At 39.4% G+C, this 72,089-nt stretch overlaps 1 protein-coding gene across 3 annotated transcripts; it reads right to left on the reverse strand.

The window, feature by feature from the left end:
- Positions 1-29,483: 29,483 nt before the first annotated feature.
- MED6 (mediator complex subunit 6) lies at positions 29,484-52,226 on the reverse strand. Of its 3 annotated transcripts, none has more exons than XM_007095128.3 (8): positions 52,065-52,226; positions 47,454-47,613; positions 46,091-46,182; positions 44,045-44,127; positions 43,580-43,688; positions 41,351-41,466; positions 30,459-30,486; positions 29,484-29,873 (listed from the first exon to the last, which is right to left on the reverse strand). In XM_007095128.3, exons 1-8 carry the CDS (start codon positions 52,084-52,086, stop codon positions 29,743-29,745), a joined length of 741 nt encoding a protein of 246 aa, XP_007095190.1. In that variant the 5' UTR covers positions 52,087-52,226; the 3' UTR covers positions 29,484-29,742. The 3 variants fall into 3 exon arrangements, with proteins under 3 accessions (XP_007095190.1, XP_042845949.1, XP_007095191.1); XM_042990015.1 differs by lacking the exon at positions 52,065-52,226 and adding an exon at positions 48,870-48,888; XM_007095129.3 differs by lacking the exon at positions 52,065-52,226 and adding an exon at positions 48,693-48,783.
- Between the last annotated feature and the right edge of the window lie 19,863 nt (positions 52,227-72,089).

Raw genomic sequence — 72,089 nt, forward strand, 5'->3', positions numbered from 1 at the left:
AAGGAGAAAGATTGGGGGCGCCTGGGTGGCTCAGTTGGTTGAGCGCCGACTTCGGCTCAGGTCACGATCTCGCAGTCTGTGAGTTCGAGCCCCGCATCGGCCCCTGTGCTGACAGCTCAGAGCCCGGAGCCTGTTTCAGATTCTGTGTCTCCCTCTCTCTGACCCTCCCCCGTTCATGCTCTGTCTCTCTCTGTCTCAAAAATAAATAAACGCTAAAAAAAAAAAAAACAAATTTAAAAAGGAGAAAGATTGAAAATATTTTATGTAAGATATAATGTCACAAAGCTAGAAAGATGAGAGCTAATTAAACTTTAATAGATAAAATTTTAAAATAAACATGGGAGGGGGGCCTAGGCAGCTCAATCAGTTGAGTATCCGACTCTTGGTTTCTGCTGGAGTCATGATCCCAGCATTATGGGATCGAGCCCCACGTGTGCTCCATGCTGAGTGTGGAGCCTGGTTGAGATGCTCTCTCTCTCTTCCCTTGCCCCTCTCCCCTGCTCATGCTCTATCTCTCTCTAAAATAATAAAATAAAATAAAATAAAATAAAATAAAATAAAATAAAATAAAATAAAATAAAATAAAATAAAATAAAATAAAATATAAATAAAAATAAAGATGGGAGTACAAAACAATAAAACAAAAATATACTAAAAAGAAAATAAAGTCAAACACTGGTTCCTTATAAGGAACTGACAAACACTTAGCAGTACTGATCAAGAACTAAATTGAGAAAATACAAATTGCCAGTAAGTGTTCCTATAGTAGTTTCTATTATGTATAAAATAATAATAATAATAATAATAATAATAATAATAATGATGCAGTGGTCTGGAACTGGACCAGCAATATCTCAAGAAATGCCTGTATTTAATCTTCCCTCCTCTGTATAATTACCGTACAGCCTGCAGTCACCCTTTGAAATCAAAGTTGTTAAGTTAGCTTTGGTACTTGGCCAATCAGTAGGCTGAATATTAGGACAATGGAGACAGAGGTTGTGGGTGATAGGTGTTGGTTGAAATTATCAAGGGGGATTTTGTGTGTGTGACCAAAAGTATTATACAGAGGGTTTCATTTTGGTTTTAAGAATTTTTTTAAAATTGCAAATCAAAAAGCCTAGTTCTGTAGGCATTTCAGTTCAGTTTCTAGCTCTGATTTCTTCTTTTTTACGTATAAATCAGACTACATTTAGCAATAATTTTAAGGGGCCTTTGACTGGTCCCATTTACAAAACTGATTAATTAAACATTTAAGCTGCTTATAAAAATAATGGAAATTTAAACACAGGAATAAATTTGTCAATAAGTTTGAAAATTTAAGCAAATTTTCATGGGAAAATTTGGGAAACTTCCTGGGGAAAATTCCTTGAAAAACCAAACAAAAGTAATAGAAAAATTAAACAGTTCTACATTAATTAGAGTTTGAATCTATATGAAAAATATAAATTAAAAACAATATATCCTTTCACAAAATCTCTGGTATAGTGGGTTCTCAAAGTGTTTTTTGAGGTAATACAAATGACTGAATGGTGATAAAACAGAGACATATCCTAATCAAACTTTACTAATTACGTTTCAGCAATTGCTTCAACAGTAGTAACCTAAGAGCAATGACTGAATGTTTAGGAATTACAGACATTTGTGCCACGATCAAAGGCTTTGAAGATACAGGGATAATGATAACCAATCACACCCATATTTCACTCACCTGTTTTGCATGTGCAAGTGGGTTGAAGAGTTACTACTAATTTTCTTAAACAAGGCAGGGGTGATTGTAATTACACCTGCTCTTTCAGTTCCGATTTGTTTACTCACAACCCAACACAACTAAATCTATTATGTAGGTAATAATTATGTAGCTAATAATAGTTAAGAAGGGTTGAAAGCAAAAGATAAATCATATGAACACCAAGATATAAAAAAGAGAGCAAACATTAACAAAAATAAATCTGATGACAACATATTAGAAGATGACAAGGTGAATAGAATTGTTGGATCACTATATTGTACACCTCAAATTAATACAACACTATTCATTAATTATACTGGAATTAAAAAGATTGTTTTAATTTAAAAAAACTGACAAGGGGCACCATGGTCAGTCAGTTAAGCCTCTGATTCTTGATTTTGGCTTAGGTCATGATCTCATGGTTCATGAGTTCAAGCCCTGTGTCGGGCTCTATACTGATAGTGTAGAGCCTGCTTGGGATTCTCTTTCCCTCTTTCTCTGCCCCTCCCCGACTCATGCTCGCTCGCTCTCTCTCAAAATAAATAAATAAACTTTAAAAAAAAGATGATAAGGGAAATATTGACAAAGATAAAGAGGTATCAATCAAGGTAAAGAGGAACAATATTTAATATAGGAAGAAACATTCCATGGTATTTTGTATGCACCTAATAGCAGAGCTTCAAAATATGTGAAGCAAGAGTTGAGAGGTCAAAAAGAAGAAATAAAAAACCCAGTATCATATTTGGAGACCTTTACTTAGAACAAGCAAGAAAATAAGAATTAAATGACATTAAAGTGTCCCAATCAATACATACAGAACACTATACTCAAAAACTGCAGGATACACATCATTTTCAAATGTATGTAGGGCATAAAGCAATTCTAAAAGAATACAAATTGTACAACAGATGCACTTTTGGTTTCTGCTCTGGCATGTAAAAAGCTTGCAAATCATCACTCCCACCCTCACAAAAAGAAAAAACATGAAAAAACTGAAAAATCAATGACCTTTCTTAGGTCCATCAGACCAATGAGACCACAGGACAAACAAACTGGATAAAGCAGAGAATAGGGATGAGCTTCTCTAAAGCAGAAGTGGTTGGAGCCAATGACACATAAATGGTGACTTCAGTGAATTCCTGGAGTGTTGACTAACATCATTATTAAAAACTCTTGAGGTCTCACTCTAAGGGGAGCCTCTATACTGCCATAAGTCTGATCTCCAAAAAACCTACCAGATACTCATAATAAAAATCAGGGGGGAAAAATAACCAAATGTTTGACCAAGAAGAGGAGAAAAGCAATCCGGGGACATATGGTGAAGGTAACAGTAACCACTTTGAAATACACCCAGAGTGTCCTCAAAACAAAGGCCTACCCAGCAAGGGGAACAACTTCACCAGAGCCTTATTCAACTTGAGGGAAGTGAAATTACCCAACTTCATCCCCCTTTAGCCTTCTTATGTCACCTAAGTTTGGGGATGGGGAGATAGGAGAGCTTAAATGCCCAAGTTCATAGTCCAGGGGCACAGGACCACTACAAGACTGAGACCTAATCTAAGAACACAGAATGCTTCCCATTCTCCCACTCCTTTTACCACACCAAAAGGGCTTCTGTACAAGTGGATTACACCTGAAAGAACTATAAAACATAGACTCTGTTTTAAGGAGTTTCTCAGGAAATCCTAAGACAATATGGTAGACAAAAACAAGGACACTAGAAGAAATCGAAACTTCTCACACCTGCAGCTACAGGAAAGAATAAACACAGCCTAACTTCTGGTCAAATAAACACTAAAGGCCTATCTATCTCATTGTCTATTGCCCAATATATCATGTCTGGCTTTCAACAAAAAATTACAAAGCATGTTAAAAGGCAGGGAAAAAAAAAAAAAAACCAGTCTGAAAAAACAAAGCAAGCATTAGAGTCAGACTCAGATATGGCAAGTTTTTGGAATTACCTGAATGGGAACTTAAATAACCATGATTAATATGCTAAGGGGTATAACAGAAAAAGTTGATAATATACAAGAATGAGTAATATAAGCAGAAAATGGAAACTCTAGGAAACAATCGAAAGGAAATGACAAGATATCAAAAACATGATCACAGATATGAAGAAGGCTTTTGATGGGCTCATGAGTAGACTGGAACATGGCCAAAGAAAGAATCAGTGAGAGCTTGAAGATATGTCAACAGAAACTTCCTAAACTGAAATGGAAAGAAAAAAAACTGGGGGTGTGTGGGGGGAGACTATCCAAGAACTGTGGTACAATTAGAACAGGTGTAATATATACATAAAGGGAATAAAAATCAGAGAAGAGAAAAAGAAGCAGAAAAAAATATTTGCAGTAATAATGGCTGAGAATTTTTCCATAGTTAATGATAGAAACCACACCACACCAGGAATCTCAGAGAACTCCAAGCAGCAGAAAGAGCAAGGAAAGTATACCTAGGGAAACGCTGAGTTTCTGGTGCAGCATGTACAGAGACTGGAAGTCATGACTCCATCATAGCAAACAAGTAAAAAGCTGAACACACTAAAAATTACTAACTTCTTTGAGGTCCATAAGAGAACTGAAGTCATGGAAAAACCGCTGTCTCCAAAACTGAAGAGACCAACAGTGAATATGGAAACCCATAACTTTCCAGAGCAGAAAGCCACAAGCAGAAATATCTGTGGGAAACTGGAATGGATAGGAAAACTTAAACCGTAATTGATGAATTACTGAAGGCTAGGTGTGGACAAGTCTGAGACTTAAAAATTATAGGGAAGGCCAGTTTAGAGGGCCCCTCACACTTCTGGGAGTTTTACCTCCATGAACCTACCAGGTTCTCATGCTGACGTCAAAGAAAAATCCCCTCCTTGTTCTGGCAGGAAGAGATGAAAGTAGCCATAACTGAAATACATCCAGAGCATTCTATTCTTTTTAATAAGGCTTAAAGAACAACTATTTCCCAGTTTAATCTACTGAGGTTATCAGCATCTAACTGGACCAGGGGGAAGGAAAATATAAGACTCTAACCTCCTCTAGTCATCCTATTCCACCTAGGAGGGGTGGAGGAACTGAGAATAGTTGTGAGGGTCACCGTATAGGTGTACAGGGCTACTTAAAGATTCAGACCTAATCTGAAGATTTAGAATTGCCCCTCCCCCTATACCTTGCCACCACATCACTAAAGGCCTACATACCAATACATACATATCCTTTTACCAAGTACATCATACCTTGATTATAACAAAAAATATCACAAGGTTTATTAAAGATAAAAAAATTTTGAAGAGACACAGCAAGCATCAGACCCAGATCAGATATGGCAGAGATGTTGGAAATATCAGACCAGAAATTTAAAGCAACTATGATCAACATGCTGAGAACTCTAATGTAAAAAGTACACAATATGGAAAAACAGTCATGTAAAGAGATAGATGAAAATTCTAATAAAAGAATCTAAAAGAAATGCTAGAAATTGAAAACTCTATAATAGAAAGAATGCCTTGATGAGGTCATCAGTACATTGAACATGGCTGAGGAAAGAATCAGTCAATTCAAGAATATATCAATAAAAGTGTTTAAACTGAAAGGAAAAAGAAAAGAAAATAGAACAGAATATCCAAGAACTGTTGAACCACTATAAATGATCTAACATGGGTATGATGGGACTACCAGAAGAATAAGAAAGGAAAAAACATTCAGAATCCATGACAGAACATTCCCAAAGATTTGCCAGTAGAAAAAAGCAGTATGTTGGGGCACCTGAGTGGCTCAGTTGGTTAAGCATCCGACTTTGGCTCAGGTCATGATCTCACTGGGTTTGTGGGTTCGAGCCCCATGTCGGACTCTGTGCTGACAGCTCAGAGCCTGGAACCTCCTTTGGATTTTGTGTCTCCATCTCTCTGCCCCTCCCCCTCTTGCACTCTTTCTCTCTCTTTCTCTCTCTCAAAAATATTAAAATTTTTTTTTAAATCACTTTAAAGGTCAGTGGCCTAAACACACCAATTAAAAGACACAGAGTTTTAAAGTGGATTAAAAACAACCCACCTATATGTTGAGTACAAGAAACCCACTTTAAGCATAAAGACATACAATTTTAAAATAAAGGGACAAAGAATATACCATGCTAACACAAATAAAAAAAAAGCTGGAGTAGATAAATTAATTTCAGACAGGGAAGACTTCACGGCAAAGAAAATTATCAAGGATAAAGAGAGACATCACGTGATTAAGGGGTCAATTCTCTAAGAAGACATAACAATCCTTAGTGTGTATGTATCTAACAACAGAGCATTAAAATATAAAAAGCAAAGCTGATTCAAATGCAAGGAGAAATAGATGAATTCACTATTACAGTTGGAGACTTCAATACCCGTCTATCAGTAACGGCCAGATCCAGCAGGTAGAAAATCAGTAAGGACATACTTGAACTTAATACCACCATCAATCTACTGGATATAATTGACATTTATAAAATACTTCAAACAACACCAACAGAATACACATTCTTCTCAAACTCACATGGAACATTCACCAAGATAAACTGCATCTCAGGCCATAAAATACATCTTAACAAATTTAAAAGAATATAAATGATACAATAAATACTCTCAGACAACAATAGAATTTAACTAGAATTAATAACAGAAACTATCTGGAAATCCCAAATTTGTAGAGATTTAACATAATACAATTTACATTAGCCCCCCTCCAAGATAAAATATTTAGGTATAAATCAAATAAATATATATAAGACCTATATGAGGAAACGTACAAAATTGATGAAATCAAAGAACCAAATAAATATAGAGATATTCCATGTTCATAGATAGGAAGACTCAATATTGTCAGGACGTGAATTCTTTTCAAATGATCTATAGATTCAATGTAATCCCAATAAAATCTTAGCAAATTTTTTGTGGATATCAACAAAGTGATTCTACAGTTTACATAGACAGAAAGGCCCAGAATAGCCAACACAATACTGAAGGAGAAGAATAAAATTGGAAAACTGACACTATGTGACTTCAAGAATTCTATAAAACCACAGTAATCAAGACAGTGTGGTATTGGTAAAATAATAGAGAAGTAGATCAAAGAGGCAGAATACAATGTCCAGAAAAAGGGCCATACAAATACAGTTGACCCTCGAACAATATGGGAGTTAGAGGCACCAACCAGTTGAAAATCCACATGTAACTTTTGACTCCCCCAAAACTTTACTAATAGACTAGTGTTGACCAGAAGCCTTACTGATAACATAAACAGTGGATTCACACACATTTTGTATGTTATATATAATATGTACTGTATTCTTAGAATAAAGTAAGCTAGAGAAAAGAAAATGTTTTCAGAAAATAAAAAGGAAAAGAAATTTATAGTACTGTATTGCATTTATTTTTTAAAAATCCATATAGAAGTGGACCTATGCAGTTCAAATCTCTGTTGTTCAAGGGTCCACTGTATAGTCAGCTGGTCTTTGACAAAGGAGCAAAGGCAATATGATATAGAAAAGACAGTCTTTTTAAGAAATGGTGCTAGAGTGGGATGCCTGGGTGGCTCAGTCAGTTAAGCATCCAACTTTGGTTCCTGATCTCACAGTTCAGGAGTTCGAGCCCCATGTCTCTCTCTGTCCCTCCCCCATTCACGCTCTGTCAAAAATAAGGAAACATTAAAAAAAAATGGTGCTGGAGCAACTGGATATTCCCATGCAAAACAGTGAATCTAGACACATACCTTACACTCTTTACAGAGTTAACTCAAAATGAATTATAGGTCTATATATAAACTGCAAAACTAGTGGCGCCTGGGTGGAGAATTTACTCTCTCTCTCTGTCTGTCTGTCTGTCTGTCTGTCTCTCTCTCTCTCTCACACACACACACACACACACACACACACACACACACACACACACACACGTATACACACCCTATTTAATATTTACCCCAGGAGTTTAGGAAAAAAGCAACAACATTCTCTTAGTCTTTCTAGAGGAAACACAACTGGCATGTGGGCCCCACCCAAATGGTGATTCCCAGGAAGGACCCCAGAGCCTGGAGCACTGGCAGAGCCTTCCACCTATCTCCCTCAGGATTGCCTACAGCCAGTGCTTGGAGGACCACACCCTTCTCCTTTGTCTACAGCCTAAGAAGCCCTGGGTTTCCAGAACTTGCCAGTGTTCACGCACACAGAGCTGCACGCCCTCCATGCAGATCAGTCCTTCGTCTAAGATGACTGCTACCATCATGGTTATGTGGAGGGGGCCCCCAGAGATCCCTGATTGTCCTCAGTACCTGTTTATGGACCATTCGAGGGATCCGACAGATAAATGACCTCAAGGCACTTTACCACACTGGAACACTAATTGTTATGAGACTCAATTCCCACCCATGAAATGCAGCTTAATAAAAGATGACGTAACATCAGAAGTTGGAGCTCAGGGCAGAAAATTCAAAACTTGCCCCAAATTCCCACCGCTGGTGGACCCACTGGCCCTTTGTGGAGTTGGTTATAGTGGTGTTCAACTGTAGTTTCAATTACTCAAACAGGAATGTCTCAAAGACAACAGAAATATATTAAATGTGACCAATTTAGTAGATTCCATCTGTCTATGTGTAGGCCTTCACATTTTTTAAATTGGGGTTGAGATTTGGAACCAGACAAATTTTATCAATGTTGAACAAGTCAACTTCTTGACAGCTTTCAGTGACTGGAAAAGCATTCGTCTTTAGCCCCGTTTGCCACATGATTCTGGGCATCTGTGTGTGGGCTGGGATTTTTCTAATGTATTTGGATTGGCTTGCATCTTGGGAATATGGTACCCTCATTTGGGGCCAGCAGTTTGTAAATTCTTCCATTTTGCAGTAGTCATTGTTCACCAACTGGGCCATCATCCTGATATGTCTCACGTAGAGGAATTCTGTTTATGCAGGAAAAAAATATTGCATCATGATTGCCCATAATACAAATACCTGTACTTTTAGCAACTGCAGTTATGGAAGTTACTTTAACCTCATGAACTACAGCTGGGGTGGGGGTGGGTGGGGCGGGGCAGGATCTGTCTGACAAATACACCTATTTTTGGAAATGTTATCCTACTGGAACAATGTGGTAACAAGGTAGTGGAAGGGGATGAAGAGTGTAACTGTGGGTCAGAACATCTACTTGTAAACTGAAACCTTGGGCAGTCTGTGCTTTTGGACCTTGCTGTGTAAAATGTAAGTCTGCTTCTCCCAGAAAGCTCTGTAGATCATATATCAGCGAGTGTGACCTTCCCAAGCGGTATACTGGAAGTTTAAGGCGGTGCCCTGATGATGCCTTGCGGTGACAGTGCCCACTGTTAACACAAAATGTGCAACAGTCGCAATAAACAATGTCAATATGTTTTGGCCAAACAGCAAGGAATGTCTCCCTGAGCTGCTATAAAACAATTAATATGCAAGGAGATCATTTTGGCCACTGTGGTATGAGGGTTTAACATATAAACATGCCCTCCTCCAAGTACTTTATGTGGAAGAGTACAGTGTGAGAATATAGAAACAATCCCCAATCCCAAACAACACAATGCCATAATTCAGATTATCAGTTAATGGTGCCAAGTGTTGAGGAACCAACTACCACTTTACGAGGGACGTAGTTGATATTGGACAAATAAAAGATAGCATCTTTTGTGGTCTAGGCAAGTTATGTATGAGCTTTGTCAATTATTTGATCCTAAACTGTAATTGCAAATTAGAAAAATGTCATGAGAGGAGTACACAACAATGAAAAACACTGCCACGGTACTTCCCTACTGTGAGTTTACAAGCCAATGGAGGAAGCTCAGATAGCAACCCAGCTCCAAGAGGCAGACCCTTTCCCCTACTATTAACAATTCTTGACACAGTAATTCTATTCAGCCTCGTTTTCCTTGCTTCTATAGCTTATGTTTTATCAGAATACTCTGTTTTTAATGGAGTCTCTACTCAAGAAAATATCCTTAGGGGTGCCTGGGTGGCTCAGTCGGTTAGGCAACTGACTTCAGCTCAGGTCATGATCTCACGGTTTGTGGGTTCGAGCTCCGCATCAGACTCCATGCTGACAGGTCAGAGCCTGGAGCCTGCTTCAGATTCTGTGTGTCTCTCTCTCTGTTCCTCCCCTGCTCGTTCTCTGTCTCTTTCTGTCTCTCAAAAATAAATAAAATGTTAAAAAATTAAAAAAAAAAAAGAAAATATCCTTAGAACTTAAAAGAGGACATAGAAGGATTACAAAATATTCACTGGTTCAAAGAAAAATGTCTTTGGAAAAGGAAGCCACTGCATGATTACTGTCTAATCGTTCCCAATGACCCGCAGTTCATTAATTTAGAAAGTCTGATCAAAGGCAAATTTTCTTGGTTCTCTATGCTTAACTGAAGGATTAGCAGGCATTAACTTCTGAAATTAAATGTCTTTTGCCTTTTGTTAGTAACTACTCAGTTCTTTTTCCATTTAAGGTAGGGTGACACTCAGTACGAAACCCTCGAAAAGTGTCCAAATGCTTTCGTCATATTAGCACTGTGGCTACCCCCTTTAACCAGATGTAAGGGAACTAGTGTGTGGCATGATCACTGAGACAAAACATTCAAAGGTAAGGCTCCCTTTGTAGTATCTGAAGGCAAAATGGTACAGGAAATCAGAAGAAAGAATGGGGCTAATCCACAAAATAGCCAGAAAAGAGCCCAAAGTACTATAAAGAGATACAAAAAGGTAAAAGTCAGGGAGTCAAAGGAAAGCACAGGAAAATCTGCTGTTTTTATGGTTTCTGTAAAAGCAGTTAATAGTCTGAAAAAATCTCCAGTGAAGTAGTTTCACAAAGGAATCTGGTAAGGAAAAATGTAGTCTAAAATAAAAATAATATATAGGCCAAACCTTATAGTTACTATCCTGGCTGCTATAAAGGAACCCTGGAGACCCTAGCTGCCTTTAGCATCCAATTAGATGTCTCTGGGTAGTGGGGCTGATGAATTACCTTTCAAACATACTGCCTGTGTGTGTGTGTGTGTGTGTGTGTGTGTGTGTGTGTGTGTTAGTGCCAAGTACACTGTACAGAGTTGTGGAGACTCTCCTGCCCTTAGCTGAGGTAAATAGACATGAAAATACAACATTACAGTGGTAGGATAAATGCTATCTAGATGGTATGCACAGGATTCTTGGGAAGCACAGTTACTGGAACAGAGGGGAGCCGATCAGAAGGCAACTGAGTTACTTCAGAAGAAGTGATAATGAAAATAGCCAGCACTTATGGAAGTGCTTACCCAAGTATCAGGTTCTAATCTAAAAATAATATGAACTCATTTAACTTTCAAAACAATCCTGACAGGTGGGTATTGCTATTATCCCCGCTTTATGGTTGGAAAAACCGGGCACAGAAGGATTGGATAACTTAGTCAAGGACGCAGCAGGCAAAAAGTGAAGAGTGTGTGAACCTAGGCTTACTGTTAGTCGTTAAGCCAAGAGTAAGAGTTAAAAATCTGCGTGGCCAAGAAGACAGTGCACAGACTTTAAAGTTCTGCCACATAGCTGGAACACACTTTAATCTCCACAAAATTTTACCTCCTTGATTGCAACACTGAGAGTAATAGCTTACAAGGTTGTAGCTGACACACTGGAGACAGCATGCTGTAAATGTAAAATGCATATAAAAGCATGTAAAATACTTGTAACATGGTAACGATGGCAAGGACAATGATGTTGCCCTCTGTACGCTCTGCTGTTCCCCGTGGGCAAAAGTCAAGGGCAAAGACCCAGCCTCTTGCTGAGAAATGGTGCTGCTCAAATTCCAAAGTTTGGACTGCACCAAGATGTTTAGGGTGGAATTTTCTGAGACATCCTGAAATATGCCAGTCATAGTACACATGGACATATTTATTCATTTGCTCAGCTCTTCATTCAACAAAAATTGTTTAAAGTAGTCCCCATGCCCATTGTCCTCAATGCCCTACCAACTGAGCCAGCCAGGTGCCCCTCATTCAACAAGTATTTCCCGATGTTGGGCACTGTGAGAAATTCTGGGGATACGCTAGTGAACAAGACTGACATTGCTCGTGGAAGTTAAAGTCCAATATAGGAGTCAAACATTAAACAGATAGTTAAGTAAAACTGTGTTGAGAACCCCCACAAGAGAGTTTAGGGCCTATGAAAATGTATAAACTAGTCTGGGAGAAAAGGCTTCCCGGGAAAAAAAGGCACTTGATTTGAGACATGAAAATGAAGTAAAAATAAGCAAGCTAGGAGGCAGAATGTACAAATTCCATGAAAAGGAAACAGTATCTGCAGGAAATTATCATCAGCATTTGACAGACTTGATCACTCCCTCCTCCTTGAATTGCTGTCTCCATTTGGCTTTCAGGGATTCACTTCACTCGCCCCTACTTCTCATCTTCATTGCTCTTCTGATCTCCCCCAACTCTAAATGTGTTTTAGTGGACACTTTTCCCCTTGTCCACACTAATCTTGACGGTGATCTCATCACACTTCATGGTGTTAAAGACCACAGATATGCTAAGTCAAAATATACATGTGTGTGCGTATGTAAGTATCTCCAGCCTGACACTCCTTTAAAATCCAGATTCATGCTTCCAACTGACTACTTGGCATCACCACTTGAATGTTTAATTGGCATCTCAAATTAAGTTCCTTATCCCCTCCCAACCTCACCCTTAAAGTTGCTTGTGTCAGTCTTCTTCATCTCAGTTAATGACGGTTCTATCCTTTGAGATGCTCAGAACAAAAATCTTACTGTCATCTTTGATTCTTCTTTTTGTCATATTTCACACCGCAAATCCTGTTGTTTCCACCTTCAAAATACACATGGAATCTGATCACTTCTCCCCACCCCCACTATCATCACACTAGTCAAAGTCGCCATCATCTCCCCTGGATTATTGCCACAGACTCCTACCTTGTCTTCTGTTTCCATCCTTATCCCCATCACTCAACTCCCACACAGGGACAGAGTGAACTGTTACATTCTAAGTCATATCAGATTATATCCTATATCCTATCATTACTTTGCTCAGAATCCTCCAGTGGTTTCCCACCTCATTCACAGTAAAAGTCTACAGAATGTTCTACAAGGTCCTACCCAATATACCTCCCTGCCACCACTACCTGTCCCTCCCTCCTTACCTCTGATTCATCTCCTATGGTATTCTGCCCTTTGTTCATTCCCTTATAGCTGTTCCCCTGCTGATCCACGAACACACCAAAGCATACTCCCTCCCTCAGAACCTTTAGCCTTGTTACTTGTTACTCCCTTGATCTGCACTGATTAGGGGTGCGGGTGTAAATAATTGGTCTCAGATTGATCAGAGAAATATGACCTAGATATATACATTTGTGAGTCTCCCAGCACATGGAAGGCAATTAAAGTCATATCAGGGTTAAGATTTCCCGTAGAGAATAGAGGGAGCAGAGAAAAGGGCCCAAGAACGGGGGACACTGACAAAGAATAGCTCACATACGTGGATGGAACTGGAGGGTATTATGCTAAGTGAAATTAGTCAGTAAGAAAAAGACAAATATCATATGACTTCACTCATATGAGGAATTTAAGATACAAAACAGGTGAGCATATCAGTGGTAGAGCATTTAACTACAAAACAGGTGAACATACGGGAAGGGAAGCAAAATTAATATAAAAACAGGGAGGGGGACAAAACATAAGAGACTCTTAAATACAGAGAACAAACAGAGGGTTGCTGGAGGGGTTGTAGGAGGGGGGATGGGCTAAATGGGTAAAGGGAATTAAGGAATCTACTCCTGAAATCATTGTTGCACACTATATGCTAACTTGGATGTAAATTAAACAATAAATTAATTAATGAAAAAAAAAAGAATAGCTCACAAAGGCAAATGAAATGAAGCAATCAGAGAGCCCGTAAAGTAAGGATTGATGGATAGATACACAGATGAGTAAATAAATACATAGAGAGGGGCGCCTGGGTGGCTCAGTCAGCTAGGCGACTGACTTCGGCTCGGATCATGATCTCACAGTTTGTGAATTCGAGTCCCATGTCGGGCTCTGTGCTGACAGCTCAGAGGCTGGAGCCTGCTTTGGATTCTGTGTTTCCCTCTCTCTCTCTGCCCCCTCCCCCATGCACACTCTCTCAAAAATAAATAAACATAAAAAAAATAAATAGAGAGGTAGGTAGGCAGATAGGTAGATAGATAAAAGAAATTATGATACTGCAGAAAGCAAAGGCAGAAAATATTTCTAGGGAGTGACTAGAAGGCAAGGCAATCAGTCCTCAAGTAACTTAGGATTACCAGGAGAGATGGGGAAACTATCACACCCAGAAGATTTGGTACCTACACATCCTGTCCCACCCTCAAATCACCAGAGGAAAGCCTCCATTCACTGACAAACACATATTAAACACAAGTTTAATTTGAGTAAATATATTGTTTGCTCTAGATCTATAATTACCAATATGAACAACCAAGATTCACTGAGTTAAGAAAAAACACAACAGAGAGATCAACAAAACCAATGGCAAAGTCGCTTTGGCCTCTCCGACCAACCTAGCAGTCTTTAAAGTTTAGCAAACACTCCTAGCCCGTGTGACTGATTAACTAAACTTTATTGGTATATCTGTGGATCATGCATTCTTTCCCAGAAAAAACAGAGCACTTCCGCTCTCATGAAACAGAAACCAGACCCCCTTGCACGATCCCCGGACACTAAGGAACCAGACCCCCTTGCACAATCTCCAAGCACTGAGATAACGTCTGTAGCTGGCACCATTGAATCTGCACGTAATCAAGAAATGTTAGGGACCCCTGCACTCCCTTATTGATTAACTGCTCTAAACCCCTTTAATAATCTCTGGGCCAGGCAGAAACCCTGGAGCTGGCCTTTGGACAAGAGTCCACCTTCTCCTGGGGTGGCTGGCCTCCTAACAAAGCTCTAATTCCTTTTCAATCAAAGCTCAGCTACAGGCAGCCAAATTTGGGTTTTGGTTAACAATGGTTCTTTCAAAAGATTAATAAAATGACTGGAACATTAGCAACACTGGTTAAGAAAAAGAGACAAAAGATAAATGGTTAACTATCAAGAACGGAAAAATTGGGACAAAATTACAGATCCTGCAGACATTAAGAGATCACAAAATATTACAAATAACTTTCAGCCTAAAATAGACAAATTACTTAGAAAGATAAAATTTACAAAAGCTGATAAAAAATGTGTTCAATCTGCATATGTAAGAAAATGAATCTGTAACTGAAAGTCTCAATAAAATACAAGTTTCATGGGTAACTCCTACCAAACGCTTCAGGAAGAAATAACAAATTTTTTTTCACAAACTACTCCACAAAACAGGAGACAGTATTTCCCAAAGCATTACATGATGTTCATTTAACCTAGTTACCAAAACGAAAAAGCACTTACAGGAAAGACAATATTACAAGCAAATCTTACACATAAAATTAAATGTAAAAACCCTAAACCAAATCTTAGCAAACTGACTCCAATAACATATATTTTAAAAAGGTATATATAAAAAAAAGACAACATCAGTGTGAGCAGAAAAAGTTAGGGGTCCCTGGAAAACAAAGATGAGACATAGCCTTCTTGACAGAAGAAAAGCCATTTTAGGCCCTCAGCCATCTTGTGAAAGAATTAAGAACAAACTGCCACTATCAGGCAGGAGATAACCCAATCATATGAGGGACAATAAATCAATGGTAAAACTCCCAGTGCTGGTTCCAAAGCAAAAAATGACCTGATGCACATGCTTGAATTATCCTTATAGGATCTGAACCCTGTAGAGTATTCAGATACTGAACCAACTAAAGCCAGAAAACATGATGCTGACCCTTATTGGCCCTCTTGACCTTGACCTGGACTTTTCAGTCACCTTCAGATGACTTGTGCCCTAATTCTTTACTAAATCCCCTTGTGCAATGAATTACCCTTTCATGAATATGTATGCACCCTTAGCTTAAAACTTTCTGGTTTGTTGTCTGAGGAGATATTGCTTTGGGAAATATCCCGTGTTCTCTACTACTTTTTGCAAGTTAAAACCCTTCCTTTTCCCATTCTTTGACTTGGTTGTGTCTTTTGGCTCAATATCCATGGATAGGGGTGCCCAGTTTTGGGTAACATTATGACAAAGTGGGGTTTATTTCTGAAATACAAGACTGGCTAACATTTGGGTGAAAACTCTGTGTAACTTATCACATTATCAGAAGAAAAAAAAAAAAGAAACCATATGAGTATTTCAATAGACTTAAAACAAAAGCATAAAATGTGTTTGATAAAATTTAAAACTACTAGACTTCCACTTTTTATGGTGCAGTAGCTGGCAACAAACATGCCCTCGCACCATAAGAATTAGATCACTAAAACACATATGTAAAACAACTACCTTTAAACGTTGCCATATGGGCAATATAAAACTATAAACCCTATAATTCACGTGAAATCTCAAGGGATCCCAAATAGCCAAAACCATCTTGAAAGGGAAGAACAGTTTTAGGTCTCACATTTCCTGATTTTGAAATCATGCCCCATAGAGTTAATAAGGTAAAAATTAGTGTAAATTAAAGCTTGTTTTTCAGAGAAATCTTTCCCCTAATCCACCACTGTTTCTTTTCAGACCCCACTAACAAACACGCTAGTTTCTTTGCAGTAGCCTGGACTCAAGATCAACTGATATGATTCCAGCTTGTGAACAAACAACTTACTACAAAGCTACAGTCATCAAGTATGTGGTGCTGGCATAAATATAAACACTGATCAATGGAATAGAAAACCCAGATCTTCACATAAGCCTTCATATGTATAGTTAAATGATTTTCGACAAGAGCGCCATGACTATTCAATGGGGAAATGACAGTCTTCTCAACAAATGGTGTTGGGAAAACTGTATATCCACATGCCAATGAATGAGGTTGTAGACCCTTACCTAACATCAAATACAAAAATTAACTCAAAATGGATCACAAGACCTAAATGTAAAAATTTAAATTATAAAATACTTAGAAGAAAATGCAGGGAAAAACAATGAAATTGGATTTGGCAAGGATTTCTTCAAAATGACACCAAAATTAAAACTGTGTTCTATAGGTTAATGAGGTTAAAACTGTCACCAGTAAACCCCTACTGACTGCCTTTCTTCTTCACGGGAATGTTAACCTTATCTTTTAGCAGCAAACAACAGGAAGAGCTCCATAGGCCTAGACCAGTTTGAGACTGACCACTGACCACAGTAGATGGACCATGAAGCGTCTGACAGCTACCTCGACTTCATTATACTGTTAACACCTCTGCCCAAGGAGGAGCACAAACTTCATTAACATAACACAGGATACAAGCATAGGCATGTGTTCAAAGTAGCCTGTACAACCTATGTCCATCTCTACATGCAGTAACGAAGTTTCCCTTTCTATTCATCCTAATCCTAAATAAAAGAAACCCACTCGCCCCCATGGGAAGTTATTCCCTGTGATTTCCTTATTTGTTGCAAATAAAAATTCTGTTGTATGACAACTCCAACTGATGTAATCTTTTTTTTTTTTTTAATTTTTTAATTGTTTAGTTATTTTTGAGAGACAGAGTGTGAACGGGGGAGGAGCAGAGAGAGAGAGGGAGATACAGAATCCAAAGCAGGCTCCAGACTGAGCTGTCAGCACAGAGCCTGATGCGTGGCCCGAACCCCTGAACTTCAAGATCATGACCTGAGCCGAAGTTGGACGCTTAACCAACTGAGCCACCCAGGCGCCCCCACCTAGTGTAATCTTTATCTGTAACTCATCAAGAAGCAAACTCATGTTAGTTTGGTCACAAAATCACAGGCAATAAAACAACAGACAAACCAGACCCCATCAAAATTAAAAACTTTCGCACATTAAAGTACACTACCAACACAATGAAAAGCAACCCACAGGAGAAAATATTTAGACATCATGTATCTGACAAAGGATTAATATCCAGATTAAAGAACTCCTACAACTCAACAACAAAAAAACCCAATTAAAAAATGTGAAAATAACTTGGGAGATATTTCCTAGAAAATATATAAATTTTCCCTATAATTTTATGAGATTTTTAATATTTCAATGAAAAAAATACACAAAAGGTACACGAAAATGTGCTTACCATCATTAACTGTTAGAAGTCATACTGCAATTGTTAATAATATATATTTGGTTTTCATCCCTTTCCTGGCACAGAGCTCCTAAAAACCTTGGGATTTCCTAAGTGGGGTGAGCCACAAAGGTACCTTTTGAGACGTTAATGAGGTGACTTCTGAAATACCCCAGGTCATCTAAGGATGGGGGCTGGTCACCAGAAGAATCAACCACACGGCTAGAGGGTTGGAACTTTCAGTCCCACCCCCACCCCACACTACCCCTAGTGGAAACGGATGGAGATTAAGTTCAATCACTAAAGGCCAATGATTTAACCAATCATCTCTACGTAATGAGGCCTCCATAAAAACCCAAAAGGACAAGGTTCAGGGAGCTTCCAGGTTGGTGAACATTTGTAAAGGGTAGCACACCCAGGGAGGTCACGGAACCTCTGTACCCCTTTCCATATACCTTGCCCTACACATCTCCTCCAACTGGCTGTTCCTTGAATTATATATAATCTTTCATAAATAAGTTGGTAACCTAGTAAGTAAATTGTTTCTCTGAGTTCTGTGAGCCACTCTAGCAAATTAGTTGAACCGGAAAAGGAGGTCATGGGCATTTCTTAGAGCCAGTCAGAAGTCCAGGCAAGAACCCAGACTTGTGATTAGCTCTGAAGTGGGGTACAGTCGTGTAGACTGAATTCTTAACCTATGGGATCTGATGCTATTTCCAGGTAGATGGTGTCAGAATGGAGTTGAATTGGAGGACACCCAGCTGGTGTCTCAGAGAACTGCTTGGTGGTGTGGAAAAAATACACACAATGAAACTGATGTCAAATTTGTATGAGGTCAATGCAAACCAAACCCACAATGCGCTACCACTTCACATCCATTAGGATGGCTAATTTCAAAAAAAACCCAATAACCAACAAGAGTTGGTTGGAACCCTTGTACATGGTTGGCTGGAATATAAAATGTAGTTGCCATGTAAAACAGTACAGCAGTTCCTCAAAATAACACAATTACCATTTTTTTTTTTTAAGTGTCAGGTTTTTTTTTAATGTTTATTTTTTAGAGAGAGAGCATGGGGAGGGGAGGGGCACAGAGAGAAGGAGAGAAAGAATCCTAAGCAGGCTTGGCACTATCAGCACAGAGCCCAAAATGGGGCTCAAACTCATGTACCGTGAGATCATGACCTGGGCTGAAATCAAGAGTTAGACGCTTAACCAACTGAAGCACCCAGGCTCCCCTACAATTACCATTTCTGGGTACATACACAAAAGAATTGAAAGCAGGGACTCGGGGTGCCTGGGTGGCTCAGTTGGTTAAGCGTCTGACTCTTGATTATGGCTCAGGTCATGATCTCACGGTTGGTGAGTTCGAGCCCGACATCAGGCTCTGTGCTGACAGGGTGGAGACTACTTGGGATTCTCTCTCTCTCTCCCGTTCTCTCTGCCCCTCCCCTGCTTGTGTGCATGCTCTCTCTCAAAATAAACATTAAAAGAAAAAAATTCTGACACTTTCTCAAACATAAATGAACCTTGAAGACCTTATGCTAAGTAAAATAAACCAGACCCAAATAACACAAATATTGTGGAATTCCATTTATATGAGATACCTAGAGTAGTGAAATTCATAGTGACATCAAGTAGAAGGGTGGTTGCCAGGGTCTGGGGGAAGGAAGAAGGGGGAAGGGGGAAGGGGGAAGGGGACTTATTGTTTAATGAATATGGAGTTTCAGTTTGGGATGATGAAAAAGTTCTGGAGATGGATGGTGATGGTTGCACAATGATGTGAATGTACTTAATGGCACTCAACTATATACTAAAAAATGGTTAAAATGGCAAATTTTATGTCATTTATATTTTAGCATAAGTTTTTAAGGTTTAAATTGAAAAGAAATAAAACTCTTTATTCCCATATGACATGATCATGGATATAAAAAATCCTAAGCAATGTACCCAAAAAAACACCAAAATAATAACTGAATTAAAAAAAATTTTTTTAAATATTTATTTTTGAGAGAGAGACAGAGTGTGAGTGGGGGAGGAGCAGAGAGAGAGGGAGACACAGAATCCGAAGCAGGCTCCAGGCTCTGAGCTGTCAGCACAGAGCCCGACGTGGGGCCTGAACTCATGAACCATGAGATCATGACCTGAGCTGAAGTTGGACGCTTACTGACTAAGCCATCCAGGTGCCCCAATAACTGAATTTAAGTAAAGTAACAGGATACAAGGTCAAATACACACAAAAAACTAAATGTCTATATACTGAAATGAACAAATGTAAATTAAAATTTTAAAACATCTTTTACAATAAAATCACCAACCATGTTAGGTCGAGGAATAAATTTCATAAAACATGTTAAGACCTGTACTCTCAAAACTCTGCTGAGAGAAATTAAAGAAAACCTAAACAAATGGAGAAATATAGCATATTTGTGGTTCTGAAGATGTGACATTGCTAAAAAGTCAGTTCTTTCCAAATTGATCTATCAGTCAATCCCAACCAAATGGACCACACTCCTGAATGTAAAATGAAGAATAGAGCTTCTAGATAGAGGAGCAAATCTCCATAAACTCAATGAAGAGAAAAACCTCAAACAAGGCATAAAAAAGTATTAACAATAAAGGAAAAGATTGATAAACTGAGCTATATTAAAATTAAGAACTTCTGTTCATTTTTAGACTACCATCAATAGAGCTAAAAGGCAAGCCAGAATGGAGAAGATACACTTAAACACGTGCAAGGACAAAAAACTCCTATCCAAAACATACCAAGAACCTACTACAACCCTTTAAGACAAAGATAAAAACAAAAACAGAAAAACGTGCAAAAGAAGCACTTCGCAAAAATAGATATCCAAATCGCCAAATAATCATGAAAGGACGCTTAACATCATCAATCGTCAGGAAATACACATTTCAGCCTCAACACGCTATCACTGTATGCGCAACAGAATGACTCAATTCTTCTTTAATTGACAGTATTAAGGGTCAACACAGGTTTGGAACCACAGGAACTCTCATAAACTGCTGATGAGAGTAGAAACTCAGACAGCTACCTTGGAAAATATGTTAGCATTATCAGTAGAAGTAGTAGAAATGCATATTTATGACCCAGCAGTCTGAGTAATGAACATGAGCACATGCACACTGTTAGGTTCCTAGGGTTGCGAAAATAAAGTACCACAAACTGGTGGCTTAAAGCAACAGAAATTTATTGTCTCAAAGTTCTGAAGGTTAGAAGTCCAAGATCAAGGTGTTAGCAGGGCCACACTCCCCCTGAAACTTATAGGGGAATTTTTCCTGGCTTCTTCCTAGCTTCTGGTAATGTGCTGGCAATCTCTGGCATCCCTAGGTGTGTAGATGCAGCACTCCAGTGCATCTTCACACGGTGTTCTCCCTTTGTCTCTTCACGTGGCCTTCTTTTTTACAAGGACACCAATCATACTGGATTAGGGACCCAGCCTAATTAAGATTAGCGTGATCTTATCTTGACTAATTACATAAGCAATGGCCCTATTTCCAAATAAGGTCACATTCTGGGGGACAGACGCACAATTCAGCCTGTAATTATAAAAGCAAGTACAAGAATATTTCATAAAAGCATTTTTTTCATAATAGCCCCAAACCATAACAATCCAAATGTCTACCACCATTAGAATACATTTTAAAAGCTGTAATATATTTATGTAAGGGAATGTTACACAGAAATGAAAATAAAAGAACTACAATGATGTGAAACAATTTGTTTGACTTTCACAAACATAACATTAAACAAAAGAAGTCATAAATGAAACACAATGCATTTTTTTTTAAATTTTTTTAACGTTTATTTATTTTTGAGACAGACAGGGGGAGGGGCAGAGAGAGAGGGAGACACAGAATCAGAAGCAGGCTCCAGGCTCTGAGCCATCAGCCCAGAGCCCGACACGGGGCTTGAACTCACGGACCGCAAGATCGTGACCCAGGCTGAAGTCGGACGCTTAACCGACTGAGCCACCCAGGCGGCCCCACAATGCATTTTTATTAAAAGTAAAAAACAGGGGCGCCTGGGTGGCTCAGTCAGTTAAGCAATAAACTCTTAATTTAGGCTCAGGTCATTTCTCATGGTTCACAAGTTCAAGCCCCATATTGGGCTCTGCCCTGTCAGAATCCCTACTTGGGAGTCTCTGTCTCCCTCTTTCTCTCTGCCCCTCCCTCACTCACACACACTCTCTCAAAAATAAACTTTAAAATAAACAAACAGGCAATCAAAACTATACACTTATTCAGGGATGCATGGTTACATGGTATAAATGTAATGACAAGTGATTAACCATAAAACTAAGATAAGCGTGATCTCTGATCAGAAGGACAAGCGTTGTGATTAGGAGAGGACAAAACAGAGCTTCTGGGACATTGGCAATGTTCAATTTCTTTACCTGCATATGGTGAATTATACGGATACAATGAGCTGTACTCTATTATTTTATGCACCTTTCTGTAAGTGATATTTTATAATAATGTAGTTAAAAGGAGCTTTGCTGAAAAAAATTGGAAAAATACTTGAAGCAAATATGACAAAGAGTCAATAACTTTATGTCAAAAGTTCACGCTTAAATAAATGCAAAAATAAACAAAGTGCAAAATTTTATAAACTAAGTTGCCTTTTGTATAAGAAGGGAAATAAGGAGTAACCTAACAAACACTACCTTTCCCATGTGATCAAAGTTAACATCACCAGAAATGAGGCAAATTGACGGCATGTACCTTCATAAGCACCTTTTTGTGGTATTCCTGACAAAACCGTGTGAGGGGAATTTAATCATGAAAACAGACCAAACAAAACCAAACTGAAAGACATTCAATAGATAACTAGACTAAACCCTTTATTTATTTATTTAAAAAAAAATTTTTTTTTTAACGTTTATTTATTTTTGAGACAGAGAGAGACAGAGCATGAACGGGGGAGGGTCAGAGAGAGGGAGACACAGAATCCGAAACAGGCTCCAGGCTCTGAGCTGTCAGCACAGAGCCCGACGCGGGGCTCGAACTCACAGACCACGAGATCATGACCTGAGCTGAAGTCGGCTGCTCAACCGACTGAGCCACCCAGGCTCCCCTAGACTAAACCCTTTAAATACCAGGTCATGGATTTTTTTTTTTTTTTTTTTTTTAAATCATGGATTTTTTTTTTTTTTTTAAATCATGGATTTTTTTTTTTAAATCATGGATTTTTTTTTTTTTTAAATCATGGATTTTAAAAAAAAAAAATCCATGATTTAAAAAAAAAAAAAATCCATGATTTAAAAAAAAAAAAAATCCATGATTTAAAAAAAATAAATAAATAAAAAATAAATACCAGGTCATGAAAAACAAGGAAGATTAAAGAACTATTCCAGATTAAAGTGGACCAAACAGACAGGACAACTAAATCCAATGGATAATTCAAGATAGTCTTTTGCTATGAATTTATTATTTTGCTGTAAATTCTCAGCACCGCTGACAAGATGGAATAAATCTACAGATTAGGCAGTAGTATTGTGACAGTTTAATTTTGATAAGAGAAAGCCCTTGATTTTAGGATATGTGCACTAAAGTACTTAGGGGTTGTGGGCCTTATGACTGCAACTGACTCTCAATCCAAAAGTAAAAGGTGTAATTATGTGTATTTTATACACACACACACACACACACACACACACACACGGAGACAGAGCACATGCAAGCAACTGACAGTAAGAGAAGAAAGAGATTAAAGAATAAAGCAAGTATGGAAAAATGTTAACACATGGGGATTTGGGGCAAAAGGTACATAATGTAGGAATTGTTTCTACTATTCCCACAACTTTTAAGTTTGAAATTACGTCAAAATAAAAAGCTAAAAGGGGGTGCCTGGGTGGCTCAGTTGGCTAAGAATCTGACTCTTGATTCAGCTTAGGTCATGATCTCATGGTTTGTGGGTTTGAGCCCTGCATCAGATACCAGGATGGTGCAGAGCCTGCTTGGGATTCTCTCCCTCGCTCTCTGCCCCTCCCCCACGCCCACATGCAAGTCCCTCTTTCTAAAAAATAAACAAACGTTTAAAAAAAAAAGCTGCAAGAAAAATCTTACCATACAGAAAATCAGACATTTCACAAACACAAAAATCAAAGAAGAGAAATTATTCAACCACTCAAAACATTTTTTTGCTACTTAATTAGCACTAAACCAAAAATTACAATAGACCATGGTAGCCAGATTCTGGAGAAGTTGGTATTTTCATACTTTGCTGTTTGAGTGATAACTGGTTCCAAACCTTTTGAGAAAAACAACTTGACGATATGAACCTCAGAGTTAAAAAAAAAAAAAATTTAACAAAGTACAGATTCCAGTGATTCTACTGGTGGGACAGTATCCTAAGGGGGGGAAAAAAAAAGCCTAAATAATGAAAAGTCATCATACACAAAGGTAATCATTACAACCTTAAGTGAAACATAGGGAAAATGTAAAGAAAACCGATATAACCACTCATGGGAATTATTCAGTCACTAAATTAGTCTACAGAAACTAAGCAAACATGGAACAGTATTTACAGAAGATACAGTGATATGATCAAGTCAAACTGCATGAACAGAATAATTACAAACTACAGTATTAAAAATAACTACACACAGGTGAACAGTGGGGAGTGGCCAGGATGGCGGAACAGCATGGAAGTTTTTTTTTCTCTTGCATCCTTCATGCCTGAAATACAGCCAGATCAACACTAAAACATTCTGCACACCTAGAAAACTGATTTGAGGATTAACACAACAATCTGCACAATCTGAACAAGAGAACTTAGCAGGTACCTGGCATGGAGAGGTGAACTGGGGGAGAAAGCCGCGGAGGGCAGGGAGCTGTTTTTGTTTGTGGAGAGAGGACAAAGACAGGGGGTGGGGGGGTACGGAAAGCATCCTGCATCCCCACTGCCCAAAAGCAGCTGGAGAGAAAAGAAAAAGTACACAAGGGACTGAACAAAAAAGGGGGAAAGGAGAAAGGAGAGGGTTTAAATTCCATTAAGACTCTATAAACAGGGGGAGCACAGTCTGAAACTCCGCGGCTCAATACCTGGGGGTGCTCTCGTGGGAAGGGCGAATCCCCAGGAGCAGAGAACGAGGTCCTCAAGGTCTTGGGTCACATGGGGAGAGGTGGTTCCCCTACTGGGAGGACATTTGGTAGAGGCTGTGAGGCCTCCCCACAGGCAAAGGTCCCAGTGGATCTGGGAAAACAACCCCATTCACTGGTGCTGGAACAAGGACGCTAAGGGGGAAGCCTGGTGCCAGATGTGTGGGGTGATTTTCCATAATCCCTGAAACCCTGCTGCCACCTGATCACACCAACTTTTTCTGGGGCCGGTTGGCACCCAGCCAGTCTCTGGCCATTGGCAGCAGCACAGTGTCCTGAACGTTCCAGAGGGCAGCTGACACCTGGCCATTGCTCAGTGAGAACCTTCCCCATATGTCTGAGTGGGTCAAAACCGCAGTCCCTCAGAAGTGAGGGGTTGGGAAACAACAGCCACATCTGAGATAAAACTCAGGAGGGAGGTACCGCCTGGCAACCTGACGGCTTGGTGACAGACAGTATAAAAGCGGAGAGTGGATGGAATCCAGAGACAAAGGAGGGGTGAGCGATTGCTGATTGGGAAGAGCTAAGAGTTCTGATACTAGAGACTGGGTAGCTAGGTCATGCCATTTTCACCCCTCCCGTGCATGCACACACACACCTACAGGCGCCACAATAATCCACCCCAGCAAGCTAAGCAGCGCCATCTAGTGGAGAAAGGAGCTGTTACACTAAGCCCCACCCAACTGGGCCAACCTCACTCTTCAGGAACACCCCAAGTCTCTCCATCTGCTTAGTTTACAGACTATAAAGCGCTTCATGGTTTGACTTCTAGGGGAAACCGATGTAATTTCAATGATACTTCAGTCTGTTTGCTGGTCCATCTATTCAATAATTTTTTCTTTTCTTTTCTTATTCTTGAATAAGAGATAAAATTGAATAAAAGAAAAAATTTATGTTTTCCATTTCTACACTTTACTTTTGGGTAAATTTTTCAAATTCTATTTTTTTACTTCCATCATTTCATTTTATTCTATTTCATTGTATTCATTTGTTCAAATTTTCAAACATTTTCCTTTTTTTTCCCTTGCTTTCCCTTTTTTCTCTATCAAACTCCTTTAAACAACCAAACCAGAACACACCTAGGATCTAGCATCCGTTATTTGATTTTTTTGTGTTGTCTTTAATTTTAATTTTTTTTACCTTATGGATTCCTTTTCTTCCTTCTAAATGACAAAACAAAGGAATTCACCCCAAAAGAAAGAACAGGAAGAAATCACAGCGAGGCACTTAATCAGCACAGATACAAACAAGTTATCTGAACCAGACTTTAGAATCACGATAATAAGAATACTAGCTGGGGTTGAAAACAGATTAGAATCCCTTTCTGTGGAGATAAAAGCTAGATGAAATTAAATAAAAAATGCTATAAATGAGCTGCAATCTTGAATGGATGCCATGGTGGCAAGGATGGGTAAGGCAGAGCAGTGAATCAGCGATACAGAGAACAAACTTATAGAGAACAATGAAGCAGAAAAAAAGAGGAAGACTAAGGCAAAAGAGCACGACTTAAGAATTAGAGAAATTAGTGACTCATTAAAAAGGAACAACATCAGAATCATAGGGGTCCCAGAAGGTGAAGAGAGAGAAAAAGGGGTAAAAGGGTTATGTGAGCAAATCATAACAGAAAACTTTCCTAACCTGGGGAAAGACACAGACACCAAAATCCAGGAAGCACAGAGGACTCCCCATTAGATTCAGAAAAACCCAAACATCAACAAGGCATATCACAGTCAAATTCACAAAATACTCAGGCAAGGAATGAATCATGAAAGCAGTAAGGGGAAAAAAAAAATCCTTAACCTACAAGGGAAGACAGATCAGGTTTCCAGCAGACATAGCCACAGAAACTTGGCGGGCCAGAAAGGAGTGGCAGGATGTATTCAATGTGCTGAATCAGAAAAATATGCAGCCAAGAATTCTTTATCCAGCAAGGCTGCCATTCAAAATAGAAGGGGAGATCAAAAGTTTCCCAGACAAAAATTAAAGGAGTTTGTGACCACTAAAGCAGCCCTGAAAGAAATTTTAAGGGGGACTCTCTGAATGGAGAAAAGACAGAAAAAAAACCCCAAAAAACAAACAAACAAACAACAACCAACAGCAACAAAAAAACAAAGACTAGAAAGGACCAGAGAACACCACCAGAAACTCCAACTCTACAGGCAACATAATGGCAATAAATTCCTATCTTTCAGTACTCACTCTAAACGTCAATGGACTAAATGCTCCAATCAAAAGACATAGGGTAACATAATGGATAAGAAAACAAGATCCATCTATATGCTCTTTACAAAAGACCGACATTAGACCTAAAGACACCTTCAGATTGAAAGGGGATGGAGAACCATCTATCACACTAATGGTCACCAAAAGAAAGCTGGAGTAGCCATACTTATATCAGACAACCTAGACTTTATTTATTTATTTTTATTTATTTATTTTTAAACGTTTATTTATTTTTGAGACAGAGAGAGACAGAGCATGAACGGTGGAGGGGCAGAGAGAGAGGGAGACACAGAATTGGAAGCAGGCTCCAGGCTCTGAGCCATCAGCCCAGAGCCCGATGCGGGGCTCGAACTCACGGACCGCGAGATCGACCTGAGCTGAAGTCGGACGCTTAACCGACCGAGTCATCCAGGCGCCCCAAGACTTTAAAATAAAGAACAAATATTGTTAAAATGTCAATACTACTCAAAGCAATCTACATATTCAATGCAATCCCTATCAAGATAACACCAGCATTCTTCACAGAGCTAGAACAAACAATCCTAAAATTTGTATAGAACCAGAAAAGACCTCGAATAGCCAAAGCAATCTTGAAAAAACAAAACCAAAGCAGGAGGCATCACAATCCCAGACTTCAAGCTGCATTACAAAGCTGTTATCATCAAGACAGTATGGTACTGGCACAAAAACAGACACTCAAATCAATGGAACAGAATAGAGAACCCAGAAATGGACCCACAAACATACGGCCAACTAATCTTTGACAAAGCAGGAAAGAATATTCAGTGGAATAAAGACAGTCTCTTCAGCAGGTGGTGCTGGGAAAACTGGACAGCCACATGCAGAAGAATGAACCTGGACCACTTTTGTATACCATACACAAAAATAAACTCAAAATGGATGAAAGACCTAAATGTAAGACAGGAAACCATCAAAATCCTTGAGGAGAAAGCAGGCAAAAACCTCTTTGATCTTGGCCACAGCAACTTCTTACTCAACACATCTCCAGAGGCAAGGGAAACAAAAGCAAAAATGAACTGTTGGGACCTCATCAAAATAAGAAGCTTCTGCACAGCGAAGGAAACAATCAGCAAAACTAAAAGGCAACTGACGAAATGGGAGAAGATATTTGCAAACAACGTATCAGATAAAGTTAGAACCTTAAAGGGTTAGATAAAAGTTGAGAACTTTTCAAACTCAACACCCCCCAAAAAATAATCCAGTGAAGAAATGGGCAAAAGACATGAATACACTTTTCCAAAGAAGACATCCAGATGGCCAACTGACACATGAAAAAATGCTCAACATCACTCATCATCAGGGAAATACAAATCAAAACCACAATGAGATACCACCTCACACCTGTCAGAATGGCTCACATTAACAACTCAGGCAACAACAGATGTTGGCGAGGATGCGGAGAAAGAGGATCTCTTTTGCACTGCTGGTGGGAATGCTAACTGGTACAGCCACTCTGGAAAACAGTATGGAGGTTCCTCAAAAAATTAAAAATAGAACTACCCTATGACCCAGCAATTGCGCTACTAGGTATTTACCCAAGGATACAGGTGTGCTGTTTTGAAGGGACACATGCACCCCAATATTTATAGCAGCATTACCAACAACAGCCAAAGTATGGAAAGAGCCCAAATGTCCATCAATGGATGAATGGATAAAGATACACACACACACACACACACACACACACAAGGGAGTATTACTTGGCAAAAAGAATGAAATCTTGCCATTTGCAACTATGTGGATGGAACTAGAGGATATTATGCTAAGTGAAATTAGTCAAGAGAAAGACAAATATCATATTCACTCATATGAGGACTTTAAGACACAAAACAGATGAACCTGAGGGAAGGGAAGCAAAAATAATACAATAACAGGGAGACTCTCAAATACAGAGAACAAACAGAGGGTTGTTGAAGGGGTTGTGGGGGGGATGGGCTAAATGGGTAAGGGGCTTAAGGAATCTACTACTGAAATCATTGTTGCACCATGTGCTAACTTGGATGTAAATTATTAAAAAATGAATAAATTATAGAAAAAATAAAAAATGAAAACTATGCACAAAGAAACTTCACTATTATCATATTTATAGGGGGAGGTTTTTACCTTTTATCTTTCAAATTGCAACTTATTATTTTAATACTGAGAAATGCACAACTAATATAAGAAAATAAGCTTAGTTACTCCTTTCACATTAATCCTTCGTGTTTACAAAGTGCATGTGAAAATATTTCAGCGAGAGAAATAAGGGAAAAAAGTCATGATAAAGCGATTTATACAAATACTTTTATTTTGTTTTTAGATGTATATATAGCAGTATACATTTGAGTAAGGAAGCTGCTCTAGTAGGGGAAAGGTTACAAAAGATACATAAAAAATATTTATCAAAAGCATGAGGATCCTTACATCCTTCTTAAAGAACAAGCACATTCTGTACAAATGGAAGGGTCGTGACAAAGAATTTTAAAGTTCAAGAGCCTGCCACGGTAATGAGGTATCAATAATGGACAAGAGGAGTCTTGCAAGCTTCTCTCTCTGACCAGTACTCACTGAAGCCTCATTCGTTTTTCCGGGGGGCCTTTAGTGCTCACTATCTGTTGGACGTTCTTCGTGGTCTCCTTTTCCTCAGATTTTACAGTTTCTGGTATAGGTTCTGCCTCTTTCTTTGTCTGATCCACTAGACATCAAAAGCAGACATTTTTTGGAGGGAGAGGAAGGTGGAGGGATGAGATCAATTTAGACAAAGGTCATGTGAATGGTTCAGGCTCAAGTTCATTTAGAACTGCTGCTTATCTCAAATGCTAAATTTAGCAGTTTCATCAGGCAGGCGTAGAACCCATTTACAAACCTAAAAACCTGATAACCCAAGCAAATCTGTGATAGTAGACAAAAACACAGGACATTATTCATAAACAAGATATATAGTCTATCCCAGGCTGAACACATAGTTCAATATCTGTTTTCAATGATGAAACAGAACAGCTTTTTTTCACACTGAGATATGAACTAAAAACAACTTCAAATCACCTCATCTTCTCCACACATCCTCAATACTTACTCTTTCCCACTCCAATTAATCTTTCAAATACTAATATGACTACCACAAATCACCATCTTTTGGCAATTCAGCAGATCTCAAAAATTAGAAGTAATGAATTACCATGAGAGAGTCTAGAAGGACAAAAGGACCACAGCTCATCTTACATGCTATAGTTGTTAACTGAGTTTTATTTCAAGTTTAATAAGAACATCAGGAACATACCTGGGACAGGCTTTTCTCCAGACTTTTGCTATAATTTAAAAAAGGCGGGGAGGGGAGAAAACAGGGTAGGTTAGCAAAATTTTCTTCTTCTTGACGTCGTAATTCTTATTAAAATTATACCTTCATTCAAATTATATTAAAATTGACTCCATAAAGAGAAACTACTATTCATGTACCATAAAAAGTAAATTTATCACTTTCTACTTATTCTCATGTTCCAGAAAAGACAGAACTAGAACAAAAGAGTCAAACATAAATAAGTTTCCCTTGAACAGCTATCTATAAAGCCCTCTACCTCTGTACCCAGGCTATAATGCTTTCAAAAAGTAGCTAAGTAGAGAGGCCCCTGGGTGGCTCAGTTGGTTAAGCATCTGACGCCTGATTTTGGCTCAGGTCATGATCTCACAGTTCATGAGTTCAAGACTCACATCGGGCTCCATGCTGACAGTGCGAAGCCTGCTTGGGATTTCCTCTCTCCCTCTCAAAAATAAGTAAATAAACTTTAAAAAAAATTAAGAAAAAAAGTAGCTAAGTAGAATCCAATGGGAGAGAATAATGGAGGCTTTCAAGACTCCCGAGGCTTATTCGTTTAGGGGACATGAACTCAAAGAAAGCAAATGAAATATGGATCAACCCTCCAACTTTTAAAGTTGGCAGGTACGGGAAGCAAAGAGGAAAAAGGTATTTTCCTATGAACGTAAAGGCTTCTGATTAGAGTACTATTAAAAACTAAACTATAGGAAAAAAAGGATGGGGCATCATGAGTCAGGAACAAAGTAAGATCCTCCATTGTGCACAGCAGTTCTTTTATCTGATTATGCTGTCATCTCCCTTTTCCTATTACCCAAGTTAAATGCTTTAAAACTTTTCTCCTCCTTCCTCCTCAAGGCTCACAACCTACCCTTCACCTGAAGCCAATGGCTCTGTAGTCTATGTTTTTAATTTTTTTTTAACGTTTATTTATTTTTGAGAAGAGAGAGACAGAGCATGAGCAGGGGAGGAGAGAGAAAGAGGGAGACACAGAATCTGAAACAGGCTCCAGGCTCTGAGCTGTCAGCACAGAGCCCGACACGGGGCTCAAATTCACGGACCGCAAGATCATGACCTGAGCTGAAGTCGGACACTTAACCGACTAAGCCACCCAGGTGCCCCTGTAGTCTACGTTTTAAAAAAGGGATGTCAACAACCCAAGTTCCCTCCCATCTAACTACCTTCAAACTTATACCCTTACCTATACACACACGTTGCTTTATAGACTTCTCTGTCATCTCCAAAGAAAATGCTCTCTTCATTTTTAAAGTAAACATCTCCAGGCATTTTCTGAATTTCTATGCCCTCCCTAAGCTTTCTTATCTATTCCTAGGACTAAAGATGACCAAATTTCCTGATATCACATGTTCCAGATTCATGCTGCCAACTGCCTACTAGCCCGTCCCAACTGCAAGTTCTGGGAACATTACACTTAATAAGACCAAAACTGAGCTCCATACTATTATCCATTGTGCAGAAAAGATTAACATAGAAGGCTTGAGGCTTCTATGTTTGAAAGGCAAGGGTGGCCTTTGTTGATGACTAGGAATTTGAATTTTGGAAAGTTCTCACCATTCGGATAGTGGTGGCTCATTGTGCCTAGACTGTACAATGTTGTTCATGCTGAACATTTGCTTTTCTTCCAGGCATGTGAATTTTGGTATGAGCTAGAGAACACCTATAGGATGATCCCCCCCCCCCCAAAAAAAAACATTGGAACCAAGTCTCTAATGGACTTCTTTGGGCAGAAATACCACACACGTTGCCTCATTTTCGTTGTTGAAAGAACACATTTTGTATAACTCCTAATGAGAAGGAGAGGATATAAGGAAGCCTGCACATGGGCTCCTCCAGATGCTACTTGTCTTTTTCATCTGGCTGTATATCCTTACTATGTCACTGAAATAAATCTTGTGAGTCCTTCAAGCAAATCTCCAAACATGAGGGCGTTATGGGAACCCTCAACACACCCACATTATCATGTATCTTATGAACACATCAGGAATTAAACATGTACAAAGCAATCTGAGGGAACAAATAGTTTTTCTTACTTTAAAACAAGAGAGGAAATATATGGCACAACATTGAGGAAATGAGAAATTGAGAGGGGTTTTCTTATACTCCTAGCACTGAACCATTTGAACTATACTGGACACTGGACTAGATCTGGACACTGGAATAACATCCAATGCACTCTCTCTCAGCTTTTCTAGTGAATACTGTCAAACAAACTAGTAGGATGTGGTTTCAGATAGGAAAATAAAATGGGGGCACCTTTCTGACAAAATCTGATCAAGTAACCTTGTGATAAATCTAGCTGAAGTAATATACTATGGTGTTCTAGCATCTTCTGAAAACAGCATTGAAAAGACATTCATCATAAAAGGCCCTGAACTCCTATCACATCAGTATCAGTGTAACTCTCAGTAGTAACACAAATTAAAATATGGAAAAAGGAGTTCCAGCAAAGTAGGCAGGACTTTTCTAATATTCTCCTGAGCACTTTCATAGGGGCAACCCAGCAGCTCAACTGTCAAATAATGGATAAGTAGGAGTAAGTTCTGAACTACAAATAGTTCTGGGAGACACAATGGGTAAATAGGGAGCTCGTAGGAAATTTCAAGTAAACCAAGTATCTATTTTCTTCTCTTGATGTAAGGAGAAATGTTTTGGGTAGAAGGAGCAAAGGGAGGAACAATTCTAGAAAAAGCCATCTTTCTCCTAGTTCTGTTACAAAGAGTTGGACATACTCTCCCTTTGGGAGTTGGCTTTGGCCCTTGGATGGTTAAATGAAAGGTGGGGTTCTAAAAAATTTTTTTTAATATTTATTTTTGAGAGAGAGAGAGAGAGAGCGCAAATGGGGGAGGAGCAGAGAGAGAGGGAGACACAGAATCTGAACCAGTCTCCAGGTTGAGCTGTCAGCACAGAACCCAATGTAGGGCTCGAACTCATGAACCACGAGAACATGACCTGAGCCAAAGTCGGACACTTAACCAACTGAACCACCCACACGCCCCAGGAAATGTGGGGTTCTAGAAAATGACAACTGAAGTGTGACTGTAGCTAAACCTTTAAAAGAAAAATGTAAAAAACTCACTGAAATGATATGAAGTCTACAACCTGCTTCAAAATAATTGGGAGGAAATAGAGAAAGAAGACAAAACAAGCCTGGCTATGTTTAATAACTGTTAAAGCCAGATAACGGGTACATGGGGATTTTGTTTGTAATTATTCTCTTTACTTTTATATATTATCTTAAATTTCTATAACTTTCTATAAAGCAAAGTTGTTTTTTTTTTTTTGTTTTAAGATTCAAAAGTCTTTGAGTTTTCTGCACTGTCCAGCCTAGCTCATCAGGATAGGACAGCACATGGGACTTAACAGGACACTCAGCCAGAAAAAAAAAAAAAAAAAAAAGAGGTCATTCAGCTGGAATACCTCAGAACCCAAACACAGCAGTAAACTACTGAATGTTCCGGCGGTTGGTCAATGAAAATAGAATGCTTAACAACTAAAATTTAAACCCCTAATATTTAAACCACAAATCTGTTTCTTTTCCTATATTCTGAATTTTGGTTAACAATCAAAACCAAGTCTAAATCTAAGCCTGAAGCCTCAGAATTATCCTTACTGCCAACCTCTCCAAATCCAACCACCAAATTTGGGCAATCCTGAATTCAAATATCTCTTGAATCTATCTTCTCTCTACAGGCACAGAATTAGTTCAAGCTCTCCACAACCTAACTTCTCTGATTCTAAACATCACCTTTTCCTAAGCATCCTCTACATTGTTAATGGTCACCTTCATAAAACATAAAACTATACTGCATTACTTCCTTGCAACTTGTTTTGTAACATTTAATGGGTCCCGACTGCCACCATTCATAGTTCTCAGCTAGTCAGTGGTAAGCATCTAGAAGATGAGGTACAAAATATTTCTAGGGCACCTGGGTGGCTCAGTTGGTTAAGCACCTGACTCTTGTCATGATCTCATGGTCATGGGATCAAATCCCAGGTGGGGCTCTGGGCTGAGCATGGAGCCTGCTTGGGATTCTCTCTCTCCCTCTCTCTCTGCCTCTCCCCTGTTCACGCAGTCTCTTTCTCAAAATAAATACATAAATACTTTTTAAAATCTTTTTTTTTTTTAAAGAGATTTCTCAGGGCGCCTGGGTGGCTCAGCCGGTTGAGCATCTGACTTCAGCTTAGGTCATGATCTCATGGTTCAGGGGTTTGAGCCCCATGTCGGGCTGTGTGCTGACAGCTCAGAGCCTGGAGCCTGCTTCAGATTCTGTGTCTCCCTCTCTCTCTGCCCCTCCCCTGCTCGCACTCTGTCTCTCTCTCAAAAATAAACAAACATTAAAAGGAAAAAAGATATTTCTATACTTCAAGAGAGCATTATTTAAAAAAGAATATATAAAAATTGACACTGCTTTGGTTTGTAGTGATGACAGTTCAAATAATTCAAATAACTTAATGTTTAAAATAGCAAATAAATACTGGACTATAAAATGAACCATAAATTCCTTTGTCCAGCATACAAAATCCTCAATCTCACCCTAACCATCTTTTACGTCTTGTATTCCATTACTCTTCCCCACCACAATCACATAGGGTAATATTTAATGTACACAATTTGATGAGTTTGGACATACACATGCACCTGGGATACCACCACCACAATCAAGGTAAACACATCCATCACTTCCCAAAAGATTCCTTATGTTTCTTTGGTTTTGGGTTTTATTCGTGTGCTAAGAACACTCGACAAGACATCTACCCTCTTACCAAGTTTTTAAGTGTGCAACACCATATGGTTACCTATAGGCACTATGTGGTACAGCAGATCTCCAGAACTTATTCATCTTGTATAACCGTAACTTTATATTCATTTAACACCTCCCTATTTCCCCCCTTCCTCTGTCCTCTGGCAACCACCATATTTTCTGCATCTGTAAGTTTGACTACTTTAGACACCTCATATAAGGGAATCATATAGTACTCATCCTTCTGCAACTGACTTATTTTACTTAGCATAGTGTCTAACAGGTCCACCCATGATGCTGCAAATGGTAAAATTTCCTTCTTTTTAAAGGCTGAATAATATTCCGCTATACGTATATACCACAGTTTCTTTATCCATTTATCTGTTGTTGGCCATGTGGGTTGTTTCCCTACCTTGGCGACTGTGCACAATGCTGCGATAAACATGGGAATGCTTCCAGCTCAAACTATGCTACAAAGCTGTGGTTAATCAAAGCAGTGTGATATTGCCATAAAAAGACACATACATCAATGGAACATAACAGAGAGTCCAGAGATAAAGCCACAAATATATGGTCAATTAGTTAATAACAAAGGACTAGGAAAACACAATGGGGAAAGGACAGTCTCTTCAATAAACAGTGTTAGGAAAACTGGACAGCCACGTGCAAAAGAATAAAAGTAGACCACTATCTTTTTTGCAAATTTTTTTTTAACGTTTATTTATTTTTGAGACAGAGATGCAGCATGAATGGGGGAGGGTCAGAGAGAGAGGGAGACACAGAATCTTAAACAGGCTCCAGGCTCTGAGCTGTCAGCACAGAGCCTGACGCGGGGCTCAAACTCAGGGACCACGAGATCATGACCTGAGCCGAAGTCAGATGCTTAACCGACTGAGCCACCCAGGCACCCCAAAAGTAGACCACTGTCTTATACCATACATAAAGATTAGCTCAAAATGGACTGAAATCATGAGACCTGAAACCATAAATATCTAGAAGAAAACATAGGCCATAAGCTCCATGACATCTGTCTTGGAGATAACTTTTTGGTTTTGACACCAAAAGCAAACACATCAAAAGCAAAAATAAACAAGTGGGACTCCATCAAAAGAAAAAGCTGCACAGCAAAGGAAACCATCGACAAAATGAAAAGGCAACCTACAGAACGGGAGAAAATATTTGCAAATCACATATCTGGTAAGGGGTTATGATCCAAAATATATGAAGAACTCATACAACTCAAAAGCAAAACAACGAAACAAAAACACCGAACGACCCAATTAAAAAATGGGCAGAGGAACTGAATAAATATTTTTCCAAAGAAGCCATACAATTGGCTAACAAGTACATTAAAAGGTGCTCAACATTCTAATCATCAGAGAAATGCAAATCAAAACCACAATGAGATATCCCTTTACACCTATTAGAATGACTATCATCAAAAAGACAACAGATTACAAGTGCTGGTGAAGATGTGGAGAAGAGGGAACACTTGTACCCCGTTGGCAGAAATGTAAACTGGTACAAACAGTATGGAAGGAAAACAGTACAGAGGATCCCTTAAAAAATTAAAAATAGAAATACCAAATGATCCAGCAAGCCCACTTAGGAGGATATATCCAAAGAAAATGAAAACAGGATACTGAAAAGACATCTGCATTCCCATGTTCACTGCAGCATTACTCACAATAGCCAAGATATAGAAACAACCTATAATCAAAAGATGAATAAAGAAAATGTGGTATGAAATTGAGTCTTTTCCAGCCACCAGAAAGCAGGAAATGCTGCCATTTGCAGAAAAAAAAAGATGAACCTTGAAGGCATTATGCTAAGGGAAATAAACCAGAAAGAGAATGTGAAATACTTTCACATATAAATGAAATCTAAAAAGGCCAAATTCGGGGGCGCCTGGGTGGCTCAGTCGGTTAAGCATCTGACTTCAGCTCAGGCCATGAACTCCCGGTTCATGAATTTGAGCCCCGCGTTGGGCTCTGTGCTGACGGCTCAGAGCCTGAAGCCTGCTTCAGATACTGTCTCCCCATCTCTCTCTGTTTCTCCCCCACTTGCACTGTCTCTCTCTCTCTCTCAAAAATAAAGATTAAAAAAAATTTTTTTAATAAATAAAAAAAATAAAAAGGTCAAATTCATACAGAGTAAAGGATGGTTATCAGTGGCTTGAGAGAGGGTTGGCAGGAGAAGAGGAGTATGTTGGTCAATGGGTACAAACCTCCACTGATAACTTAAGTTCTAGGGATCTGATGTACAGCATGGTGGTTATAGTTAATACTGTATTATACATTTAAAAGTTGGTAAGAGTGAATCCTGAATGATGTCACCACAAAAAAAGAAAAGGCAGTTATGTGACATGATGGAAGTGTTAGCTAATGCTATGGTAAGTCACTTTGCAATACAGAAGTGTACCAAATCAGCACACTGTATACCTTAAACTTACACAATGGTAAACACTAGTTACATCTCAATAAAGCTGAAAACAAAAAGTTTACTACCATGTATTTTTTATGGGATTGTTTTCTTAATCCTCCTCAGATAGTTTGTTGTTAGTGTACAGAAATTCAACCAATTGAGTGTTCATTTTGCATCTTGCAACTTTACTGAATTCGTTGATTAGTTCTAACCGCTTTTTAGGGGAATCTTTAGAATTGTTATGTATAAGATTTGTCACGGATCATGTATAAAGACAATTTTACTTCTTTTCCTACTTGAATGCCTTTTATTTCTTCTTCTTGCTTAATTTCCCTGGCTAGAACTTCCAGTACTGTGGAGAGTGGGTATCGTTGTCTTGTTTCTGATCTTAAAGGAAAAACTGTTTTTCACCATTGAGTATGTGGGCTGTGGGTTTATCACATATGGCCTTTATTACGTTGAGGTACATTCCTTTTATATCCATTTTCTTGAATTTTTTTTTAATCATAAAAGGGTGCTGAATTTTGTCACATGCCTTTTCTGAATCTATCGAGATGATCACGTGATTTTTAACCTTTGTTCTGATAATGCAGTATATCACAAGATTCATTTCAGTATGTTGAACCATCCTTACATCTCAGGGATAAATCCCACTTGATCATGGTGTAGGATTCTCTTAAGGTGCTGTTAAATTCAGTTTGCTAGTGTTTCATTGAGGATTTTTGCATCTGTGTTCATCATGGATATTGAACTGTAGTTTTCTTCTCTTGTAGTGTCTTTGTCTGCCTTTGGTATCAGAATAATGCTGTCCTCATAAAATGAATTTGAAAATGTTCCCTTCCTCTTGCAATTTTTGAAAGAGTCTGAGGACTGGTATTAATTCCCTTTAAATGTTTGGTAGAACTCACCAGTGAAGTCATCTGGTCCCAGGCTTTTCTTTGTGGAGAGGTTTGTGAGAACTAATTTAATCTCCTTATTTACTTTTGGTTTGTTGAGATTTTATATTTCTTCATGACTTAGTCTTGGGAGGTTGTATGTTTCTAGGAATTTCTTACAGGTTTTCCAATTTTCTTTTCTTTTCTTTCTTTTTTTTTAGGTTTTCCAATTTGTTGGCATGTAATTGTTTATACAGTCTCTTATGATCCTTTTGTTTCTATCTCCTCTTTCATTTTTTTTTTTTTTTTAACGTTTATTTATTTTTGAGACAGAGACAGAGCATGAATGGGGGAGGGTCAGAGAGAGGGAGAAGACACGGAATCTGAAACAGGCTCCAGGCTCCGAGCTGTCAGCACAAAGCCCGATGCGGGGCTTGAACTCACGAGCTGTGAGATCATGGCCTGAGTCGAAGTTGGACACTTAACCGACTGAGCCACCCAGGCGCCCCTCTCCTCTTTCATTTCTAATTTTACTTGAGTCTCCTCTTATTACTCTAGTTAAAAGTCTGTCAGTTTTGTCTTTTGAAAACAACTCTTAGTTTCATTTTCCTTTTCAATTTCTTTGCATTTGCTAACTTGTAGGTGAAAATTAAGCAACATACTCCTGAACAACTTAGGGGTCACAGAAGAAATCAAAAAGGAAATCAAATCTGGAAAGAAATAAAAATGAAAACACAACATACCCAAACTTATGGGATGCAGCAAAAGCAGTACTAACAGTAACATTTATAGTAATAAATGCCTACATTAAAAAGAAGAGGGGTGCCTGGGTGGCTCAGTCAGTTAAGCATCTGACTGACTCTTGATTTCAGCTCAGGTCATGATCTCACGGTTCACAAGTTCAAGCCCCACGCTGGCTCTGTGCCGATAACACGGAGGCTGCTTGGGATTCTCTCTCCCTCTCTCTCTCTGCCCCTCTTGCTTCCCTGCTCTTGCACACTCTCTGTCTCAAAATAAAAATAAACTTAAAAAAAATGTTTTTAAAGAAAAATTTTAAAGATTTTAAAATTTTTTAAAAAAGGAAAGAGGGGCGCCTGGGTGGCGCAGTCGGTTAAGCGTCCGACTTCAGCCAGGTCACGATCTCGCGGTCCGTGAGTTTGAGCCCCGCGTCGGGCTCTGGGCTGATGGCTCGGAGCCTGGAGCCTGTTTCCGATTCTGTGTCTCCCTCTCTCTCTGCCCCTCCCCCGTTCATGCTCTGTCTCTCTCTGTCCCAAAAATAAATAAAAAAAGTTGAAAAAAAAAATTAAAAAAAAAAAAAAATAAATAAAAAAGGAAAGAAAGTTCTCAAATAAGCAGTCTTAAGTTTATAGCTCAAGGAACTAGACAAAGAAGAACTAACTAAGGATTTCTGGTTTCTGAGAAATCTGTCCATGAATTAATATAGCCATTAATGTGTCCATTAATACTCTTTCATGTTTCTGGTTTTGTGTGTTCTATCCCCATTTTCTAGATCAGCATTATCCAAAAGAAATATGTGAACCACAAATGTAAGTTGGTAGTTACATTTTCAAACAGAAACCGATAAATTTTATTTTTTAACCAAATATATCTAAAATAGCATTTTTTCAACATATAATCAATATTTTAAAATTATTAAGATATTTTACTTTTTCTCCCTAAGTCTTCGAGCCCAGTATGTATTTTACACTTCCATCACAGCGCACCTTAGACGAGCCATGTTTCACATGCTTGGTAGTCAACATGTGCCTAACGGCTGCTGTTCTGTGCATGTCTAGGTGTTCTTCCCCCACCCAGCCTCCCTCATAAATACTATGTACTCACTGAATGAATGGTCAACGACACCTCATCTACACTGTCATGGGTACTCAGATTCCTACAGACACTACGATACGTTTGTTTATTTATTCGAAAGACACAATTTATCTCCAAATACAATTCGCAAGATTTCCTGCGCTGCTTTCCACTCTGTCTTCTGCTCCCTTCATCACATTACCATTCCAACAGCGCACTCCTCTCACACAAGGAGGGTCAGGGAAAGGGGAACAGGAGGCCTGTTTTAAAGTTATCTCAAAGTGTGAAAAATCTCATTTAATCTAAAACGCACCTGAAAATCTTAGTCCCCCAACCTTGTGTACACACAGCCCTGGTAAACACCTGTATGAACTAAGACTAACCAGGAGAATAACATGTTCACATACCTACCTCACTTCAAAAGCTCACTTTGCTATTGCTGTCAAAACCACCCAAAATAACAATGGAATTCACATAACTAAATCACCATTATGATGTAACTCTATTTATTACTACTCCTGCTTCCTCCATTTATTATGCCAAACGCTCTACCTCAAATGTTCTTTTTATTACAAAAGTTTTAACTAATCTATCATTTAAGGACTTAGATAGCTACCACATCAGGCTGAAAGGCAGCAGACAGAGTAAAAACATGTTTCAGATTCTAGTTTAGTTACCATCTATGACACTTTCAGCAACCTTTGAATGAGAACATTGTGCATATGCAGTCCTTAGTCTGTGAGGATTCAAAGAGAAAATAAACTTAAAGGCACAGAACAGTGTTAATTACAATCCCTTTACCTACTTCTTCCATTAAGTCTTTGAAAACCTTTCCTTTGATTCAGATACGATTTTTCGCCAAGAGACCATTTTTTAATTAATGAGGAAAGTCAGTCTTTTTAGGTCACATCTGAAACAGTTCTCGATTAAAAATAAATATTCCAGGAAAAAGTGTCAAATCAACATTAACCACATGCATTCTCATTACCTGCACAAATTTGGGTGGAAATTTCTGCCTAAGGTCCAGGAGCAAAGCATCCACACGTTGTCTCTGAAAAATAGAGCTTGGTTCCTCTTTCCTTTTGGCTTTAGGTTTGACTTTATCTATTAAAATATGAAATCCAAATCAAAACACTGCCTAATTAGTTTGGTGTCTTATATTTTACATACCTTTGTCCACCATGAATATACTCAAATTATCATTATTTTTAATGACTGCTATTCCAAAAACCATCCCCCCAAATAAATTAAACACAACATATACAAACAAGTGTTCTAACTCTCCCTCTTAAATGAAGTTAACATTTTAACATTTAAAATGCTGACTCCTCCGGCACCTAGGTGGGTCAGTGGGTTAAGCATCTGACTCATTTTCGGCTCAGGTCGTGAAATCATGGTTTGTGAATTCGAGCCCCACGTTGGGCTCTGTGCTAAGAGCACAGAGCCTGCTTGGGATTCTCTCTCTCCTTCTCTCTCTGCCCCTCCCCTTCTCTCTCTCTCAAAATAATTAAACAAACTTCAAAAAATCTTAAAAAAAATAAAAATAAAAAAATGAAAAGCTGATTCTTTTAAAGATACTTCAGTTTTGGTATGTAAGCATACATAGATATTAAGAATTTTAAGGCTGGGGCGCCTGGGTGGCTCAGTCGGTTAAGTGTCTGACTTTGGCTCAGGTCATGATCTCACAGTTCGTGAGTTCAAGCCCCACGTTGGGCTCTGTGCTGACAGCTCAGAGCCTGGAGCCTGCTTTGGATTCTGTGTCTCCCTCTCTCTGTCCCTACCCTGCTTACACTCTGTTTCTCTCTCTCAAAATTAACGTTAAAAAAAAGAAAGAGAATTTTAAGGCTAAAGTTTTCCATAATTACCTAAATCACAATCCAGAGTATTAATTTGAAATTATCTTGTGTATATTTTAAGTATATTAAAATGGTCTTCCCACTATACCTAATAGCTACAAATGGAAATGCAACATTCACAAACTCAAGTTACCATACTCAATTATAAAGACTGTAATTCACTGGGAAGGGCAGGGGACAGGACAAACCAAACAACAGCAGATCATGAAGAAAGAAAGAAAAGAACCTGCAAGAGAATTTCTGAAATCAAACGTGTGTGGAACTTCCTCAGAAGGTTAAGTGGACTGAGGCACTGTCTCTCAATGAAGAGTTCCAGATAAGTTTTATTGCAAACATTCCATTATAACAGGGGCAAATAGCTCTGGGGAGAAACCTTCCTATGTCAAATGCTGCCACCTGCACCTACTATTAAGAATAAATACAATTGATGGAAACCAATTTGACAATAAATTTCACATATTGAAGAAAAAAAAAAAGAATAAATACAACTGTATCTGAAAGACCATTTGCTCCATTTAAAGGCTGAATTCTGGGGCGCCTGGGTGGCTCAGTCGGTTGGGCGGCCAACTTTGGCTCAGGTCATGATCTCGCGGTCCGTGAGTTCGAGCCCCGTGTCGGGCTCTGTGCTGACAGCTCAGAGCCTGAAGCCTGTTTCGGATTCTGTGTCTCCCTCTCTCTGACCCTCAACCATTCATGCTCTCTCTCTGTCTCAAAAATAAACGTTAAAAAAAAAAAATAATAAAGGCTGAATTCTATTTAAAAGCTATTTTTCCCTCAATAACTTATTTTGAGTTGCTACTTCTCAGAGAAGGAAATTTCGAGTATAGGTATATTGTCATAGACACATTTCCAGGAGTACTTTTATTGTAAAATACGGTGCAGAACAAGTAGCAGATTAGCAGCTATGGAAACTAGGGGACCTGGGTAGGTAGTAACATGGAAAGATCATTAAACAGACTGGCCATCTGGAAATAGGGCTATAAAAGTATCTCCCCTACTTTGAAGACTGGGGATATTTAGGCTCCAGATTTCAAGATGACTCAACAGTTAGGTAAGCAGGATACATCATCATGATTCATTCCAAACACTGATTATCCTCTATATGTTCCAAATATTTTAAAACCTTGAATCAATTTATAAAAGATTACCAGTTACCTACAGATTAAAATTTACATCTGTTCCTATGGGAAAGCTATTATTACCAAATCCAGTTACAGGAATCATAGCTAGGACAATGCCATCACCCTATGAAATCTTCCTATGTAAAACACACCTAGAAATCAATAGCCATTTTCCTAAAGAAAACAGCTTCATTCTCAAAACACCAAAGAGTTCTTAGGAGGTCCAGGTATTCTACCCACCTTGTTCTTCATGATCTTTGAAGTGCCACCAATAACCTTTGGAAGGATGATATCGACAGTAGGACATAGCTTCATCAAAAGCTGACTGAATGCCATGCACTGCAGTGAGCTTGTAAAAAGAAAACAAATTCTGAATTTCTCATTAGATCAACTAAAATCTCCAAAGTAAACACCCACAAAATATTACATATGCAAAGATAGTAATTTTCTGGGGTTTTTCCAGAACCTGAATCACTATAGAGCTGGGCTGTGATATATACTTTTAACACGGACTTGGCCCATAGTAACCAATGTTCAAGATATTCTGATAGTCAACCCTTCATACCAACCTACATGAGAAAGAGAAGGAGAAGCTTTTGTTGGATTCCTGGATACTTGATTAAAAGTTGATTGATTAAAAGTTTTGATTAAATATAGCTTGATTAAAAGTTTTGTTTAGTGTTTCAAGAATGTGAAGATACTTACCACCCTAGAGTTTATAACTGACCCCAAGTCTGGTGCCTGATAGATCACTCCAGCAATGATATAGTAATCAGCCAGTGGGATAACTAAAGCAGTGAAAATAAAAACATTCATGAATACAGCTATGCATACAAACTGCTAAATAGATTTTCATAAAAAGAACAACTAAAATTTGCTATTTTTCCGTATTAAAGCTTAAGGCATCGTTTGGCAATTCCCATTTTTGTAAATAAATTTATATTGGAAAACAGCCATACTCATTCATTTATATTATCTAAGGCTGCTCTGACACTGGTTGAGTAGCTGTTACAGACTCCACGAGGCCCTCAAAGCCTAAAATACTTACTCTCTGGACCATAACAGAAAAGGTTTGCAACCTAGAGCAGTGCTTCTCAAACTTGAACGTGCCTCTGAATCACCTGAGCATCTTGTGAAAGTCAGATTCTTATTCAGTAGGGATAGTGCATTTTTAATAAGTTCCCAAGTGATCGAACGCTGCTATCACTCAACTACACTATGGAGAATAAGACCTTAGAGTGAGAGATTTAGGGCCTAGGGTGAAGATATCAGATGCACTGAACTTGCCACTGCAGGGACGCCTGGATGGCTTAGTTGGTTAAGTGTCTGACTTTGGTTCAGGTCATGATCTCACCGCTCGTGAGTTCGAGCCCCACATCAGGCTCTGGGCCAACAGCTCAGAGCCTGAAGCCTGCTTCGGACTCTGTGCCTCTCTCTCCCTCGGCCCCTCCCTCACTTGTGTTCTATCTCTCAAAAATAAATAAACAACAAAAAAAATTTTTTTAAATAAACACTAAAAAAAAAAAAAAATTTTTTTTTTTTAAACTTGCCACTGTGCCCCATTCCTGGGTCCTAAAGAAGAAAACAGCTGCTAGTGAAGCTGGTACCACCTCTGTCGCTTCCATACCTTGAACCCTCTCATCATGGAAATCTTGTTCCTGGTCTTGCCTTTGTCTAAGGTTCTTTTTTCCTTGGGGAAGGGGCTCTAGATCATTGATTTTGAAATTACATTTGGATTCTTGACTCTGGAACCACAACTTCTTTAGCAAGTCATTCTTTGCTCAAGAACCAATACCAGGGTGCAGGTTTTTCCTAAATGTCTTGAAAAGGTTATCTAATAAGGAGATAAAGCTGGTCATGTCTGGAATAGGTGACTAGCTCTTTGATTCAAAGTCAAATCTGAATTCTGCACCCTTCAGTATGATTTCTAGAGCAAGTTTATGTTTAGTAACAGAAGCCAGGTAAGAATTTTGGTTGAATAGGTCAACGAGGATTTTCAGTTGATCCTCTATCAATTTGTAACAGAATTAGACTCAGCGGACTGAGATGAGACATTACTTAGGGCACCAGAGGTTCCCAATAACTATACTCACAGAAGAGGTGGCTGCAACATAGCAAGTTGCTTTGTTAGTGCTTACAGAGTTGTCCTTGGGCACGCTAGAAGACTCCTGATATCCAAGCATATGACTAGTGGAACTTGGCTTTTGAAATATTTCCTAAGTGGTAAATTTATGCCTGCTATACTACAGTGCCTAGACAATTTGTCTGTAACAACATGGTTACAATGGAAACCTCATTTCCTTCTGAGAAGCTGGAATTTTGGCAGGCAGAGGATGTCCACATGATTAGCCTTCAAAAGAAACTGAGTATCAAAAGGCCTTCCCTGGGCAGACATATTACACATGTGCGTGGGGGCTGCTGGAGGGAGGATGCACTTGGTGAGGCCCCTCGCAGGAGGGAAAGCAACGGAAGCTTACACGTGGATTCCCACAGATCCCACTTGATATGGCTTTTTCCCTTATTCATGTCTGTGGATCCTTACTGCACTGCCATAACAAATCTTGATTATAACTAACATACCTAGATGCTGAGTCTGCTGATTCCTCTTAGCAAGGCACTGAACATGCATATGGTCTTGGGGATCCCCCAAACAGACCCCAATCCAAAAAGATAAGAACATGTGGCTCAGAAAGTTAAGTAAGCCATGGCATTTTAAGAAGAAAATTATGCCTGAAGTCTACACATTTTTACCTTGGGTAGGGGACTGCCGCTGTTGCTTCCGAATGATAAAAAGAATGGGCTCTTGAGCGTGTAGAAGGATGTATTCCACTCCAACCATTTGACTGAAAACAGAACACAGACACCCAGAGATCTATGAATGCCCAACAAACAACTGTGTAGAACGTTCAGATTATTATATAAAAATACAGCAACATTATAAATTGGATTAAAACTGCCTATGTTTGATATTAAAAACTGGCTGTCCAATAAAACTGGCTATTTTCCCAGATAGGTGGGATATAAACTAAGATTTGATTTTTAAACAACAAAGTTTCTCTATAAAAATTCATAATAAACTTAAATCTGAGCATATTCAGTCATAAAAGTACACTGAAGAGTGTACATTTCAAAAAACTGCAACTAAAATAGCGTGATGCTTCCTGAGATACATAAATATATGTAAAATCTAAAAATATATAGTACATGAAGACTATACATGTCTTGACCATATATTTCAACTCTATATTCTACTCAACTAGAAAACATCAAAAACCTTATCCTTCCAACATTTTTTAACCTGCCAGATTGTTTAAAAGCAACAAGTTGTCCTAATAGTTGTAAATATTTGCCTCATAACAAAAGTCATTTAAAATACCACAGAAATTTAATTTCATGAACCCTCTCTGATGTTTAATGATAGATTAAAAACTATATACACAGCTGTTTCAGAAACTTTTGTAATAATTCTTAATTATTTAGCATCCTAACTCTGAAAAAATACTTTGCAATTGTCAAGCAAAAATTTTATTTGTCATACAAAGAAAAATCTACTATAAACCGGACTATAGTTTAAGACATTACATTCGATGTAAAAGAGACGGTAAGGGGCCCCTGGGTGGCTTAGTCGGTTAAGCATCCGACTTCAGCTCAGGTCATGATTTCGCGGTTCATGGGCTCAAGCCCTGTGTCGGGCTCTGTGCTGACAGGTCAGGGCTTGGAGTCTGCTTTAGATTGTATCTCCCTCTCTCGCTCTGCCCCTCCCTCTGTCTCTCTCTCTTTCAAAAATATACATTAAAAAAAAAAAAAGGGAGACAGTAAGTATGGTCACCTGGTTGAGGATAACAGTTGCATTGCTAAAATCACTAATTAGAGCTGCATCTAAACCTAATAGCTGTATTTTACTAGACAGTAATATATGAAATTATACAGAAAAGACTTCCTAGGTTACAAGTGATTACTGATCATTCTTTTGCATGTCAAATTTGTACAAACCCAAACAAAACTCCAGTTCTTCCCAAACTTCTACTCTGTACTTCACTATCCATAGCTTGAAAGAACCATTCATTTCAAAATCTCTAAGTGGCAACAATGCTATCTTCTTACAGTAACTTACTTTAAGTGTTCTAATGTAAGCCTCTGCATTTTGACCACTTCATTATTACATGTCCTGTCGTAGAAAGGATTACTTCTTTCTGAAAAGTAATCCAGGACACTTCCACTGTTCAAAATGGGGATCCAGGAACTGTCAACCCAAGAGATTCCCAGCAGATTATCTATAGGAAACAAAATGATAAAGGATGAGAAAAAAGTAAAAAAGCCAATCCAACATTTATTATGCATCTAATGCAGGAAGCATTATGAATATAAGGATGACAAGGATCCTAACCTATACACTTTCACAGAAGAGGTAAGTGTGCAAGAAAGCAATAACAAGGTGACATGATAGGCACTAAAATAAAGATATGAATAAATGTGTTATCAGCGCATGGTGGAGGGAGAATACTTTGTCTGAGGGAACAGTAATGATTTTTCACTGGGTGAGGAGGAGGTGGGTTTTAGCACTACACGTTAAAGTATAAACAGAGGTTCATCTAGGACAAAAAAAGGTGGGGGGGGGGGGCAAAGAATTCCAAGCAGACAGAATGCACATACAAAGATAGACCAATATAGAGGTAAGTGGTTAGAGAATAATTTGATTATGTGAAATGATAGGATATAAAATGTAGAAAAGTCTCAAAAAATTGGAAATCCTGAGTTTTGTTCAAAAATTGTCAGATAACATGCATCCCAAAGAAAACACACCCACAGCCACCAGTTTGAGATCTCACCAATTAGGGACAGAGAAATAAGTTAGGAAGCTATTATTACAGAGGAGATAATGAATGTAAAAGTTATGAAGCTAATGAGAAGTAGAATGCCCTTAATTACATACAATTTCATATTTTGGAATAGAATTAACTCTTTAATATTTCAAAATGCAAAAAGAAAAACAAGACATGGTAAACAGAACTAGATAGCTTTAACTACTGAGCTTTTATTGGCTATTGATTGCAATAATGTTCCATATCATTGATCATACTAAATCCCATTAAGAGTAAGTCTGAACATCAAAATGCCTATTTAATACTGGTTAAAAAAGGGACGAACTGAAAACTTCAACCTCTCTAAACGGTAATTGCTTCTGGCACCTCTGAAAAAAAAAGACCTAATCCAAAGCAATAAGCGGTTCTGAAGGAAATGAATAAAATGAGAAAAAGTAATTACATAAAGGTAAAATGTGCTGTGTGTGTTGCGAAACCAAGCAAAAAGCAAACAGATGAAGTACATCAATGACCAAATAATCAGTACTGACCATTAAGATGGTTCATCATAACTACATCATGCCATAATATCCAAATATCAGGTCAGAAAATAACATTTTCAGCAAAATATTTTTTTAATGAAAAGCAACTAAGGATAATCATTATTCTCAGCTTTAAACACTACAATCCAGTTATTAAAGTAGTTTTCTTTAAAGCAACTTTCTTACACATTTCTTTCTTATTTCTTTAGGAATGATTATTAACAAAAGCATTTGTAGATGGACAATTATAGGTTTCTCACATAATGGAACTATGTCTGTATGATGTCATAATAGGTTACTGACAATAAACTGTTAAATTATTACAGATCATTTCAGCATAGGTAGATGAGTAATTTGCAGAAACAAATGTGTAATTAGAGATTCTACCTATCAATGATTACGGAAAGTCAATAAATATGGGCATGAGATAATGAAGACTGGTGGAAGGCAATGGCGATGCATGGGAAAATAAGGACAAATAGACATTCTTAGGGGAGAAAACAGACAATTTCCTGAATCATCAATTATAAAGTCAGAGAACTTAGGAACCAATACTCATTTAGGAAAATAATGATAATGAATTTGGCTTGGATATATTAAGTTTAAATAAGGAATCAGAATTCAGAAGGAATCATAAATGCCATCTGCTCCAAGTGACTGTTCAGTATATTTTCCCTATAATTTTCTTCACTAAGATGTATCCTGATCAGCAGTCCTATGTCATATTTTCCTCATTTGGTAAACTAATCAAAGCTAAAAACCAGGCAAGTATGGCTTAGGAGACCAATACAAATGCAAAGAATACTGTTTACCGCTTCTGAACACTGACTTTGCGCCGGGCACTATTTTAGCCACTTTACCACACAGAACTCAAAGAGGTTGGTACTATATAGATACTACATAGTATCCATATGCTAGATTGTGTACATAAAATGCTTAGCACATTGTAATAACCCAATAAATGTTAATTAGGGTGATGTTGGTGGCAGTACCAACAATTTATTTTAAAATTATCATGAGCAAATTTATCTCTGGCTTAATCAAGGCTGGTCTAGTTTGTACCTTTCCTCCCCTCCCCCCAGTTTATGCCTTTTTGAAAAATAGAGACTCCTTTTATTTTCAAAAAGGTGTGAGGTTAGTATATCATTTAAACAGTCACGCTAGGTTGAACTCATTTCAAATGTCAGTATCTCTCCAAAGCCTTTGTCTACTTTGCAAGACAAAAATAATGGCTTCTTTCTCTATGTTCTCACAGAAATTTTTTACACTTTTATTAATACTCATAACCAGAAATACAAACGTGTTCCCATTATATTTGACTTTTTAGACGACTGAGGCCATGTCTTGCTCATCAAGAACTTGCATAGGGCCAGATTTAAAATAGTCAGCAAATGTTAATTAATTTATGATTGAGGGCCAAGGACAAGTGACTCTACTCATCACAGGTTCACATATACTCCAGAATCCAAGGACGTTCACTTACAAAATGGTTAACTGAGATTAAGAGGGTGATATGTGGCTGAGAAAATATTACCTGTCCCACTTGAGGACTACCTGTGATCACACTGCCATTAAGAGAATACACTAAGTCAAACAAACTCCAACCACTTCTTACCACCTCCACTGTTACCACCCTAGTCCCAGCTACCTCATTTCCTTGTATTACAGGAATGAATTCCCAACTGGTCTTCCTAATTCCACCCTCACCTTTCTACACTGTTCTCAACAGTCAAAGTGATCCTTTAAAAAAAGAAAGTCAGATTATGATCATCCCCTTTGGTGAAAACCTCCCAGTGGCGGTCTGTTTTACTCACTGGAAAAGCCAAAGACTTTACTATGGCCTACGATCCCTACCTATATGATCAAGCCACCAATTACCTTTCTGACCTCATCTCCTTCTCACCTCCTCTCTCTCTGCTTCAGGCATACTGACCTTACTGTTCCTCTAACACACCAGACATTCTCCCACCTTAAAGCCTTTGTAATGACCTTAACAAATCTAAGTAAAAGTAAAACATTGTGAAAGGTAAGTATTTGAAAACACTGAGGGACTAGATGTTTCTCTTTTTTATTCAACAGCAAGAGAACATGTTGACATAGCCTAACTACAGCTCTCTAATAGCAAGTGATAAAATTAGGCACTTGAAACTCTCACAATGAAAAAAACAAAAAAACAAAACCATAAAAACACGGTACAGAAATGCTGAAGATCACTGGACATTCTGAATAACTATAAATGAGAATACATTTCTATTAAGCGTGCTAGACCCCAATTTGGTTAACATAGAAAAAGGAATCTCAAAACACTTCCCTTTAAAAATCAGGTATATGCAAACAAAAATAACCCTAGGTGAAAACGATTAGGAACATATTACAGTTAGACATCTTTTGAGGAAAGCCCTTTTTCTTTAATTGGCCAGGGGGAAGAGGGCTTGCATCTAGGTACAAAAATTCACACTTCCTTAAAGGAAAAGTACACAAAGTTTCAAACGGAAGTAAATATTGATTGAGAGTTTCTTACAGGTGTAAGAAGTTTTGTGGAAGCCACCACCACAACAGTAAAAAATAAAGATATTCACGGACACTCTCTCACTCTCAAATTTTTCTCGTTCTCATGAAGAGTAACTTCCATGATACCTCCTCCCAAGGGGGAAGCTGGTCTGTTTGGAACGAAATTCTCACGCTTCAAGCTATATTTTCACTCTTTGAAATTCCAGAGCACAATTCCTAGGCTTCTTTCTTTTTCTTTTCTTTTTTCTTTTTTTTTTTTTTTTTTACAAATTCAATGAAAAAGATGTGTGTACGTGTGCTGGGGAGAATGTATAGCCTAATTTATACGGAGATCAAATAGCAATTAAGGGATGTTGCCTCCCTGTATATATTCACTGATTCAACAAATACCTGAGCACCTTTACAGTTCAGTTGTGAAAAAGGACCGATCCTTGCGCTCAGTAATTGTGGTGTGTTCTACGGCAGGTATTAGAGACTCAAGAAGAAAATCTTCGGGATTCATGCCCGGGGACGCGTGGGGCGCAGTGTCAGGAATAAGGCAGCTCCCACGCCCAGTCCCAAGAGATGAACCAACTCACGTCATCCCACCTCTCGGCCCAAAGGCCACCCCTTCACCTGGACAAAACAGCCCCAGTCTTGTTGGAGAGCGTGTCTGCAACAACACTGCAGGTCTGAGGGCAAAGCCCAGAGCTTCCAATCCCTTCGTTTTGAAGCTTCTAAGAGACCGCTGAGAAGCTGGGGAGAACGAATTTCGCCAGATCAGAGCCTTGGGAGTTACCACAAACGAACCTGAACCTTGCCCCCGCGAGCTACAAACCCCCAAACCAGCTCCCAGCCAATCAGGAAACAAAGGGTAACAGCGCTGGTTACCTCGGATATCCACGGCCGCCATAATCGCAAAAGCGCTCTCGGGTTCTCTTTCCGGCGTGCAGTAGAAACGTAACAGCTCCGACGACGGAAGCGGCGCGAGGCTGACTGCAGGGACTGCGAGGAACGCCAGGCGGAGACTGCGCGGCCTGGAGAGCGGCCTGGGGAGGGGAGGGGCAGGGAGGAGGGGGCGGGAATGGGGAAGAGAGGGGAGGGGCCGGGCTGGCAGGTGAAGGAGCGGGAAAGAGGTGAGGGGCGGGGCCGGGAAGTGGAGCTGGGCGGGGCGAGTAGGAGCAGAGAGAAGGAGCAGAAGAGGCGGGGAGAAAGCCACTACAGACGGAAAAAAATGGGGAGGCTTTGAGGAATATGAGACTGAGCCGAGTCCTGCCTCTCGCCAACCACTGAGAGATTCGAAAACTGGACCTTGATCTTTTGTGATCGTTAAAAAAAAAAAAAAATTCTGACCCAGAGGTTGGGGGGTGGTGCATCTTCAATTTTAAAAGGTCCCTCGGGTGTATCCAGGGCTGTTAGATTTAGGAGCGAGTACGCCGTTGTTTTTAATCCTGCAAGTGTGGGATGCTACAGAACTAAGCGGAAACAATTTGAGACTCATTAACTTTTAAGTGACTAACCCCATTAAAAGTCTAAACCCATTAAATAAATTCTTAGATGCCTCAGACAAAAATTTCACAAGACTGGAAATGTTTCTGGAGTGAGATATTAACAACATTAAAAGAAAGGGAATACCTCTTGGTCCCTGGCTAAGGGTTTAGTGTCTGCATTCCAGGTAATCTGGGGTAGGAAGCAAGCCCATAGAGAGGGAATCATTCTGTGATAGGGGAAGCCATAGAAAGCCTCAGAAAGATTCTCAAGCTCCAGTGTGGCCCCTTAAAAAGCAAGAGGATGAGGGTATCTACAAGTAAGACACTGATGTGGAGAAGAGAACCCCCAAATCCAAAGGAGCCCTATATACAGAGATGAAGTGTGGGTGTATATATCTTCTCCAAAACTTAGATACTATGAGAGCTCCCCCAGAATTTACAATCCAGGAGCAAAGGGGGAGGATCATGAATTTACAGGGATTTTTCACCTCATCTGCTGGGAATTCAAAATTTTTAAATCTAAGTAGAATAAAAATATACTGTATTGCTCTCTTACAGTTCAATTTTTGAACTGGGCTTTTATACCAGAGGTGGTATGTATATAAGTGTCCCAACAGAAGTATGCACTTGCACAGAACAGAGTTTTTTAAAAAATGGATTTTTCCAGGAGGAAATTTTCAGGAGAGACTGGTGGGGGTCCTGGTGGAGAGGGCATTCCAAAAAGGGGGAACATCGTGTCCAATAAACAGAAGTGTGAAACATCAAGTTTTGGTTTTGCTGGTTTTGTTTTCTGGGGTTTTTATTAGGAGAAAAGGGGATTAGGAAAAAGAGCACCAGAACATGGGTGTGCAGATAATAAAACACATGGTAATCACGGTAAGTCAGACCTAGGAGATCAGCCTTTATCTTGTAGCTGGTGGGAGAAATGTGATTGGGCTCTATTTTAGAAAGATTATTCAAGGAGGATGAGTTGGAGGCATTTATAAGACTCAAAGCAGGGAGTCCATTTAGAAGAAGGTTGCAAACTAAATCATGTCTACGCTCATACAATGGCAACAGTAGCTGAGGGGGAACGAAGGATTACAGATATTTAGGAGACAGAATGGGCAGGGAATCAATGACTAACAGATGAGCCTGATGAGGGAGAGAGAGAAAATAAAAATGATTCCCAAGATACTGATTTATAAGACTAGATGCCATTAATCGGATTAGGAATGACAAGGAACAAGTGAGTATGTGAAAAAAGGGGTAATGATTTATTTTTGAACATGTCTATATCCATGTGCATGAAGTCTCTGCTGGACACTCTGTACTCTAGGGTTTCTCAGCCCTCGCACTGTTGACATTTTGGGCCAGAAAATTCTTTGCTGGAGATACAGAGAGCTGTCCTGTGCCTTACAGGATGCTTAGCAGTATTGCTGTCTTCTAGTTTTTTCCCAGCTTCTCAGGCATCTCTCAGAAGCTTCAAAATGAAGGGGTTAGAGGCGCCTGGGTGGTTCAGTCTGTTAAGCATCTGACTTGGTTTCAGCTCAGGTCACCATCTCACAATTTCGAGTTCGAGCCCTGTATCAGGCTCCGTGCTGACAGTGTGGAGCCTGTTTGGGATTCTCTCTCTCTATCCCTCTCTCTGTTCCTCCCTTACTCGTGCTGTCTCTGTCTCTCTCAAAATAAATAAATCAAACTTAAAAAAAAAATGAAGCGGTTGGAGGAAGCTCTGGGCTTTGAGCCCTCAGACCTACAGTCTACAACAAGACTGGAACTCTTCCATCCAGGCCAAGGGATGGCCTTTGGGCAGAGAGGGGGGTGGGGTGACGTGATCTGGTTCATTTCTTGGGACTGGGCGTGGGGGCTGCCTTATTCCTGACACTGTGCCCCACAAGTTCCTGGGCATGATTGCTCAATGGAAATGGATTTATGAAAAGTGACAAGAAAACTCCTTAAAATCTCTCTTGACCTTAGAACAATGTAGAACAACTTCCTTTATGCTATTGTTCTGGAAATGCACTGAATAAAAAGATACACACATGGTTATGTTTTGTGTGGTATCCTACCATGGAAAATACCAAAACCTGACGTGGGCAGCAGCTCAAAAAAATCTGATTACTAAGAGTTCAATACTAGAATCCCAGATAGAGAGCACAGATAAGCTTAGCACAGAAGAAATAGAATCCTTCCAAGAACCTCTCCTTGGATTTTTATTTCCATTGCAGGACAACAGCCATGTCTCCATGAGGTTGTATAGCACTAAACCTCATAAGACTCACGGAGCATCAAAAAGCAATAGCAAAGGTGGACTAAATTGATCAGACTCCAATATGGCATTCAAAGACTGCTAACAATCCTCACACCAATTGGGTCGAGTATGCCCCTGAAATGCTTGGCTAATTCTGGTGTAAAGCAAAGGAAGTATTCCAAGGAAGATCCTTGATTACTGAACACCGATTACGGATTACTGATATGGCAAGTAGGGCCCCAACAGTGATACTGAAAGTCAAATTGCTATATCTCAAGTGACTATCCCGGCAAATTTTGGGAAGGGGGTGGCTGTGGCAATAGCTTGGAAATCTGCTGGTAGATCTTGCTTATTCTTAGGGTCCTGCAAATAGAGGATTAGGTGGTTTCCCAAACAGGATGACAAGGGAGAAGAAAATAGCAATTCCTAGACCTTATTAGTAATAGAATTCTTCATGGTATTCTCATCTTGTCTTTTTGATCTAGGCTATATCTGCACGTATGTCCCCATTTCTAGCCAATTACTTTTTTCTTCTCTTTTTTCATGATTCATGTCACCAAAGGTTTATCTAATTTGTATATATTTTAAAGAAAAACTTTTAGTTTTATGAACTTGTTCTATTGTATCTTTTTGTATTTCTCTTATTTTTGCTTGTGTTTTTATTCTTCCCTTCCTTCTATTTTCTTTGGTTTTACTCTGTTGATCTTTTCCTAATTTACTGAGATAAACATTTAGCTCATTAATTTTCAGCTTCTATTCATTTCTTTTTTTTTTTTTTTTTTAATTTTTTTTTTTTCAACATTTTTTTTTATTTATTTTTGGGACAGAGAGAGACAGAGCATGAATGGGGGAGGGGCAGAGAGAGAGTGAGACACAGAATCGGAAACAGGCTCCAGGCTCCGAGCCATCAGCCCAGAGCCTGACGCGGGGCTCGAACTCACGGACCGCGAGATCGTGACCTGGCTGAAGTCGGACGCTTAACCGACAGCGCCACCCAGGCGCCCCATATTCATTTCTTAAATAAGCATGAAAGGCTATAAATTTTCCTTGGGGAAACATTTTCATTGTATACCTCAAGATGTGATGTATAGTGTTTTCATTATCATTTGCTGTAAGTGTTCATTAAGTTCTAATTCAATTTCTTCCTTGACATATGAGCTACTTATAAGTGTGTTTTTAACTTCCATATATATAGAATTTTTAACCTATCTTTTTGTTTTAACTTCTAACTTAATTGCATTATTCTCAGAGAACATGTTCTACATAATGTCTATTCTTTAATATTTGTTTAGATTTGCTTTATGCCTCATATGATCATGAGTGCTTAAGAGGAAATGTACCCTTTAAGTGTTGGACACAGAATCTGGAAGCATGAGATACCCCAGCCTTTCAAAATTGTCTTTCCTGGTCTCCATGGCACTACCTGCTTCTAGTATTCTGCTGCTTCTCAGACCATTTCTTTTCTTTTTCTTTTAATTTTTTTAAATGTTTTATTTGTTTTTGAGAGAGAGAGAGACAGACTGGGAGTGGGGGAAGGGCAGAGAGAGAGGGAGACACAGAACCTGAAGGAGGCTCCAGGCTCTGAACTGTCAGCACAGAGCCAGATGAGGGGCTCAAACCCACGAACCGTGAGATCATGACCTGAGCCGAAGTCGGACACTCAACCGATTGAGTCACCCAGGCGCCCTAGACCATTTCTTTTCTATCCCTTACATTGGGTTCTCTTCCTTTGTTTTACCCACAAAATTCTCGAATCCTTAGTTCCATGCCTCATCTTTTCTATCTTCTTGTTTTTTACTCTCCTCTCTAGAAGATCTAATTCTAGTAGCTGTGGCTTCAGCTACTGTCTATTATCAGGGTTTACAAAGTAGCCTAATCCAGACCTCTCTTCTGAGTTCCAGAAACGTATTTGCAATCTCCACCTGGACAGCTCCAACTTGCTGTTCTGTGTCCCAGGTGGCAAGATTTTCACCCTTGCCTGTATTCTTGCTCCTGGCCAAGAAGTCTTGCCTCCCCTCTTCCTTGCCACCTGTATCCAGTGTACCACCAAATCCTGTCCATTCTCCGCAGGCTCCTGTCCTGTATGAGGCTTCTCCTTGGCATCACCACTGCTGCTCTTCTAATTTCAACACCCCGTCTGTCTTGCCTGAACATTGTTGCTAGGGGAACTTTACCCTTAAAAGAGCTTTCTTGTTCTAGAATCTCTGACTCCCTATTTTCGGCCCAAAGGACACAAGTGGGCCCCAGTTTGCTTTACAGCTTTATCTCTCAACCCCAAACCACCACTCTACACACTGAACCCCTACAACACTGAGCTTCTCGTGGATTCCGGAACTGCACAGGATGTTTATGTCTTTGACCCCTTGGAAATGGTTCCATCTGGAAACTTTGTGGGTTTTTTACTTTGTTTGGTTGGTTGGTTGGTTGGTTGATTGGTTGGTTTGGTCTTGTTTTAGGTAGGCTCCACACCCAACGGGGCTAGAACTCACAACCCTAAGATTAAGAGTCATGAGGGGCACCTGGGTGACTCACTAGGTTAAGTGGCCAATTTTGGCTCAGGTCATGATCTCACATTTCATGAGTTCGAGCCCCATCTCGAGCTCTGTGCTGACAGTGCAGGGCCTGCTTGGGATTCTCTCTCTCTCCCTCTCTCTCCACTCCTCCCCTCCTCACTATCTCTCTTGCTCTCTCAAAATAAATAAATAAACTAAAAAAAAAAGAGTCACGTGCTCTATCAACTGAGACAGCCAGCTGCCCCCCCCCCCCCCCCCCCCCCCCCCCCGCCCTGGAAACTTTGAATGCTATTTTCTCCCTTCCCTCACTCACACCCTAAGCCCAATATACAGGAGGGCAAATGTGTATGCACACACATGCATGCACACACACACACACACATACACACACACCTGGAAAAACCTCCTCATGTGTAAGCAAGATTAGAATGAAGAAGAAAGTTTTTTTAAGTTTCTTACTCTGCAGATGTTGACAATTAGGGACTAATGTGATTTTCGTTAGAGGAGAGTAGGTGAGTAGGGAGAAGGCAGGGAATGGTTAATAATACCTATATTGGCAAATAGTCCCCTTCTCTTCATTTTCTCTCTGCTGGCTTGTTAGGAAACTTTCTTAACTCCCCATGAAATGATAACACGTTCATTTCCACTTCTCCTCAGACACCTAATTGCCTAGCCTTTTAGATGATTGGATGACCCTGTCTCCCAATCCACTTTCATGTTATTTCTCTTGGGATTGGTTGCCTGGTAACTCTGACACCAGGTTTGCCTTCCTAGTAATTATGCTCTTTGTATTCTCCAAAATTTATCTCCTGCTGAGTTTTCCCGTGGTTTACATTTTATTTATTCTAAATCTAAAATGTGTGGACATAAAAAAATAATTATATTTTCTCAGGGCCATGTACGGTGTATATTTATGTAATAAGCCTTACCAAATCCTCATTGGTAGGAAGAAAGTTTCTGGGATCATTTTCCATTTCCTGCCAGAGAAAGTGACCCTTTCCTTCACAGATCTTTGTCCTTGTGAGTATGGATTTATGTGGACCTGACATGTAATGTGAGCTAATTCTTTACTTTCCTGTGAGTGCTCAAGTATAAGATTCAATGTCCTTTCAAAGATCCAGATTAAAAGAAGATAAAAACTTGACTTAAAAACAGAAAAAAATGTTTCAAATAACAGAGTTTGTAATACGGCAACTTTTTTGTGTGTCACCAGTCCATGCCATGAGTTATTCCCAAATTATACACACAAAGAAGAGTAGCAATGCATATACCATTTGGATATACAGTATACCCATGTAAAATGTAAAACATATTGCATATGTGTGCTAACCTCCAGGGCTTTGTATCTTATTTTAGTTTGCTATTTTTTAATGATTAATAGAGGATTTATCTTCACAATAATACATATAGTCATCATGGCCAGGCTTACTATGAGGTGTTAAATATTTGATCCAATTTTCTTTCCTGAATAAGTTTTTCTTTCCTCTGTCAGTTTTGAAAACATAATACCAGAAGCAAAGGGGCCAAATTCCAAACTGAACTCCTAAGAGTGGGGTCTTGGGAGTGGATCTGAAATGGAATAGACATTTGCTGATCTTGTGTGGGTCTGATGAATTAAAGCAGGATCTTTGATGAGCCCTTGGTAGCTGGGGTTGTACCAGAACAGGTACTCCTGTTTAAGTCAGGATCTTAAGCCAACCACGACCTTGTGCCTTCCATGATTTCCCAAGATACGTCATATTCAGCTAGGTCGAGGATATCAGGTGCATGGCCAGGCATAACGGTTTGTTGGGACTTTGTATTTTAGTATGCCATACGCTAACCTGAGAATATCTCTCGGTTTCACGGACAGATCACTCAAAGAAACAATTGGTCTTCCTAGTATTCATTCATCTATTCATTTTTATTTATCCATTCACTTGTCAGTAGTGGGTGGCATGGAATGACCTTGTGAACCAATATTGTAATACACAGAGAAGAGTGATGTAATAGATGTTATTATAGGTTTGTAGAAGACAACTCAACTGTAAAGTTCCTGCTGAGCTGTAGAATAATGGGGGAATGTTTCTATTCTGTTCTTAACATGTTTAAAATTGTATTTTTAGATGAATAAGACATAGTTGTACACATCTATACACTCAAAGATGAAACAAGAAATTCACAATTAATTTTTGCTGCAAATTCTATTAGCCCTCTTGACAGAAAACTGTATTTACATACAAGAGTTGATCAGATCTAGATTAGAAATCACAATAAGATATGTGGCGTTTTGATATAAAATGGAAATAAATTTGACTTTGATGTGTAGTTAAAATTGAAATAAGTCAAATTTAAAATTAGAATGGATAAGTCGAAAATGGTATTAACATCACACTTGTGTGTAAAAATCCGTAAAAATACTTGTGTTTATACAGACACAGCGAACATAGGTGGAAAGAATTTACAAAGGTTGAGTCTTTAAATTACTTGATTATGTCAATGTTGCTTATTATTAATGCAAAGCACTAAAAATATGTGGCTGGATTCTAAGAATCCCCAAATTACAAAAGCTTGATCCTGGCTTAATAGTTCTTGCTAGAATTAAACTTACAATATCAATATCACATGACAGCTCAATATAATTTGTTCAACCATACTCCATAAAATATAGCTCTGGTAAATATCAAGGATGAATAAACTAGAATTGCTAGTTAAGCTAAAACATAACAAAGTTAAAATGCAACTGAATTGGAGAAAATGTTGACAAAAGTAGAAATAATAGTTAACATTTATGTATGAATTACTTACTATATATCAGGCAGAGTGCTGAGTGCTTAAAGATTGATGTGATTGGGACTCCCAACAACCTCATGCATAGTTACTGTTAAATCTCCAACTCAAGAACCAAAGGGTAGAATGGTGGTCCCCAGGAACTGAGGGAAATGGGGAGATACTGGTCAAAGTATATAAACTTTCAGTTGTATAATGAATAAGTTCTGGGGATCTAATGTACAGCATGACGGTTATAGTTAATAATACTATATTATGTACTTGGAATTTCCTAAAAGAGTAGCTCTTAAATGTTTTCACTACACACACACACACGCGCGCGCGCGTGCGCACGCACAAAGGTAACTGTGAGGGGGCACCTGGGTGGCTCAGTTGGTTAAGTGTCCAACTCTTGATTTCAGCTCAGGTCATGATCCCAGGGCCATGGGATTGAGCCCCACGTCAGGCTCCATGCCGAGCATAGAGCCTGCCTAAGATTCTCTCTCTCTCTCCCACTGGCCCTCTCCCCAGCTCTCTCTCTCTCTAAAAATTAAAAGAAAAATTTAAACAAAGGTAACTGTGAGGTGATGGATGTGCTAACTTGATTGTGTAATCACTTCACAATGTATATATATGTTAAATCATCACATTGTACAACACAGATATATGCAATTTCTATTTGTTGATCATGCCTCAATAAGGCTGGGAGGGAAAGGTTGCCAACTTGCATGTGAGAGAACAGCAGCTTAGGGAAGGTAAACAAGTCGCTCAAGTTCACAGTGATGAGTGGTGGAGCCCAAGCCTCCAGTACCCTTACACTCTCCCATTTTGTTCTTCTGCCTTTAATGTATTGAGCACAACAACTGAACTTTGAACTAGTATCAAAAGATGAGTATGATGGTTCCAAGAAGAGGAAAGAGAATGGGCACTTTGCTCTAAGTAGGGGAATAGCTGTAGTGGAAGGGATTTTGTTCAAAGGAGAGCAGGGATATTATGCCTTGAGCATACGATGTGATGATGCTGCAAAATGAGACCGCAAGAGATACTTGAGCCCCCTTTGTTCCAGATCTTATTTGCTTAGGTGTTTTGATTAGATCCTAAAGGCATCGGCTAGTCAATGGAGACTTGCATTTGATAATGGGAACTCAGATGTCAACGTGGAGGGTGAATTGAATGCATACTAAGCAACAGTTTCTAACAATCCAGACAAGAGGTGATGCCAGACTGAACTAAGGCAGGAGCTATGAAAGTAATAAAGACGTGGGCCTTCAAGGGGTGAAAGAAATTTGCTCTCCTCTCCGAGGCCCAGAGGTGCAAGCACTTCAATAGATAATTTGGTATGTGCAAAAATGGGAATGGTCAGCGAAGGAATACTGTCCTGAGTTTTTCACACATCAGTAGTGTTTCCTGCTGTGGGTTCTTCTTTACCAATCCAGATGGGGAATCATCATTTGTGGACTTCAGAGGAAAAGGTAATTATAAAATTCATTAGGCTTCCCAAATAAAGAAGTGTAATGTCTTCCAAGAAAATAATTAAACTACCGTGGGCAAAGAGCCTCATCTGTGTAATTTAAAGCAATGTAGTGGGTCATTGTTTAGTGTCTCAAATCTAGTCTACATATAGCTCATTCATAATCATGCTCCATCTGGCCAAAATTAGTCACATTATTCTGTAAGCCAAACAAAAATACTAGTTTTGTTTTAGAGATTTCAATATTCTATCTAATGTAGTCTAATGTGTATCTGGATGATCCATTCTCCTTCTCTCAATAAATTTGAATCTTGCTAGAGTGAAAAGAAAAAAAATAGAATCTATAGCATGTATAATAAGAAGCTCTTGTTTCAAAAGCCCAGAGCCCTTAATAGAAGGGGTTTGGGATGGAATATTCTTATACCTATTTAAAAGACAGGGAAGCCAAACAGATGTGGGCCAAGCTGCCAGGTGTTGAGGTGGTCAACTGGGATAACAAACTAAAATGAGAATAACAAGCAAACTTCTTTATTTACTTACCGCAATGGTGCAGGCAAGAGAGAAAAGAGAAAGGCACTGGCTCACTAGTGTTCCATTTTTCCCCCAGGGAATGACACCCGGCAAGGATCAAACAGAAGCACAGATGGGGGATATCATCTAACTGGAATCCTGAACAAAAAGCTCCTGTTTTTTTATGGACTTGTGGGGCCACAGGAAGTAAGAAGGGCGAAAGGGCTTAACGTGAAAAGATACTGAGTCAAAGTGGAGAAAACTGCCTTGGTCAAGGTCTTGATGGCAGTGCTTGAACAGTGTCTCAGCAAAAGTCCCCCATAAAGAGGCCTCCATAAAGAGGTTCCTAGGCTGGGAATGCAGATATGTGTATGAGCATGGCGGGCTCAAAAGGGGCCTGAGTCCTTGACTGCAACTCCCTCCAGATGCACTGGCTATGTACCAACTCTGGTGTGAGGAGGGCAGCTTCCACCATGAGGCTTGCCAGGCAAAGCCTTGTAATTGCCTGTGCCCAAAACCGACAGATTACACACAGGATTATTGTCCTGGAGCCACACTCCCCAAGGTGAATCCAGGAGACTCCAGATCTGGTAGTCAATTGAGGTGGATTTAACTGTCCAGCATGCCAATCTGACAAAGCCATAAACTGTGAATAGAGGGCATAAAGGAAATTTTTTGGTAATGTCATTTAATTCCTAAAAGTTGGCAGTCTTGATTTTACATAACTGAGAATTCCAAAACCAAAGATTAGACCTAGGGCTTAGAGAAAGAAGACTCTGGAATTTTTCTTCTTGTCCCAACTTCACTGGTTTCCCGTTTATCTGTGAAATCCAACTTTGAGAAGAGGAGGGAAAGGGAAAGGAGTGGTGCTCTGAAAAAAATTGACCTTCCTCAGTCCTGTGGGCACTCACTGTGTCAGTCTTCGTCACAAAGTACACGTGAGCACATATTGTGTAATTTCAGAGCATTGGCAAGAGTCTCCCTATGTGGCCTGGATGCAACTTATATCTCAGATGTCTCTTAAATTTATTCCCTAATTTCCATTCTCACTGCCTTTCACTTTATTTTAGTTTATTGCTTATTGTAATAGACCTCTGACTACTGTGCCTGCTTTTGGTTAATTTTTCCCACTGGAATATCTAGTAAGCAATAAGGGACACAGAACTGAAGCCTCTTTGGACGTTATTTCTGTAGAGTTGGTAATTGAAGCCCATGGGAATGAACAAACTCTCCTGGACAGTGATGAAGGATTAAAAAACAACCACAAATCTCTTCCACTAATGAATTCGGGAAAGAGCGCACACCCATTTTTTTTTCACTTATTCAATAAATAATTATTAATAATTTTTAGTATTATGCTCTTTCTATACTCTAGGGATTAAGAAAATAATTGAAAGGCAATAGGGTGGAGTTTTCAGCAAAGGCTTCATATAGGAGATAATGTTTGAGTTGACATGAAAGATGAAATAGGGGGCGGTTTAGTTGGTTACATGTCTGACTCTTGATTTCAGCTTGGGTCAGGAGATCAGGTTGTGAGATCAAGCCCCGCCTAGGGCTCTGTGCTGGGTGTGGAGCTTGCTTGGAGTTCTCTCTCTCCCTCTCCCTCTGCCCCTCCCCTACTAGCACTAGCTCTCTCTCTTTCTCAAAAAAAAAAAAAAAAAAAAAAAAGAAATGGGGTGGGAAGAGGAGGAAAGAGGGGAGAAATTAGGAGAAACAGAAAAATGTGGACATGAAGCATCCTCGCCTTTTCAAAGTTTTGCAAACATTTCCCTATGTCTGAATATTGGGAGTTAGGTGGATAATGAGTGAGATGAATAAATATAAGATACAGCAAGAGACAAATTTTACCCCGGTAACTGGTGGGCTTATATTCCATAAGTAATTTGGGCTTCATTCTGTAAGCAATGGGGGAACCACTGGAGAATTTTTTATTTAGAGTAATAAAAAGGTCAGATTTTGTTTTAGAAAGCCCAATCTGGCAATTATATGAAAAATAGGGTGAAGGATATAGTGACTGGAGACATTTCTGCCTATAGTCTAAGTGAAAGAATATGGCCCTGAATAGGGAAAATAGCAATGGAATTGAGAGGAAGGAATGGGTGTGATGGGCATCAAAAAAGTATAATTTAAAGGACTTAGTGACTGGATGGCTGTGTGAGTGGGAACTCCAAGGTGACTAACAGTTATTTGACTTGGGTGAATGGGTGAATATCATTCATTTCTCCTTTGGGTCATTAAAATAACCTCCATATTGATCTTCAGTCTTTACTCTTTCCAGTTTATTCTTCACATTCCCATCAGAGTGATATTTCTAAAATACAATTTTATATATATCCTATCACTTAAATTTTCTAGTCGCTACCTACGAGTCTGTGAAAGAAAATCTGTGCGACTTACTTTGGGTTTCTTGGCAGTTAGAGAACAGAACAGCCTCACTAAAAACACCTGTTTTTTATATCATACATTATAAGGACATAACACTTTACAATGATTCCAAGGATACCTTGGAAAGCAGTTCCCAAACCCATATGTATTTTGATTACTCTCTGGAAAGACTATGACAGATGGCTAAAATTCTGAGCCCCCATATTCTTGACAAGTTGTCTTCTACTGTCATAAAGTCTCAGACACACCAAAAAAAAAAAATTGCTTTTTATTACCAACTATAGATTTGGCCCCAAACTCCAATGTATGATCCTGGAGAACTTGAATGGATCACATGAACACCACCTAGATTAGGCAGCTCTCAAAAATCTAAATGAAACACAGATGAAGGGGCTTCCTTGGCTCCTTACTCCTAGACCTATTCTCTAATCATTACTCTCAAATATTTGTCATCTCAGAGACAAAAAACAACTAAAGGTGACTCAAGGGAACAGAAGCCTCTCCCTGCCCCTAAATCGCTAAAATACGAGCTAGAGATTTTACACTGGCAGCTGCTAGGCCAAATTCCACTTATAAACATCTTTTGCTGGCCAGAACAGTAACACCCTGCAAAATGGTTTAAAACAAATAAAATCTGTATTCCTTCCCTGCCATCAAAATGTGAAAAATCAATTTGCAGTGGGGATGCCCTGTACATTTTGGCGTTCACTAATCAGCTGGAGCTAGAACAGTATTCCTCTTTAGATGGGGTAGTTGGCTTCCAATTCATCACCTCTCGCCCAGTTCCCTGATATGGGTTGGGCCAAATGCTTCTCCATCATTAATAGGCATGCAAATCACCTGGGAAATGTTGTTAAAATTCAGACATTGATTTGGTAGTTCTGGGGTGAAGCCCAAGATTTGTTCTCAGGTAATGCTAACACTGCTGGACCAGGAACCAGCTTGTCACTTTGGTGACAAGGAATTAGGTAGGTGGCATGATATTTAAGTGCTTTTCTTTGGAGCTAACAGTCTGGTTTTGGATTCTAGTTCAGTCACTAGCTAGTTGAGCCACCCCGAGGGTAGTTCCTGCATTAAGTGTGCCTTGGCTTCCTCATTTACAAAACAATGCTAATAATAGTCCTTAACTCAAAGGAGTTTAGAAAAGATTAAGTGAATCATTGTATTTGACAGGCCTCAAAAGAGTATGTGGCACACAATAAGAAATCAATCAATGTTAATTATTATTATTCATTTCTGAAGTCATAAAGGAATAACTAAAATTGTGGAATGGTTCCCTAAAATTATGAAATGGTCTTGCAGTGACCTCAGGATGAATTCCGGACTCCCTGACATGAATTACAATGCCCTTTCGTGACCTGGCCCCTATTTTCTTCTCTAAATTCATCTCTCTACCTTTTGTCTCTAGCAATGCATTTTAACCTTTCTCATCTTGATCTCTCTGCCCTTGGAGTTCTCTTTGCCTAGAATACCCTTCCCTTTCTTTACCCAGCCAACTCCTAAAAGCCCTTCAAAATTTAGTTGAAGCAACTCAAGTTAGTTGAGTTGGGATTCTTCCCGGACCCTTCCCATTACCACAGTGAGTTAGGTAGCTTTCTTACATGTCCCCATAGCGTTCAGAGCCCATCTCTGCCACAACACTTACCACATCATATTATAATAGTCAAATTGTCTTCTTTGGGGAAACTCCTATGGTCGTAAGCTTCCAACAAGTGTCCGTTGTGGAATTAATAGGTCAATCAATGATCAAATACATTCTTGGTGCTATTGTAGATCTCTATTGCCAAATCCTTTTATGAGACCTCTTTTTTTATGAGTCACAGATCTCTGACCTTTAAGAATCCAGACAGGTTACAGCCCCACACCCCCTCCCAGGGATACACACATACTCACCACTGCCATTACCCCACCAAGTAACTGGTAACATAATAGCCCTGTGTGTAATACACAGACATGGCAGTAATTAATTCTTGCATTTTCAGATTCAAGAATATGGCTGATGTGGGGCTCAATCATCAGCTAAGCTACTAACCCAGAACAGTGATTTTAAATCTAGATTCAGCAGACTCCATTCAAATTCATGCTAGGTGCTTTGCATAATTCATTTAACCTTCTTAACTCACTTTCTGGCCTGCAAGACCTCTTACAATCTACCTCCAGTTGGCCTCTCCAACCAAGTCTCACTGCCCTCAATGTGCTCCAGTCACACTAGCCTGCTTTTAGTTCCTGAGATACCCAGCTGCCCTCTGCAAGATCTTCATAGCAGCTGGCTCCTTGGCCTGAGATGCACACCCACCCCGCCAACTACTCCCACGCACGTGTGGACTCCAGACCATCTCTGCCTCCTTTTCATTTCCAGAATGCAAGCTCCTTGAGGCCTGGACTTGGTTTTTTGTTTTTGTTTTTGTTTTTTCCACTAAGAGTTGTGTCTGGCCCACAGGAACAGCTCAATAGATATGTGTTGAATGCTGAATGAATTAACACTTCCTATCAGGTCACTGCGTAACTGTGACCCCTGTCTAAGGGCAGCATCCCTCCCCCTTTAATTCTAGATGATCTCCCCTCTGGATTTGTTTGCTTGTTTGTTTTTATGGTATCTGTCACTGATTATAAATATTTTCATTTGTTCGATCACTTTTTTCTTCCCCCCTGTGTTATCTCCAACAGACTCTAAGTTCCGAGGGAAGAAATGATACTAATTTTGTTCAGTGTCTGGCACCTAGTACTTAGTTGATAAATATTTTCTCTCTAGAGTTGTTCAGTGAAAATTAACTGGCCAAAGAAGAATGATGACACTATTATTCCATTTTATTTATCTGACATATAAAAGTTTCAAGGGCCCTTTGTAGCTGTAAGATAGAAAGAAACCATTAGTATTCACTACAGAAAGTCAGGATAGGAAAAAGCCTAAGATGTCATGAGGGCCATTTTCCTTGCTCTGCAGATAAGTAAATTAGGGCACAGGAAAGGGAAGGACTTGTACAGCTAGTTAGGAGCAGAACTGGAAATAAAACCCAGGATTTCTAACTCTACATGATTCATCCATCAGCGAGGAAAAATTTAAGCCCCTATCCTGTGTACTTTGACTTATGTGCTCAAAGAGAAGCTAGGCTTTATGCGCTGGTTCTTAGCGCTGGTTGCAAACTGCAATCACCTGGAGAGCTTTAAAAAGTACTGATGGCTGAGACCCAACCCCAGAGATTCTCATGTAATTAGGTTAAAGATTCTGATGCCCAGTCTACAACCCCAATCAATTAAATCAGAATCTCTGGGGATGGAGCCTAGGCGTCACCATTTTTAAAGCTCCCCAGATGATTCCAACATACAGCCAGGCTTGAGAAGTACACTTTAAGAAGAAGAAAGTGAGAGGCTAAGAGAAAAATTACCAGGTGTACTCACAACTGCAAAGAAATGATCTTTCCCTTCCCCCCTGCCGTTTCTGAAACCAGCCAGGGCGCGCCTGGTGGTAGTCTGACATAAAGGCGGGAACCAATCAAGTTCTGCTGAGCGTTCAAATTTAAATGTCAACCTATAACAGCTCTGTAACCTCAAAAAAAATCCCTAACTTGTTTGTGCCTGTCTATAAAAGAAGCTGTAAGATCCTTGCTCGGGGCCTCTTAGCGTCACCGGCAACGAGTGCGCGGAGGACCGGGTTCGAACCTACAATAAACGACCCTTGCCGCTTGGCTTTGACTCTGGACTCTGGTGGTTTGTTTTCGGGGGGTCTCTCGAATTGGGGCATATCAAAAGAAATGGACTTATGTTGATTCATTTGAGAATGGAACTCAGGACCCCTGGCTAACATCAGTCTAATTCTTTAACCAGATTTTCTTCCCTAATTATCAGTCCCTGGAAAAGACTTTCGTAAAGAGCCATCGCCAACTTGTCAGAATAGAGCCAACTGTCCTGGAATGTCTGGATCAATTAATCTTGTAAATAGGGACTTTTGAGATGATTTTCATAGTCAAGTTTACAATAATCCAAGGTAGACAGGAGGCAGGGTTGATTTCTTCATGATACTCTCTGCCCAGAAGGAACCTCCAATGGTTAAAAGGAACAAAACATATAAACTTATAGGAAGCAAATAGCTGCTAAGTAAAATATCATCTTATAAAAGGGAGACCCACTGGTATTTTAACACTTATTCAGATAAGGGATAGGAATAGTTTTAAAACCTCAGATTACATTTATTTCAAAGGGATTTAAAACACTTAATAGACTGCCATCTTTTTCATGGAAATTCATTATGTTATCCCACTTGATCTTAGCCAAAAGGCCGAGAAGCGATTCATTATGTTATCCCAAACTGTTTCCAGAATCTGGGAGTTTTGACTGCTAGATCTGACCACTCTGGTGACATCTCTGGTGCCCCTCTGTGAAAGCAGGCAGGACCCCTGAAGCTATTCAGTAGGTCCATTCAAAGGCAGATGCAGGTAAAAGACGAGCCGGGTTGCTACTTTTTAGGATCAGATTTTTCCATTTACAAAGTAGTATTTGGTCTTAGTCAGGAAAACTGCATTCACTTCTATTATGCTTGTGAAGAGTTCACTTGTAGCCAGTTTCTGGAGGTGGTGGTAGTAATTAAGCCCATTACACAAAGACCTCATTTTGATAATTGTTTATTGTCAACAAATGACTCACAGTTTTGGTATCTGCAGCTGGTTAGGAAAATTCTGTGGAGACACTGTCACCTTGGCTCACTCCTTCTCAGTGTGGGCAATGGAAACTAGTTCTTAGCAGGGGTGTAAAAAAAAAAAATCTTAACTGCTTTATGTATAAAGCACAGATATACATGCAGCCCATAAACAAGTATATCGTATATCAGCCTTATTAAAATTTCATAGGGACCACAGATTATATGATTCCTTTCATTTATTTATTATTATTTTTATTTTTGAGAGCACACATGTGTGCATGAGCAGGGGAGGGGCAGAGGGAGAGAGAGAGAGAGAGAGAGAGAGAGAGAGAGAGAGAGAATCGTAAGCAGGCTTCACACTCAGTGTGGAGCCCACCACGGGGCTCAATCCCAGAGCCCTGGGATCATGACCTCAGCCAAAATCAAGAGTTGGACCCTCAACCAACTGAGCCACCCAGGCACCTGCACAGGATTCCTTTTATATGAAGTGTCCAGAAAGGTAGATCTGTAGAATTAGAAAGTGGATTAGTGATTGTATAGGACTGGGGGAAATGAGGATGGGGGGCTGAAGGTGATAACTAATGGGAACAGGGTTTATTCTGGGATTGATGAAATGTTCTAAAATTGACTGAGGTTATGGTTGCACAACTCTGAATATACTAAAAGCCATTGATTTGTGTACTCTGGATGGGTAAATTGTACGGTATGTGAATCATATCTCAATGAGGTTGTTAAAAAAAACCACTTCCCTCCTTTAAAATAAATCATTGGGGGTGGGGGTGACTAGGAAACAATGTTCAAAAAATGCTCCTTAAGGGGGCAATAATGGAGAGAGAGAGAGAGAGAGAGAGAGAGAGAGAGAGAGAGAGAAATTGCCTTGGACCAAAACACCAAGGAATTTCATTTTCAATCTCTGCATTCCTAGCCTAAACATCTGCCCTGACAGACAGTCCCCACTTACCTGAGCAGTGCCTTGCCTCCTGGATCCTATGCAAGCCAGGTAGTATCCCACACCTCTACCAATGGGTGGAGTCTGGAATTAACTCTGCTGCCCAGAGCCCAGAGTCTCTACTAAGAGTTGGGCTGAGAAAAGGCATTGGGGGAGGTATGTCTTAGGGGAATCAGGAATCATGGCTGCCTTACAGGAATCATATTAGGAACTCTCTCCTAAGACCTGGGTAGCTTAAGACCACAAGAGGCTCCCTGAGCACTTAGATGTTGAACTCAGGTTCAGTCCTCTGGGATACCAACTCTGGGGTGGTTAGAAAACATGGTTTTTGTTAAGGGGTACTCTCAGAATCAACTCTTGTGGAAAAGAGGGGAAGGAAGCAGGAGTCAACTGAGGGAAAAGTTGAGCTATGACACAGCTCTGGCAATGGGCTCAGCCAGCCCCAGGAGAAGCTCTGAAGTTGAGTTAGCCCTTCAGAGTTGTCCCAATAGCTGAGCATGAGCCCTTTATTCCTGAAGGGATATCTGGGTGGCACCTCACAGCATTCACCGCCCCCCCCCCCTCAACATTTCATAAGGGTCAGAAGAACGCCCGTAGAAAGCTCATGAGGTAACCTGGTCGCTGTGACTAAAGCAGACTACAGAAAATGACCTCCCAGATGAATGCATTCTTTTGGTCACAGAATCATAGAGAATGACTTCGTATAGTATTATAATGAGTGTGCAGTTAACACTAGCTAATATCACAAACTTATATTGATATTATGATGACATAGATGAACCAACAGCCATCAAAGAAGCGTCATCTGTCAATGTAAGGATATTTAGTAAGTGCTGTCAATAATGTGCATGTCAATACCATGCATCAATGTGTTGTGTTATCTGACCTGTGGTATCAGGTATGTTACACTATTTCCTTAAGGCAGATTGCCACATAATATAAAACACTATATAAATATGTTTAGTTTTTTCGAACATATTGAAGAATGTACTCGTCAAGATCTCACATGTTCTGTCAGACATAGTTTTGGGAAACCCTGCCTTTTTTTAAAAAAAAAAAATTTTAATGTTTACTTATTTTTGAGAGAGAGAGACAGAGCACAAGGGTGTGTGTGGGGGTGGCGGCCGGGGGCAGAGAGAGAGGGAGACACAGAATCCTAAGCAGGCTGCAGGCTCTGAGCTGTCAGCACAGAGCCTGATGCGGGGCTTAAAACTCACGAACTGTGAGATCATGACCTGAGCTGAAGTCAGACACTTAACCGGCTGAGCCACCCAGGCACCTCAGAAACCCTGCTCTTATCAAAGCTACTCCCATCCCTAAGCCTTCCATGCTGTGTTCCTACTACATCTTTCTGGCTGCTATTGCTCTTCTAAAGAACCCTATATTTAGAAGGCATGAAGAACTCAGACTGTTCACAGAAGGGCTTTGGAGAGACTGTGAATTCCCTAGAATTGAATGAGAAGTGTGTGCATCATGGTCTATGTACATTTTTCTAGGACAGTGGTGTATAACTCTCATAAAATTCCCAAAGGGGTCCATTCCTTTGGGTTTATTAATCATTTCATCTTCAGTGATGCTCTTTTTACTGTTTTCTTACATTCAGTGTGTATTTTTATATTCCCTCTGGTGTTATGAAGCAGATGAATTCCCACATTTCTTCAGTGCTTCCACTAAGGTTCCTCTTTTAACACACTCTGGAGTTCCTCCTTAAAAAAAAAAATCCCCAACTTCTTATGTGTCTTTTTTGAACAGATACCTCTTAACTGATGACATACATACATTAATATTCACCCCCTGATAGTGGATATAGTCCAAGTAGGTTCAGTTCTAATATATCCAAGAAGCTCCCTACAGTGGTTGACATGGCTGCCCAAGATGAGAGCATGTTCAGGGAGTTCCTTTCCTTGCCTCTATTTCCACATATACTCCCTTGTCTTGGTCTGAAGAGAAAGCCACTGGGCCTGTTAAATCATACAAGCAA

This window comes from Panthera tigris, chromosome B3 (genome assembly GCF_018350195.1).
Source record: "Panthera tigris isolate Pti1 chromosome B3, P.tigris_Pti1_mat1.1, whole genome shotgun sequence".
In the NCBI taxonomy this organism is placed as follows: domain Eukaryota; kingdom Metazoa; phylum Chordata; class Mammalia; order Carnivora; family Felidae; genus Panthera; species Panthera tigris.

Bases quoted from the DNA above. Each gene is read 5' to 3' on its own strand.
- MED6 (XM_007095128.3), bottom strand. From the start codon at position 52,086: ATGGCGGCCGTGGATATCCGAG. The intron at 43,689-44,044 runs GTAAGTATCTTC...TCTTTTTACAAG, and splicing joins CAGTTATAAACTCTAGGGTG to CTCACTGCAGTGCATGGCAT. The intron at 41,467-43,579 runs GTGGGTAGAATA...ATATTTTAATAG, and splicing joins CAAAGATCATGAAGAACAAG to ATAAAGTCAAACCTAAAGCC.